Source organism: Pteronotus mesoamericanus, unplaced genomic scaffold (genome assembly GCF_021234165.1).
Source record: "Pteronotus mesoamericanus isolate MK-2021 breed Mesoamerican mustached bat unplaced genomic scaffold, CSHL_Meso_final scaffold_54, whole genome shotgun sequence".
Lineage (NCBI taxonomy): Eukaryota > Metazoa > Chordata > Mammalia > Chiroptera > Mormoopidae > Pteronotus > Pteronotus mesoamericanus.
In genome coordinates, this window is record NW_026555321.1 from 66669604 (window position 1) to 66741692 (window position 72089).

Here is a 72089-nt window from a genome sequence, read left to right on the forward strand (position 1 = left end):
TTGAGGATAAAGTGGATCCTTACTTAGCTTTATATTTATATCTAAAAACATGCCTAGATTTCAGCCAGAAGAAACAACTCCCAGTTGGTCTGGACACATTCTTCAATTCACCAAATTTACCTGATCAAATAGGTAAAATTCATATGAAGTTTGGTAGTTTATTCTTAAACCTTTCTAAGTCACATCTATGAATCATGAAAACTTTTGCTTGAGGAATCAATCCTCTTGTCAATCGATTGGGCCTTATGAGACTTACAGAAAGTCCCTTCTCTGATGTCCATGAATGAGACAGCCATGTGAATGAGTTATAACTTTACTTTTTGGAAGCCTTGGAAGTCTTTCAAGTCTTAAACCAAAATACTGAAGGCCTTAAACATATACCATATTCTAATATTAATCCCACAATGAAATACTTTAAACAAATTTACATAGTAAATTTGATTACATAGTACATTAATCCTTAGTTTCAACTGCTTAAGATTTCTAATGGCATGATTAAGTTTGCTTTCTGTGTGTACATGTGGCTACAAAAATAAAACTGAAGTCTCTTAGGATAAGCAAAATGCTATATTTTGCCTTTGCAGTTGCCTCATTAATCATCTCCAAAAACGAGTTATTTTGATAAAAGCAGGAATATAAGAAAAAATGTTGTTAAAACGTAGGACATTAATGATGGTATGATCTATTGGAAAAATTCTCAAATCTGATTTTTCAAGTCGCTTCCTGTATATATGCAAAAAATGGACTTTTACAGTGGCAAACCAGCTAATGCAGTTATTCACTATTTGCTTGCAAAAAATATGTCTGCATCATTTATACTTAGTTTCCCAAAAATGGACATTCTGAGGTCTGGATCAGAGTCACAATCATAATATAAAGAAAACTGCTTACATTAAATGTAAAAGTTATAACTAATTGGTGTATGTGAGTGATAAGTGCTTAAAGAGTAAAATCATCCCTTCTTTTTCTTTTATGTCCATAAATGGCTGAAAATGGCAGTGAAATGCATCACCTACACAGGTGGAATATGCTAGGATTCTCAGGTCTTGTATTCTTGGATTTTTTTGCTGAGACAGAGATGAAGAATGTCATAGTAACTTTCAAACAGCATGCAATCAACTTCATGAAAGGCATTTTGGTAATTACTTTTATGGAATCCCCTTACTCTAAAGTTCAAACATTGAGAAAAAAAATACTATGCTAATAAGCATTTAATAATTTTTAGGAGGTCCACTGGCTACTTAATGAGGACACTGTTCCCATTCTCCCATCTTAGTGATATAAATGTACTAGGACTATACTCATAATCTTTTTTCAAAACATATGTATAAGAAATAACAAAGCAGCTGTAATTATGAATCTGTCTTGCTATGTAAAGGAGAGGAATGGGTTGGGCCTGAGGGCTGAAGTTTTATAAGAATTTAATATAAATGAAATATTTCTCACATCTTTCAGATCTAAATGCAATTACAAGAAAAAATAACTCTCATCTTCCTTGCAATACATTTTCTAAAGGGAGTTGTATCATTAAACTTATATATGGTAAAATTATACTGCATTAAGTCAATTAATTATAAAATTCTTGAAAGCCTAGGATTAAGCAACATTAACATTTTAATATCAAGCTGCAAACTTACTCTTATCTTGAAAAAGTATAATCTTATGTTAAGTGTATTGCCTGCAAATTAACATTCTACTTTTAAGAAATATTTCTGAATTTTTATTTAAATCTCTCTTTGGGCATTAGTTTTCCATGTTAAATATTTGATTCTTAGCCTTAAGATCAAAAGTGGAACATTAAACCAGTAAATGATAGACAGTATGGGATTTTGATATTATTCTTACATAAATGAAAACACAGAATACTGTTTCTTAGGAATGAAAAAAACTTAAGGCCCTAAGGTCTCCTCAAATACAGTGTACCTTCTTTCCAATTTCCACTGTTACACAGACCATTATGTGGAACGATATAAATTTCTGTGGCATCGAGAGATGGAATAAGCAGATTTCAACTCTACTCAGCTTAGAGAACAAATAGAAGAGTCTCAAGCTCAGATGACCTGCTTTATGAACATTCATGGAGTGTGTTGGGAGGCTGGCTAAACATGAATACAGTCCTTGTTTTTAAGGTTCCTTCAGCTCAAACATTCGATTAGTCAGTTTAAATAACAGAGATATATACGTGCTGATATGACCTGACAAAGTCAGTCAGACACCACCTCATCAAATAGTGTGAACATGGCAAGAATGCATTAAATATCTTCAGAAAAATCAGTTATAAGGGTGACTTTGCTAGGCATATCAGCTCATGGCGAGAGTTCATACAGTTAATGTCTACAGAGCTTTCTGATCAGCCAAAAGGAATGAAAGAACCAAGACCCTAATTAGGACTGACTAAAAATCCTTTGTGCTTCAAACAATGCATGTATTATTTAAACAAATATTTGTTAACTTTGAAGAGAGGTCAGTGATGAAAGTCACCAAGATTTAAGTCACTGTGATCATTTAGGACTGAATAACACCAAGGGAAAGAACATTGGGAGAGTGCCCCCTCAAATAATTAAGGGAATATCATGCTTATGGGGTCAAAAGGGGAGAGTTGAATGAAGGAAATCAGTTATTAACAGTGCCAAATGATGTAGAGGCGAGGATTTGACTAGTAGTCATTAGTGGCCTTTACGAGGGTAGTTTCATTCAAATACTGAAGCTCCTCTAGATTGCAGTAGGTGCAGGAGTGAACAGGAGGCTCAGATGGAAACCCTATTGTAGCCACAGCACCCACAGTTCTTCTGAGTGCCATCAGATGTCCTTTCAGAATAGATCTAATATCCCCAATGGGAGAGAGTCCCTTAGAATCAGACCATCTGTTCTGATTAATCTGAATCTTAATAAGGAAAAAACTCTCGAAACTATTTTAGGTCAATGTTGAATTGTTTTAAATAGAAAAAATTTTTGAGAATTTTTAAAAAGTTTATTTCTGTCAAACTGATGACATAGGCTGTGGAGCAATATCTAAAATGCTCTTTAAATGGAAATTTTGACTAGAATTGTGCTATTTCAATACCTGGTTTGACACACGAGAGACTGAGCAACACACAGGCCACCAGGTTGTCCTTAGTAGGGCTCACAATGGGGAATCAATGTGTCTGAAACAATGACAGACTTCCAGTTCCGTTTGACAGTCTTTGATCTTGGGAATTTATTTCACGAGGCTTGATGGAACGTGTTCAGGTCAGATACATTGGTTCAATTACTCACTAGGTCAGCATTTTCAAGCTATATCCAAGTGACTGACAAGTCTAATTTACTGACACCTTTTAAGAATGTAGATATTAATGAAAGACCCCCAAATAGCTTATATTCTAAAGTCTGAATTAGATTAATCTCTGAATGGACTTCTGAACTGGATGTATTCTTTACTTCTCTTGTTCAGGAACCAGGGAGTGTGTAGGGGCACCTTGTGCACTGGGATGCGGTATTTAACTTAATTCTTATGAATGGCTTATTATTTAACCAGAGCCAAGATGGTTAAGGTTTTTACCCTTCTCAGCTAAAATGATGTTACCAGAGCATTGAATCTTGTTGCTACTGCAGATTTGTAATTCTGGAAAGGACAGAATTCATTGATGTCAAGAAGGCACATCATTCTTCAGTGTGTGTACTGACAGGACAGAAAGGTCGGGGGAGAGATGGATGCAGTGGGAACTTACAGAGCGGGGGTCAGCAAACAGCAGCCCTTAATGTCCTCAGTGAAGTTTTATCAGAATACAGTCATGCTATTCATTTACCTGGTTTATGGCTGCTTTTGTGGTACAAAAACAGCAAAGCTGACTAGTTGTGATGGAGACCTTATGGCCCTCAAAGCCAAAAAAATGTACTGTCTGGTCGTATCAGAAAAAGTCTGCTGACTCCTATCACAAACTATTAGAATCTTAACTGAGAGCAAACTATAAAACACACACACAAACCCACATGTGTGCCTGTAAGCAACAGATGATTGGGGATTTTGAACACTGATTAGGTATTTGCTATTGAGAGATTTTGGTGACGTGTAAATATGCTATGCTAAAAAAGCACAAGAGAATTGAGTGGAGGTAGTTAAGCTATCACTTTCCTCAAGAATAACCTGGGGGGGGGGGGGCGGGACTCAGAAGCTTCTTGATTTCATCCTTTGAGAGAAGGTGATGTGGAATGAACATTAACTTCAACTGACTGCAATCTTTACTGAACTGCTTTATTGGATAGGAAATCTCCACTAGATCAATGTCCCTTCATCTAGGCCTGCACATCTTAAATTAAGGTGTCAGTTTCCCTGAGTACATAAATGGTTCTAGGGGGAAAAAAAAAAGAACTTTTCTAATCCTAGAGAGTGGTCCAACAGAGCTGACAGAACCAGGGAGGCACTAAAAAAGTAACCTATGTGTATTTCTATCCCAGAAAAAGGTACATATGGCTCTCATAAACATTTTTGTTTGCCAATTAAGACAAAAGTATTAAGGTCCCTGCAAAAAATTATGTAGGTAACACACTTTTCCCAAATATTTATTTTCAAGGTGGGTAGTATTCTATCAGGTTGAAGGGGAACAATGCAAAGTGCTGTGTATGCATTAGTTTACCTTAGTCTGTACTATTTCATTTTTAGTCATCCTACCTGTCCTCTCCTCCCAATTATTCCCACTTTTCAAAACTGCTGAAATGAAGGGTCTTTTTGATATAGCTCCCTGCTTGTTTAATCTTGTAGCTTTTCCCATTCCCAAATGGTTTGTAGAAATAGCTGAGAACATAATGTTTAGTGTGTTCTCATTGGCCATCACAGGTAACCATTTTCTCACAAATGGTTATTTATGTGCATCCGTGGAATCCATGTGTGGCCAAAGGAGGGGTCCATAGATCGAAATGGGGCTTGAAATGAGAGCTCCCTTCTGAGTTTGGTGAGTCACCCACAGTAACAAAGAAAAGCTGACAGACTACAGCAGTCGTCTACCTTCAGAAGGCGAACCTGAAGTCTAGGGCAGGATTCTAATCATCTCTAAGCCTGCATAATAAAATCTTAAAAAGAGGCAAACTGAGGAACACCAATGAAAGATAAACCATACCTACATATACAAAACTACTTGTTTACACAGCCTGTAAGTAATAGCTTAAATTTCTTTTGTCATAATGGGGATAAGGCTCTCAGAGGTTATCCAATTCTATAATTGACATTCTTTGGAATGAGCTAATTGTTTTACCTAATGATTTAGATAACAATTACCCATATTTTGCTGTGTATAATGAACAGTTTTTTTGCTGTGTATAATGAACACATTTTTGAGGGGAAAATAAGGGTGCGCATTATACATGTGTAGAACTAATTCTGTGTCTATATAAATGTTAATTCTTTTATTTATGCTTATGCATTAAAAGTGTAACTCTAGAAAGCAATTATCAATATCCATATGCAAAATAATTCCCGGGAATACAACAATCATTTTGTTTCTAAACATAAATAATTGAATTAAATTGAAAAGACCTTTTTCCTGAAAGTTTGGGCCAAAAACATGGGCATGCACTATACACTAGAAGTGCATTACACATGGCAAAATATGGTACTTGACAAATTAGAGCAGTAAAACCTATGTCTCTATGTAAATATCATCATTCCAATTTAGGAATCCAGGAGGATGAGTCAACAATAGGGATGAGGCGACAGAAGTATTCAGCTCCATGAATCTTTCACAGGAACACGTATTTGTTTCATATGGTAAAACATAAATGCCATCACCTAACATGCCTCTTCACAGATACACAAATCCTACTGGCAACTTAAACATCAGCTCCAAGTACTTTTACTGATGGATTGTGCATGCTATATCAAGGAACAAACTACAATAGGGCTTTCTTCCTAGTTTTGCATATCTTCCTCATATACACTGAATATTAGATATTTACATGTTAGCAGTGGCTACACCAATCATCCTAAAACAGATATTTTGCTGCAAACAGGTAATACTCAACCTTGTCACTAAGTATTCTGAGTTATGGAGATGTTGTATATTAAAAAATCACCAGACTCTGAGATTTCTAAATATTTTGCTATAGTTTGGGTTTGGTCATTGTCTTTGGGTATGGTCACCTATGGGTGTACTGGGGGAAAGGGTCTCAAAGGCCCAGGATGCATGATATCATGTGCTTGGCCACACAAACTACTTCTAGACGAAGTTAGTTTGACAGCTACAAACCATTAGACACTAGCAGGCAAAGTCCTTAAGTTACTGATGACTAACTATCATTCACTTAAATATTGAGCTCAGACTATGTACCAGGTATTGTATTTGAATATACTTTGTAGTTACAGTCTAATTTTAGTTCCCCAAATCTAAAACATTTATTGAATAAGCTTGATGTAGGAAGAAATATTAAAATGGAAGTTCAGGGGCCCTGGGTCCTAAAATTCATGGCAAAGTCACTGTAACAGCCTCTCTGGAAATCAATTCTTTATTACTCTCGTTTCTTCAAACTTAAAAAAATTATGTATTCTTCTCTCACCAGCTGTTGGGACATGTGCCAAGTAAGATCGTCTTTTGTGTATCTTTTACTAAGATTCAAATATGTACTTAATTGTGCTTGGAAGGTAAGATAAATGTTTTCATATTGCCAGACTTTGGTGATGTTGGAAAAATGAAAAAAATATCTGGCTGACGGTTAGGTGGTAGTATTCATAGCAAGTAAGGCACTGTGCAGCTATGGAGCATTATTTTTTACTCACTTTAATCAATTTAATAGATATCCTGTAGTTCACTTTTTATTTCTTCCTGTAGTACAAAAATCAAAGTTATGACAGACTAAGGCCTGAAGGACCTCTGATTTCCTATCTAACCACAGATCCAATAAACAAATTTGTGATGACTTGCAGTAAAAAAGAAAAAAAGCTCAACAGCGATTTTTTTCCCATAAAGTGAAACATGATTTCTATATTTTAATTGTGCCCTTTTTGGTGTCAAAACATCCTTCCTGGGATATTTATACATACATAATCTTATCAATGTTTTTAATAAAGCAAAACAAAAAAAATGGCACCTACAATGGTCTGAAAAATTTAAAACAAAATACAGCACCCTTCAATAGAAATTTTTGGTCAATATTGTCTTAGCCAAATGCCTGTCAGGTAGTCATTCACTCCATCAAGAACATCTCCAGTGGTAGATCTGGGTTTTTTTCTCAGGCAATCCCATTTCATCTTTGGGTAATTATTAAAAACTGCCCTATAATCTTGAGTTAAGTGGTCTCAATCACTTGGAACCATGCAGTATACACCTAATGTTTTCTGTCTCTTGACAGTTTTTTTACAAGGTTACAGAAACTGGGCATTATATGCTACATGGGCTCCCCACCCCCTCCTTTAATTTGCTCTTCTCCCAACTAAATCACAACTCTCATTCCTTTAGTAAAGCATGAACATCTGGTCATTCTGTAATCTCCTTTGTTCTACTGTTAACACCACAAAAACCTAAAAAAAACTAGTTAAGTGTGTTTATCCATATTATTAAAGTTTTAAAGACTTGAAATTTATGTATTTATAACAACCCATTAATCTGCTAATATGCAGTAAATATAGGATGAAGGGATTTACCTTTGCTTTTCAACCCATTTGTTCCCAAATTATGAACACATGTAAATTACAGGGGAAATATTTTAATGTTTTCTAAAACCTGTAAAGAATCCTTCAAGTAATCATGATAAATGACATGCTGATTACAAATCACTGCTGCTCTGAAGTAGCTCTCCAAGCAATACTAGGAGGTAGTTTGAGTCACTTATTCACGTTATAAAAGCATACAAACAGGAACCCTTAAAATACTCTGTAATTCAAACTTGTAAACCTTAAGTACAAAGATATCTGAATTATACAATAAAAGTCTAAGTTTACAAACATGTTCCCCTACCCCAATTTGTCTAATTTTATACACTTTAAATGCAAAGAAATCTGAATTAAATGCCAGAGTCAACAAAATTCACAAGCCAGAAGCAGTTTAGTGCTCACAAGTTTATATTTTTAGGTTTGATAGATTCTTGTGTATTTTCTAAATACACAGACAAACAGTTTTGGAAGTTTACATACATGTCTTAGGACACTTATACTAGGTAGGTAAATTACATTAAAAAATTGGTCTTCGTAAAAGATCTTCCCAAAGAGCTTTTACAAACAGCAGGCAGAAGAAAGTGTTCTTTTTATGTTTACAGTGTTTAAATGCTGATTCTCCCATTTCATAATGGCCTCAACCATCCCTCTCCTCAACCCAAAATTTTGTTCTCAATAGCCAGTGTACTCCAAAATATAAGTACCCAATGTCAACAAATTCAGGGCTTAATGTGTGCTTATCCCTGACACATCTTAAACTAGAACTGTTCAACTTCACTCGAAAGCAGGGATACAGCAGGAACAAAGCTTTCCGTTTTAAATCCTAAAGTGACTAAGAAAAATCACCTGTTTTAAGCATGTGTACTGTATTATGTACCATAGTTAAGTTTAAGGATCTGGGTGACTGAACGGCACAAAAACTGGGGTTCCTATTTAGTTCTTCAATTAAAAACCATCCACTTAAAAATGAAAATGCCACAGCCAATTCATAGCATGTGCCACACTGTTGGGTGTCTTATTTGTAGTTAGGTGACAAAACAATGGCTGTATCAGGAGGAAAGAGTCGTGAGGATATTTGGGGGAGAAAGGATTAGACACTCCAATTCCTAACATAGCTGTTTTAAAGGGAAAATGTGTCTCCATAGAAGACTCCTTAAAGAGCTGAAATTCTACAAAAGCTGTTTAAGGAGGCAGCAATAGAGCCCCTAAAAAGTGCCTGGGCTTCAGATGAGACCTGGCCAAAGCCAGCTCTGCCCCTTGTTGCAGTGTTACATTAGGCAAGTTACAGCAGGTGGCTGCTCTGGAGCCTTTCCTCCTCTATAAAATGGAGACAATAGCACCTACCTTAGAGGGTAACAGGTAAAATAAAGCGCAACGGCACGTGTAGGCACTAAAAAATGGTAGCTTTTGGAATCATTATTCAGAAAAATAAACTCTTCATTCTATGTTGACAAAGTCCTAAAAATATAAATAAAGCTTATCAAAGTTTAAAATTTATGATTTTTAAAACCCATATTCCTCATACTTTCCCCATGATTATACTGCTCCAGTTATTTTCAGGCCTTATACACACTGTAGTGAGAGAAGTTTCCAAGCCCTGATCCTTTCATTTCCTCTTTTCCCCCTTTCTCATTTCTTTTCCTCTTGGTTCACATCTATTATTAAACTGTGAGATACTGTTCTTAAGCGCTTCACATGAGATTACTCATTCATCTCACTCATTAGGATGGCTATACCCAAACCAGCTAGTGTTCTCCCCCTAAATTTCAAAGCTACTCATGAATGTTCAGTTCCCCTTCCCATGTTTCTTATTCTTTCAGTTTAGTTGCTAGGGTATTGAATTTAGCAAAACATGTAGTGAATATAAAAAACGAGGGCCAAAAACAATGACAAAGAGGGAACTATATGGAGGTAACTGTCTGTGAGAAGCCTAAGAACTAATCTATGATCTTGATTTATGAGAGGGTCTGTTGCTACAGAGCAAATAGGAAGAAATAGTCTATACTCTTCCCTTTCATTAAAATTAAAAGCTCTAAAATATTTCTCATGTAAAATATGTTACAAGAGAAAAATTCAGCAAATGTGTAACACATAATTCTGCCAGGGCTCCACAGACAAAATTATGAGTATTCTCCATTGTTACCTCAGAGACCAATCATAAGTTCTTAGTATCTATCAACTTCCTGAAATGTACTGTAAGTCAGAAAAAGAATATACTTAAAAAAATAGAAACGTCCAGTAGTATACCTTAGTACTAAAACTATTTTTTTAAAAAAGATCTAGAGGGGTAAAGGCAGTCCCTCGAGATCATGGAACAAAATAAGTTAGGCAGTCAGCAAGTAGAAAAATCTGTCAATTCTGTTTCTGGTAAAACGTTTACTTTAAAGAAGAAATTTTTATATAGGCTGAGGCTAATATATTCAAGAGTATAAACATTTTTCCTTTGGATTACCTTTCTAAAAACAAAATTGTAAAGTATCATATTTCAGTTGACTAAAAATATAGCCAAATCTGTCACAACACAACATAAAAGGTAATGGACAATTATAGAATATTTTAAATTAACAGTAACAAGCCATCTACATCAAACCTTGTTTCCAACTAAAACCAAACAAAAGCACAACAATCCCGTAGTGTACCAAGTGTGTGTTTCAATTTACTGTATGCAATCTAACAAAAATTTGGTCATAATTTACCAGATATACATAAATGATTTAAGCAGTCAAAGTAAATTCAGCTTAAAGAGAGTAAGTTCATATCTTGAGGAAAAGTAAAAGTACATAAGAATGTAAAGCCAAGTCCAGTTTCTATGCAGTAAGTGAACTGTAGTCTAATAAAGCAGATTTAGGTGGTTTTCAGATATATATTTTTTCTCTTTAATATATATTTATATATAGACAGATCTACCAATTGTAAACTATGGTTTATTTTAAAGGGGGGGGGGATAAATGGTATGAAAGAAATCTTTATACTATACTTACATATTCACAATGCAGAACATTTTACGCTTAAAATACTTTTTCATTCATAGTATCTTTGCCAAACAAACATCTACTTTGGACCCCACCAGAACTACATTTTACTCATTTATCTAGAACATTGAGAATAAGATGTACTCTGAGAATAAGATATACTCTTCAGCCCTAAACAAAAATCAAACCAAAACTATTCATGTCAGTTTTACATTTATGTATAAACTATAATAAAGTTTAGATAACGAAAGATGCATCTAACCATGTACCTGTACTTTACATCTTTGATTGATCCAAGCAGAAACATCAATGTCTTTAACATTTAATCATTATTCTATTGAAATCAGAAAAAGTGAGAAAGCTTGTCTCTTGTATGTATCAATGTTTTGACTTTGATCAGATGGAGCACCAAAAGAATTGTCTGTGAAAGTGTACTTTGCAACTTTTCTCACACGACTAGCATAATTTAGTTACCTGATATAAAATAGGAAAATATACTCAATTTCTATTTAAAAGAAAGTTGAAAATATGATATCCCTTACTCTTATATAATATACAATATGTTCCTGATAAATGTTGTGCATGTTAATATTAATTATGTGAAATGCTGCTGTGAGTTTTACAATCAGCTAATTCATCTATCATCAGGCTAAATAAATCTGACAATTTCTACTTTGTAATACATCACGGCTTATACCCTGGAAAATTTCGTTAACAATAAATTGTAAAGCCTCTCAATATTTTATTTGTAAGACTTTTGCAGATTGCTCAATCATCATGACTACTAGGAAAACTATGTATCAAGGTGAAAAACTGTCTTCATAATTTTAAAACACTCAATATCCCAGTAAGTATGAAACAAAAGAGAATGCAATTTTTGTGTTAATTTTAATAATAAAAGGGCACAAGAGTAAAAACCTGATATTTCACTTATGTTGCATAACAAGCTAACCAAACTGGACATGGAGTATAAACTTAAATCATTTTACTTATTGTTTCTATGACTCTTCTTTTGATTAGATTCTGTTTTTTTTCAAATAGGACTGAGGTATAGTACACTGGCAAAAATAAAAAGAGGCAAACAAGAATAGTGCCAAAGTAACAGATACCCAAAACCAAAACCATGTCAGAAAACATCATATAGTAACCATTTATCAGATTAGAGCAGCAGGAGAAAGTTACTTCTAAATCATAATCATTTAGTGGTATTTGTCAACTTCACCACGGTAACTTTGTAACATCATTCTTCATTTGTGAAGTAGTAAAATTCATGTCAAAAAGGAAGGGGGAATGGAGGAAGTCAGTTAGTTCATTCCAATAAATTACCTCTCCAGTTCTTATAAACATGCCCATCAGCGCAAAATTAAGAAATACCTAAGACTAGAAGAGACTTGGTTTAACTTATAAAGCAAATTAAAATGGAAAATACAGGTAAGTACAACCAATGGGGTTGAAAAGACCCCTCACTGAAAATCTGTATTAAAAAAAATAAAATTAATAAAAATAAAAATTGAAACAAAACTCTACTAGTACAAACTAGCCTGAGTGGTTTGATGGACAAAATAATTGGGCCAGCTGTCATTGTCTTCTCATAAATGGATTTTCTTCATTCATGTTACACTGGTACATGAATGTCAGCTCTTTAAGGACAGGTACTCCATTTTCATAAGACCCAAAGAATTATTGTATATCCTATAAATAAAAAATATTTTTACTTTGATAACTGACTGAAGTTGTGGAACTCCATGTAATCCAACCACAAGGTTGTTTGCTGTACAGTCCTGTGCAAATATAAAAAAAAATTTTTTTGCTATAAGGCTTTGACCCTACAGTTTTCACAGCAACAAAACTACCATCCAGCATGTACCATATTTTGCAAGCCTTCAAGTTCAACAATTCAAATTGTCGATTAATATTATGTCCAAATGCAGCATCCTTGAGGAGTATAGTAGGCCAGTTAATCATCTAGAGACATACAAACATCTCCTGACTCATCCCATCGAGACGGGTCGTTCTGATCATCTCCATCATCGGCCAGCTCTTCATCAGCTTCTCCTACTTCGTTCTCCTCATATTCTTCATCCCGAGGGAAATCTGTATCCTGTCCCTGATCTACACCTTCTTGCCCTCCTGGCTGTGATTTATCTGCACAGTCTACACAAACACCATAGCGTCGAGATCCATGTCTTATTCCAACACTGGCTGCTAACATGAAGATCTTCTTACACACCATACATTTGTACTTTTTATCCTTTTTATGCACCTAATTGAAGGGGGAAAAATCCAGTAAGGACAGTGTAGACAATATAATGCATTTGAACCACTAAAATTTAATCACTTGTTTAACCGTGAGTGAATATACCACTGTTTTGCTGTATAAACTTCAGTATCAGTTCATAAATTATATTCTTTCCACGTAAGATTCAACTTTCTTTAAAACTGCGTAACATTCAACTTTCTTTAAAATTGCAGGTCACAGTGTTAAAATACCTTCAACATTATCGACATAAACATCAATTACATTTAAAGTTACTTACCAAGGAATGTCTTTTTACATGCTCTCTGCGAGTAAACAGTTTTCCACAAATATCACAGCTAAAGGATCTGACTCCCGTATGAATGAGCAAATGCCTTTTTAGTGTTCGTCTGTACTTGGCTACATAGGTACAATGAGGGCATTTTAACTTGTTCATGTTTAGAGATGATTCACCTTTAAGAATTAAAAAAACACACACAATAAGCACTTACATATAAACAGAAAACTTGTTATCAATAGCTTACCTATTCCTGAAAACAGGGTCTGCTACAGGGCTACTGCTCTTGATTTTTTTTTAAATGTAGAATATGGAAGCTTTTTAATTGTTAAGCATTTTAAATAATTCTAGAGATGTTTAGTTGACTAATACTTGCCATTTTCCCAAGTTTCTTGTTTTGGCCAAGATTCAGGCAATAATCCATACTTGAAATCGTTTGAAGCACCTGGTATCAATCCATACTTGAAATCGTTTGAAGTACCTGGTAGCAATCCATACTTGAAATCACTTGATGGGCCAGGCATTAGGCCATACTTGAAATCATGTGAAGTACCTAATACAATTGAAAAGTTATTTTGATGTAATAATGGTTAAAGATATGTCTCTTGCTAGAATAAAAAAATACAGTAACTATACGAGCATTTTGATAGAGAAGCTTAATATAAAATAAAAAAAAAACTCTACATTTTAGTCTGAAACTGAGATGTCTTCATTCTTTATTATCCTAATTATTACATCCTAACTGGCAAGCATCTTAAACAGAAGACAATTAAGTTTAAAATAAAATTCAACCACAGGAAAAATTCAATGAAATACATCTCAATTTTATTAATGGTGTGTGGAGACCACATGAAACTACTCCTTTAAATGTTAAATTTCAAATATATTCAAAACAGAGCTCTGTCTTAACAGTTGCTATTCTTGACTATTTTATCATTTGAGAACATCACCTCCAGGCCCAGCTGTGGAACAGGATAGTCTTCTTTTGTCCCCAAAACAACCAGTCTTATTTTAAGACTAATTGGTAAAGAAAAAGGTATTAAGGATGAAAAATACAAACGCGAGTAAATTGCAAGTGTGAAGTTCTTGATTATTAGTCTATTGTTTGTGGTTGCAGACACATTGGGGCAAGGTAACTGAATGCCCATTTAAGTCTTCATCAAAACCTCTTTCTAAATCCATCCTCTTAAATGGAAATCCAGAAGGTAGAATCAAAATAGAATAGTTGAAGTCCCTTAGGGAATTTGTACCTGAGGATCTTCAGGATCTTCAGACTAGCTAAAGTAGGAATTATCTCCTGTGCACTTAATTCCACCTTGAGTATTCCTTGTATCTGGGAATTCTTTAGCAATGTGAATCCACAATCCTCCATGGTTATTGCCACCCTGCTCCAACTGACCATCAACCCTTGCCTCTGGATTATTTTTAACAGCCATCAGTTTATCTGCCTTCCTGGGGTTTTGTTCAACACAATCATCATCATATTCTTTTTTAAATTTTAAGTCGGAGGCTGGCACTATGCTCAAAAGCTTACAAGGACTGTCCATCTCACTCATAGTAAAAGCCAAAGACTTCCAATACCCTACAAAGCCTTACCTGACCTAGCTCTTGCTTCCGTCCACCTCCTGGGTGCTCTTTCCAACCACACTGCTCTCTCTGCTGTCCCTCTGTGGTAAGATGGCTCCTACTTCAAGGCCTTGCACTCACTCTCACCTCTGCCTGAATACTCCTTTCCAGGCTCAATTTTCCTTCCACAGACACCATGGTTTTGATAAAAGAATACTTGCCAAAAATGAGTTTTCTAAGAATTAATTTCCCTATTATCTACTTGCCAGATATTAGGTTGGTCAAAAAGTTCGTCGAGTTTTTTCCATACGATGGCTCTAGTACTGTTCAGTTGTCTTATTTTTTTGGAACAAAAACCCAAAATGGTCTTTTTGGCCAACTCAATATATTGTCTCTCTTAAAAATTAAAAGAACTTAAGACTTCTTTGGTGACAGTATCAATACCCAACATTGCAAAAAGGTCCCTCAGGTATTTAAAAATCGCACTTCATTAATATTAACATAAATTATTTTGTACTTGAAAAACCACTTTTTTACTGTTAGGAAAGCCGTTTCATAACCAAAAAACAAAGGGGAAAAGAAAAAAGGAAAGCTCTCTGAACCCATAATTAATATAATTTAACTATACCGTGGTTTTCAGAATCCTAAAGTGAGTCACCATATCTGTATCTGTGGGATGGTATAGATCATCTTCACATTTCTGAAGTCTGAGCTTTGTGATTCATAGTTCTTATCCAAATCAATGCAAAACCAAGTAAGCTCTAATGGAGCAAGGACTGTGCCTGTCTTACCTTTGATTTCTAATGTCAAGTATACACCCTTTAGTTATTTGTTGAGTACATGTATCTGGCAAATGCTAACAGGTACAAGGTATTTTTGACTTGCTCAAAATACTTAAAATATTACAGTAAGAAATCATGTTAGATATGCCAGTATCCTCAACTAAATATTATTCACTACATAAAAGAATAGACGTAGAATAGCCCTAAAACAATATATGAATTGATACTCTAAGAGTCGGAATTTAAAAATTTTTTAAAAGATTTTATTATTTATTTTTAGACAGAGGGGAAAGTAAAGAGAAAGGGAGAGAAACATCAATGTGTGGCTGCCTCTCATGCACCCCCTACTGGGGACCTGGCTGGCAATCCAGGCATGTGCCCTGACTGGGAATCGAACCATTGACCCTTTGGTTCACAGGCCGGCACTCAATCCACTGAGCCACACCAGCCAGGGGAAAATTAAAAATTTTTAATAGCTTGCAATTCTATGTTTCTAAATAACTTGCAGTAAAGATACAATAAAAAGCGTTCATGATAATAGGCAAGAGAACATTCTGAAATTCAAAATAATTCAAATTAAGAAAGCTTTATCCCAAGCTTCTGTCATCTCTCCAAATTTAGAACCAGTAGAGCTATCCTCCTGTAGGAAACACAAGAGCAGCTTGAAGAAAGGTATTCCTTTGTAATTCAATACACTGAAGAATCATTAAGGTCACTAAAGATCTACCTCAAAACTGTGCTTACTGTTCAATAATATCCTTCTAAGTACATTATTCCATAATGGCAAACTAAAAAGAAAGCAATATTTTTAAAGTCAAAGTTGTAATAAAGGCTGATCTCAGTTGCAAAAATTCCAGTGAATCAAAGTGTCACCTAAAGAGAAGTGACTGAATCAAGGTTTTGGTTTTTTTTTGAGAATGAGATAAATTGTATAGACCAATACCCACTAAAAATATGCATGTGCAAATTTAAAAATTTACATATCAATTCACATAGCCCAACTGAATCCATCCATTCTTGAAATAGATTTATAAACCAAAGCAAGGGCAATAAAATATTCCTGTACTTGGTAATAATTCTCTGCACAAACAAAGTTTTCAAAGTTCAACCCATCTGATTTGTAAACTGCTCATTTCAAAACCTTTTTGTAAATTCTTTTCAACAGTTAGGAAAAACCACCTTATTGCATAGAAACTGGACTTGGCTTTACATTCTTAATGTACTTTTACTTTTCCTCAAGACATGAACTTACTCTCTTTAAGCTGAATTTTCTTTTACTGCTTAAGTCATTAATGTATATCTGGTAAATTATGACCAAACTTTTGTTAGACTGCATACAGTAAATTGAAACACACACTTGGTACACTACGGGATTGTTGTGCTTTGGTTTCAGTTGGAAACAAGGTTTGATGTAGATGGCTTAATTCTGTTCAGTGTATACTGTAATCAGAAGCCCAACAGCTTTCTGTAAGAATGGCCCCTAGTTGTCCCCCCCTCTATCAAATTTTAAAAGAATTTCAAAGCTACAGGAATTTAAACAGTGAACATCCCTGTCCCTTTATATATATTCAGCAAATATAACTTTTGTCCCATGTGCTATATGTCTACATACACACCCTTTTCCCATCTATTTGTAAACAACACACACCCATCCATGAACCCTAAACCCAGCACGTATCTTTTATAACTTTCTCCTAAACAGTACCTTTATCATATTCAAGAAAATTTAAAATTATTTAATGACTATCATTTAGCCAATATAACATACTTAAATATCCAAAATGCCCCTTTAGTCATTATTTCAACCCATGATGTAATCAAGATTGACACGGTGCATTCACTTGATCTTCTTCAATCTGGTGGTTCCTCTGTTTCTTTCCTGGCACTAATATGTTAGAATCCAGACCAGCTGGATTTGTGCTGATTTGTCTGATTTTCCCGCATGATTAGATCAGGGTGAAACATTTTGGCAAGAGTGCCACATAGATGATGCTGTGTGCCAGCTCATGTATCCTGTCAGAAGGCACATTATTTCAGTTTCTTTTACTACGAGTACTAAGTTTAATCACTTGGTTATAGTCATGTTCATCAGATCTCTTTATTGTAAAGATATCTTTTCCTCTTTGTAATTGGAAGTTACTGAGGCCATGTGAATATCCCATTACAACCACCTTTCACTCAATCATCATGTAAGCCCATCAACAGTGGTTTATCATCCAGTGATGATCTTGAATTATTTCCTGTGGGTATTGCAAAATAGGTATTTTTACAATTCCATCATTATTTTGTATTTATTAGCTTTGCATTCTTCTGTAAAGAAAGCTTTTTCAATTTCTAACTTACTCATAATGTACTCATGTAATTCTTGGAATATTCATGGATTCTTTGTCCTCACTTGCAGGCTGCTTCCCCCAAAGTACAGTTGATAGAGATCCAATGGTACCTTGGTACTTGTTGTTAAGTCATTCTGGAACTTGTGATGAGTGTGGAAACCAATGAGTACGAAACTAATTCAATGAGTGATGAAGCATTTTCTCTTGTGGGACGGCATCTTGACTCATACAAGTTCTAGCAAGTGCAAGGAGTCCCTAACAAGTGCTGAGTGCTGAAACACTTTTTTTTTTAGTCAAAATGCAATGCGTACAGGGTGTGATTTGTTCTGAAGTCAACGAGTACTGAGGTATGACTACATCACTATTTAAAATTAATATTTCTGTAGCCATCAGCAATCATACTATTATTTTACATCAAAGCTAATTCAAATACATTAATCATTCTGATAATTACCATTCTCATTCCATCTATGTATTAGCAGAAAGCCACCATAATTACTTTTGCTATTTCAGAGTTTTAAAATGTCCTCCAAAACAAGAAACACATTATCTATTTGTACTTATTAGGCTTCCAAAGTCTATCATAATCATAGCCACCACAGATGAAAAGATTTACATATAATATTCTTGTTTTTTCCCTTGGTATTGAATTTATTGGGGTGACACTGGTTAACAAGACTCCCCTTTAAAAACAAACAAACAAAAAAAGACAAGACGACTCTCCTTTAAGGAAAAGTAACTGCAGCAGGTCCTTAATAAACATGTACACAAAAACTTCTTAGTCTTCAAATCCTCTTGGATGTACTTTTAAAATTCCTACGGTACCTACCAACATCACCTCCATCTTGACCCAAGCTGGTTTCAGTGAGTAAGTTTGCATTCACATTCACATTCCTATCACAGTCTGGCCCTGAGAGTAGAGCACCATCCAGATCTGAAAAGGAGATGGATGATAATCTGTTATTTACAACCACACCATAGCCATCACCCAAAACACCATCCCCTTTTGGAATTGTTTCTTAGGCAGGCATAGAGAGGCTATCTCCAAGTACTGAATACCTACTTTATGCTACAAGGCACAGAAGCATAAGACATGATTTCAACCACAAGAACAAATGCATATTCAACATTAAGTATAGTGTACCAGATAGGAATGAACTTTAGAGCCATGGTGAATTGGTACTCTAGCCAGGGAACCCTAGAAGAGAACCAGTTCTGGAGGGGATAGCAGGTTTAGGAAGTTTAGTTATGAACTTACTGAGTATCACATACTTAAGAAAAAGGTTTAATAATCTGTTTGGGGTGGAAATGGTGTGTTAAAAGATAAACTCTAGGTATTCGGTTGGCCAAAAAGTTCGTTTGGTTTTTTTCTGTAAAATGGCTCTAGTAGTGCTTAGTTGTCTTTAACTTCATTTGAAACAATTTTGTTACATTGTATCATGACACCTGTCCTATCAGCATGACCTAAAAATTTACCAAAACTGGTGAATTTTTGTGCAGCCATTTTAATATTGAGGATAGAAGAAGCTATGCAACACTTTTGGCATATTATGCATTATTATTTCAAGAAGAGTAAAAACCTAACTGAAACACATAGAAGATTTGCGCAGTGTATGGAGAAGGTGCTGTGACTGATCAAGTATGTCAAAAGTGGTTTGCCAAGTTTCTTGATACTGTCGGCATTTTGGCCAAACTCTTTGCTGTGGGGCTGTCTTTGCATTGGAAGATGTTTAGCAGCACCCCTAGCCTCTATCCACTGGAAGGCAATAGTGGGAGATACTGGATTTTGCCGTGTATAATGATTACATACCATGGGTAATCCCATATATAATGTGCACAGAAACATGGGTGTGCATTATACATGGCAAAAATACAGTGGCCGGCATACTCAAAATATAAATCAATAGTTATTGGTGAAAATAAAAAATGTGTCTCTTATTTTACAGAAAAAAACTAAACAGGCTTTTTGGCCAACCCAATACTTCTCAGGACCAGCTCTGCCACTTCAAAACTGAAGCAGGTTGTTTTGCATCTGTGACTGAGAATTACTACACTGGTCCCTGGTGTAGTCCCTAAAGCAGCAGCAATACTTTCTGGCCCCATCCCAGACCTACTCAGATATTCTGGAGGTGGGGCCCAGCAAATCTGTATTTTAATAAGCCCTCTAAGTGATTCTGATGCTTACTAAAGATTTAGGGCTGTTTTATTATAAAAGTGGGGTAAATACCAGGCCAAGAGCTAAGCACTTTTCATTTACTATTATTGAGATAAATGAGAAGTGCTTGTTAGCTCTTTGCCTGGTATATAGCAAACACTCAAGAATTTAACTAATATTTTTTTTCATTTAAGCTTCCAAGTGGAGAAATTTAGTACCAAAGGCTACAGATTTGGTGTTTGAGCTGTTGACAAAAATGTTTGATTTGTTAGACTGTACATTGTAAATAAAGCCATGGGAGTAAACAGATGAGACCTTGAGGAAAAGACAGTAACAAAAATATTGAAGAATCCTAGCATTTAATAAGCTACAGAAGGGTATAAAAAGACATAAGGAGAAGTATTTCAAGTAGTCCACTGTGACAATGCTGTCAAGAATTCAAGACGAGGCCTGAAATATGCATTACTTTCATTTCATCTAAGAAAATAGAGCACCTTGGTGGACTGGTGGGGTAAACAGCAAAGAGTAAGAGTGGCCTGTGTTGTGAATAAAAAACAATGAATTATGAGATACAACACAATCTGAGAAATTTGGCCATAAAGAAGAATGACAAATAGAGAAGAAAATTTTTTTAAAGGTGAAAGTAATAAACATATTTAGATGCTGAAAGGACAAGTCACTAACGAGGAGAAGTTAAAAGGTATTGAAAAAATACCACAAAAAGAAGTGATCTAATTTGTAAGATTCCTAGAGTTCTGTCTGCAAAGAAAATCTGTTTAGAGAAAAGTCTGAAGACAGGCACTTAGGACATCTCAGCCGAGCGGTTCTTACTTTCTGTGTCAGGTAGAATGTGAGATTACTGCTTAGAGGAAATGTACTGGAAGTCAGGAGGATGACTGGGAAGTTCACGGACAGAAATAGACACAGACTCCTTTACCTGTTCCTTCAGAGCAGAGACACTGTTTAGGTTTTATGTTCCCAGTATTTATTAAAATGCATGACAAATAAAAAGCTTTGCAACAAATGTTGAGTGCTGTCTTAAATGTTCTGCCCTCTGCAACCTGTATTACTAGTTTAGCTTTAATTAATAGTATTTGAAGAATAACTTCTCAGTTTTCTGGTACACAATAACAGTAAAACACTCATAGCTGAAAATAATCGACTGAAATTCAGTAGCTTTGTTTTCCTATAAAAAAAGTTAAATATATTTCAATAATCAAAAATAAAATTCAAATCATTATCCAAACAATTTTACTAGGTTTCTCAATGTCTTTTTAAAAAGTCATTCTAAAGTGTAGTTTTTTTAGAGGACACTTCTTAAAATTCTCCTAGGTGGGTTTATAAATATAGGGTGTTTCTATTTATGCAACATTCTATAGTGATTTGTTAAAGGCTTTCCTCTGCTGGTTCTTAAAATAGGCAGGGGTGTCCAACCCCGTGGCCCAACACAAAATCATATATTCACTTAAAACCCTTTTTTGCTCATCAGTTACACAAAAACATCAGTGTTTGTGTACATAATGTGTGGGCCGAGACAACTCTTCTTCCAGTGTGGCCCAGAGCTGCCAAAAGGTTGGACACCCCACTCACCCCTCCTACCCCATTTCTAAAGTATTAGAATTTAAGTACAGAACACCTCACCCTAAAAGCTTAATAGATGGCAAATATATTTTTTCTGTGTACAATATTTCCTCTCAAAACAAAATCATAGCCATGCTATAGATACTAAATTTCTTCTGAGAGTACCAACTACTTAGTTCTTGATATCAACAACAAACGTCAATACAAGTGAGCTCTTCCAGGCTGATAATTAGCTTTCGTATACAGCATGCTTTAACTCAGGAACCAATACATCATATCACTGCTGTACCTTATTTGAAAATAGCCACACTGCCTAGCAACTCATTCTTCAGCACTTTTGTTGATATGAGCAAGAGAGAAGCTGGGCAACCAACTACTCACTTGATAAAAGAATGCATTTGCTTCGCCGGGAAGCAAAAGCAGTAAAACTGTTGCTCGTCATCTTTTCTCTAAAATTTTAACATTAAAAAATAAACTCTAACATACTAGCTTTTTAAACATTCATATCTTTGCTATGGAAATCTTTCACTTCACCTAAACTTAGCCAAAAGAGCTAAGATCTCTCTACAAATGATACACCTTTTTGAAGAACCATTTAAACAGTTTCAAGAGATTAACAGCTCTTTCTGAATGGCAGCAGGTATTATATGTGCTATGTAACATCATTCAAATCAAAGCTAAATAATAAGCCATGTATAAATTTCTTCTATTTTTACAAATGTCTCTCTCCGATGAACAGGTAATAGCAGATCCCTGTCCAAAACTAGACACAAACAAAAAACCAGATATTATGCATCAAACAGTAAGTCTTTTTGTATATGCTTTCTCATTCAAACTTTACATGTTTATGTAACAATAGTAAGAACATACTTATTCTCAAGTGTATGAGGAAACCAAGGTAAGCTAGAGGAAGAGAGCTGCATTGCTTATTAACTGTATTACACTGCCTCCTGATAGTGTATTATGAGCATCAAATGTGTGGCTTGGGCATACAGCAAGCAATCAAAAAAAGGGGGAGGGGTTTAATTTGCAACGCTGGAAATGAAAGTGCAGAAGTATATTCATCTTAAACTTAATTTCCTAGTGATACTTGATATACTTTTCTGCTAAATGAGCAAAAATAAACCTTACCTTTATCCTGCTAAACCAGCAATCACTTTACTAACCTTTTCTTTATTTAATAAAACCATCTCAAAATCTTAAGCGGACCTCAGATTTGAGCTATCATCGTTCTTTACAGTAATACATTTTTGTCTATGATTAAAGCCACCTCCTCAGAATACATTTAAAATAAATTCCTATTAACCATATACTACATTTTTAAAACATGACCTCTTGCTCATGGGTTTTTAAAAAATCTGATTAACAAGCAATGGAAAGAGAATGTTTTTATAGACGAGCAGAGATTATTTTCTCTTCTTCACTGCAATCAATATTTTCCTCATTCAGTGGAGTATATTCAGTTGCAATATTACTATACAAAGCACCCTGAATTTCTAGAGCAGCCTAGAGACACAACAAAAAGTAGTTTCCCTTCACCCAGAAGCCTGCTGACAGTAAGTGACTACTCTCTTTTAGACTAGGCTTACTGTTTCTTTGCACTACTCAAATAAGGCTGTTAGTTCTTCCATGACGAGGCCTTAACGGGGCTCCCCAGGTCACTCCCCACTCTATGAATAACACCCTTCAAATGTTTTTCTGTTCATGGCAAATATAAACAGATCGAATCTCTAGTTAAAACCTTTCATTGTCTCAGTCTGTAAAGTAACATTCACAATTTATTACCACGTTAAACAGAAATCAGTTTGGCCCTAACCTAGTCACCCAACTTCACCTCCCCGCAATACCCCCTTCTATTCTTTTAACCACTATTCCAACTTCTTGTTACCTTGCGGTTGGTGAATGCCCTCCTCCCTGTCCTTGCAAATTCCAACACACAAAGAGCCAACCGAACTGTTACTCCTCCAGGAACCTTCCCACCTCTTCTGAGCAGCTGTGCCCCTGCCACATTTCTTACTGAACACTTATCACAATGTCCTGGGTAACAGAGCCACTCCATCGTGAAGAAGTGCTCAGTGTTACATCAACAATTATCTGGCACGTTACTTAGTTTCTTGGGATTTTAAATAAAAATTTTATTACCAAATGTCCTCTTATATTATGATGTGGAAAACTACTCTGGAGTTCCAGAAATGTAATATTTGGTTATAACACAACTTTTCTGGAGAGTACAGCTTTGAAAATTTGAAACTGTGGTCAACCCAGAATATTAAAACCATGTCAGAAATCAAATGTTCAGTATTATAAAAACTTAAGGTTTGATATTTTAGAAGTTTAGATAACTTAATACCCTTAGCAGGTAGAAATCATAAAAATGCTTTTCTATCTGATCCACACAAAACTTCTTCAGCATCCAGACTTAATGTAGACACAGTCTGTTTCCTCTGGGGTTCTAACTTACAGGTTAGTACAGCCATCTCTGGGGTCAAATACAACAGACTGAATGAAGGAAAAGAATACAAGGCAGAGTAAAAGTAATAAAAGGGAAAAAAAGATTATAAAATAGTATTACTAGTATTCTTTTAAGATTAAATATTGAAGATTCTTAGGAATTAGTGTATTTTATAGCCTAGTAACTGGTGACTATGAGCATCAGGCCTCCAAACTACCATTTAAAACCCGATTATTAACAGTTTCTAAAGAAAAATTACTTAGCATTATCACTTGTAACTCATACTTTATAATACATTCAACCAAAAAGGATGCCAGAAGGGTAGGGCAGAACATCTGGAATCCTTAGAGTAAGAAAACTCACCCAAGATCCAGGCCCACAATCTGTTACCTGAAACAGGGTAAGACACAGAATACAAAAATTTCAGATTTTAGAAAAGTAATTAACTACAACACTCCCAGTGGAGTCTACCTACGGTAGCATCCTGTAATCAAACAGTATTTCTGCAACAACACAGATATTCATATTTAAAGAAATAAGTAAAGAATATAAATAGCTGGTTTTGCTGTGGACTGAGTATCAGGTTTTGTTACCAAAATGATTAAGAAAAATCTTTGGGAAGTTTTTACAGCTTTCAAGATTTCAGAATTATGACCTTTCTTCCTTCCTTTCCGTTAGAGACATTATGTAGGATAACACTCATTGCTAGTTAGGTGGCAAAACAAAGTCCAAAGCGCAAGCCTCATGGTTTCTAAACATTTTAAATAGGAAAAGTATGTGGCATGGGCAAAATATTAGAAGTCTCTAATCAGATGGCAATTTTTCAGAATGGTAAAAATGTTTAATAATTTTAAAAATATCATTCAGAAAGCATTTTAATGATAAAATGTAAAAAGGAACTTAAATTATAGAAATATTTATGCCTAAATTTTTTCCCAAAGTGTCCTCATATACTGCTATTTTTAATCAGTACAAATCTGTATCATTTTAATGATAAAATGATTTAATGATATAAATCTGTATCATTTTAAAGATAAAACGATTTAATGATTCTGCAGCATATGAAAGCAATACCAAATACCACCCAAAACACAGCAGAGCACAAGTGCTAGTTAGCAGATAAGTAATTTAAAAGTTTATTGTAATTAGAACTATTAATGAAACATCAAGTATGTGCTGCATTAGGGTATCTTAAAGATACTGTGTCAGCATTCTTTCCTCAAAAGTGTTTACTAAATACTCAAATTATATGCTTTGGGCCAAAAGGCAATTATAAAAATTAAAAATGTAAAACCACCTTGCATCTGAGTATTTGTAAGGAATTAAGAAAAACTCAATCATTAGTATTGAATTCGATCAGCTTTTATTAAGGATAAAAATAAATTATATAATCTACTGCTGCATTTACTAGAGAACACTTTTGAGGAAATTGTCCATTATACTTGTTGGTGTCAACGCTACAAAACCACCACACTGGAGAAATTCCTTTCAGAATTCAGTGCCAGAAAAGTCTGTCATCCTGCAGAACTGCTGTTTCCCCCTTTTGGAAAAAAAAGCTACTTAGACAATATGACATTTTAGAAAAGGCAAAATATAGAGATATCAAAGGACCAGTAGTTGTCAGGAGTTTGAGGACAGGAAGGGCGGGGAGGGATAAAATAGGTGGAACATGGGAATTTTAGGGCAATGAAACTATTCTTTATGATACTGTAATAGTAGAAACATGACGTTAGGCCTTTTTCAAAACCCTCAGACCTCTACAACACAGAGAGTGACCCTTAATTTAAACTGTGGACAACATATTAATAATAATTCATCAATGTTGGGTTTATTAAATATATCAGACTGGGTGCAGGGGAAGGAAGGAAAGCACATACCTGCTCGATTTTTCTGTAAATCTAAAACTACTCCAAAAAAAAGGTCTATTAATTAAAAAACAAAAAGAAAAGCTGTTCAGTACAGGTGTAACACCTAGTTTTATTGCGCTTCACAGGTGTTGCATTTTTTTTTTACAAACTGAAGGCAGAACCTCCTCCAGCAAGATTATGACTTGCTTTTTTGAGTTGCTCTGGAACCCAACCCACAATATGTCTGAGATGTGCCTGGATCTTAGAACCAATTAAAAGCTTAATTAGGGCAACCATATTAACACACTCTTGACTAGTACACTGAAGTTAAATTTTATTTGCATTTTGCTTATTTGTTTCTTGTGAATCATTTCACAATCTTTGTTCAAAACAAAGTCTGTATGCATACATAAATAAAATGTACACATACATGCAGACTAGTTTCTTACAATGGGTGCAACCTGCTATCATGACTAGTATAAATAGAAAGTCTAGATTCAGAAAAACATGTTCCCCGAGCTGAGAGTATCAAAAGACCAAAAATGGGATGCATATTCAGATTTGTACTGATTAAAAATAGCAGTATATGAGTACACTTTGGGAAAAAATTTAGGCATAAATATTTCTATAATTTAAGTTCTTACTTTTTTATCTACTTTATTTGCCTGAAATTTGTTTTCTGGTTGTAAATCAGCAAAACAAGGACTTAAAATTTTTACATTACCAAAGCAACTGACACCTTTTTATCCTTTTATTACCCAAAATTTAGTTTTTCCTGTTGGTTTTAATTATCCTATAAATCCCAATAAAAGAGTAAAATGCAAATTAGTTTCTAACCTTCCCTGAGTTGTACTTGCAAGTATCCTCATACATCAAATGATTTAAATCTCAGTAGTAAGTCAAATTACAGATATGCTAGTTTAAGATTTTAAAAAAATACCATCTGAATAAAATCCCTGATATTTTGGGGTGTATCTTTCTATCTCAACATCTCACATTTCTTTGAGGCATCCAAACACGAGCTTCAATGCTATGTGGTAAAAAGACATTATTTAGAGCTTTGTTTTACGAACTGTAAGCTTAAGAATTTGGGGATGTCACATTTCCTACAGGGATCCAGATATCCAAATATGCCAAGCACTGCTTAGAGAATAAGTGAAGAATTCACAACTCTCCAGACATTTAGGTATAGAAACTTTAATTTGTTTAAAAGCATTTATTTCACTGAAAACTTTCACTATTTTCTCAATAAATGGAAATTAAAGTATAATCAAAATGATGTGGGGTTCATAAACATGTTTAAAATTTTAAGAGGGACTCATTTTTTGAAAGACTGAGTCCACTAGTTTATTAGTGGGCAAGATTTAAATGTGAGACAGTCCCAAACAAATCATGAAACCTGCCTCTATTATCTACTGGTCAAATGACCTTGATAAAGGCCTTAACCTTGGTAAATACAGACCCACTGTGTTCTATACTGGTCAGAAGTTGCCTGTAGAGTTTTAGTCAACTCTGTCCACCAAAATTTCCAGGTGAAACAAGCCACGTCATGTCTATGACCAAGAAATCCACAAGGTGGGAGGTAGAGCACTTAGCCTAGGAGACTTCAGGGCAATTTTTTAAATGCCTAATATCTGAAGGTAGCTTAGAGGTTAAAGGTTAGGCTCAGATTACACTACGCAAAATGGCAGAATTAGGAAGTTAAAGTGAAGCAAATTTTGGCTCAATATAAAATAGATTCCTCATAATCATAGACATCCTATATTGGAATAACTGCTTTAAAAAGAATCCTTTTTAGTTTTCAAACAGAAGGTCAAGTTGAAGCTATATGACCATTTTATCTAGAACTTGGTGTAAAGTACGCTGCACTGGAAAACTGGTTTTAAATAACTTCAACAGTCTCCAAACTTTAAGGTGGATTAAAATGATGATAGTTGTGCTTTTTACGTCTGCCATTTAACTTTCCTAATAATCTTATTATGTACCATAAAGATGAGAAAACTGAGGGCAAGAGTTAACTTAATTTGATCATGACCACAAAGTTGGTAAGTAGAAAAGTGCACTTTCAAATCCTGAATCTATTTCTGCTCTTTCCTCTCTATTAGTGGATTTCAACCTTGGCTCACAGGACAGTAACTTGTATAGCTTATAAATATCTCACCATCCAGGCCACATCCCAGACCAATTAAACTGAAAACCCAATGGAGAGACCCAAGGAAGTTCCCAAGTGATGGCAGCATACAGGCACGAATAACACCCACTGCTCTGATACCAGGGGTTAGAAATAAAGCTTTATTGGAACACACCCATTTTCATTTGTTTACACATAGATGAATGCTTTCATGCTACAATGGCAGTTAAGTAACTGACCTGATGACCAAAACCAAAACCAGAAATTTTACTGTTTGGCCCTTTACAGTAAAAATTTGCCAACTCCTGGCTCTGTATCAATTATGTCCTAACCATAATACTCTCATAAGACCCATTTTACACCACTAAATGAAGTTGGATTTAGAGGCACTAAAAAGTTGTTTAAAAAAAAAAACCAAACCAAAACACAGAACTGCTGGAATGTAGTACAAGTTGCTGATACAAATTTGTGAGTTAATCAATGTTCAGATACCAAAGTGATACCAACAACATAATATAATTAAGAGATTTAAGAGATAAATTGCAAGCATATTTGACTACCAAAAATTAATACCTTACCTAGAGATGCCAAAGATAACTGCTGCCGATGTTATTTTGTTTGAAGTATGCACTGTGGGTCAATATTAGTGCTTTCCTTTTCTTGGATCACTCCAATTTTATGTGGGATTAATTTTAAGAATGGGTCTAGCTCTGATTAGTTTTGGCAATCAGCTACCACCCAGAAAATCCTCTTATTCTTTGAATTGTGTGTGTACATTTATGTATTTAAAAAAACACTAGGGTTCCCATCATGCTATTAAACAATCCATGACACAAAAAACAACATAACTCTACATTATGGGAATTGCTTCAAGATCTTCTATATTAAAAAATAAAGCCAATATAAAGTGCTGCTACTTTAAACAAACTCCCTCTGAGGTCTTTATAGGTAAAGACTTTTCTTGATAAGTATGGTGGAAAAGAGAGCAAACAGTTTTATTATACATACATTTTGATTTTCAAATAAGTAAAATTTTTACTGATGAAAACCAAACCTAAACCTAAAAAGCCACAGGAGCCATTTCATAGGATTGCTATGACATTTTGCCCTTTTCCCAAAGGGAAAAGGAAATAAAAACAGTAATTCTTTTTAACAGAAAGTACTCCCTCCTCAGATGATGACCATTTTGGAAATCAGACACTGAACAGATAGAGCTTTAGGGCAAAGCAAGCATTAAGTCATATATGCTAGTGGTAGAAAAGTGCAGGTTCTGTATAGAAAACTTCAGCCCACCTGGCTGCTTCTTCAAATAAGTTAGACACAGGCAATTAAATTAAATTACATTAAAGAAAAGTTTCAACCCATTTATACTCTAAAACAATGCCCCTTCACTCCATTTTTAAAATACCCACACAACAAACGTAATATGCTAAAATTCCTGTACGTATTCTTTCGGGGATATATTAGTAAGCCTCAGAGACCTCTCTTAACTAATAAAAATGAGGTGAAGTGAGACAAAATATTCCAGCTTCTGTAAAATTTATTGTGAGAACAATAGTTCTAATCAAATTAAAATAATCCCATTACCATTTGCAAAATTCTATAAACTCTTGCAAATGTTTAATTTACCCCCCCCAAAATGAAGAGTAAATGATGTAAACTAGGTCTCAAAAATATTCTGAAATGACAAACTACATATTACAACTAAAGAGTTTATTTTTCCCAGCACTGAGTGCAAAAAATGTGAGCACAGACCTCTTCCCAAAAGTGGCCAGGGTGACCTCTGAAAATGGTTGGTTCTTCACTTGACCCAGAAACGCCACACAATCATGAAAATCAAGAGGTTCAAATATTGTGTTCACTTTAAGAGTATCTATGAAACTTCCCAGGGCATCTCAGGTATGAATATTCAAAAAGTCACCAAGCATCTGAAGGATACCACTTTTCAGAAGCAATGTGTGCCATTCATATTGTTGCAATGGTGGATGGAGTTGGTAGGTGTGTCCAGGCCAAACAGTGGGACTGGACAAGGGTAGGTGGCCTAAGAGTGCGGAATTTTTGCTGCACATGCTTAAAAATGGCAGAGGGTAATGGCGAAACTAAAGGCTTAGATGGTGATTCTCCAGTCATTGTGCACATCCAGGTGAACAAAATTCCCAAAATGCAGTGAACTTATAGAACTCATGGGCGGATTAACCCACACTTGAGCTCTCCCTGCCACAATGAGATGACCCTTACTGAAATGAGCAGACTGTTCCTTAACTAGAAGAGGAGGTTGTACAGAAGAAAAAGATATCCAGAAAAAAACTGAAGAAACAAAAGCTTGTGGCCCAGAAGCTGGTTAAGCATAAAAACGAATAAAAGTATTACTTTAAAAAAAAGTGAGCAGAGTCTAAAGATCAGGAAAGTCAAAGAATTATACATCAAGTGGAGTCCACATGCCATACCACAATATAGGCAAATGCCCGATTATTAATACAAGCCTTTAAGAAACCTACATATACATGCCTAGAGAAAAAAAACTAAGACACCAAAATTTGGTGTTTGAATAATTTTTCTCCTACTTCTATTTTATGTATTAAATTTAGTATTACTTAAGTATATTACTTTTATAATTAAAAAAAATTAAACGTATAATTCAGCATTATATCCAACCAGAATTAGAATGAAACTGAAATACCTTTGTATGTACAATATTTACCTGGTTCTTCCTTAATGAATGACAAATCTTCTTCTGGATAGGCAACAGATGGCTGCATCACTGAGCAATCTTCTACATTTGTTTCATTATTAGGTGGAATATTATAAATAAATCTCTTTGTAGTTTGGTTTTTCCTTCTTGTTTTGCCAGTTTCTTGAATTCCTTGGGAGCCCATATTATTCCAAATAAACACTTTTGTTTGACCTTGGGCTTCATTTTCAGCCAATTCAGGTGAACTATCCTGGACCCAACTACTGTCATTCATTTGGTAGTTTTCTATTTGGCCCTCGTCGACATTACAGCTATCATTTTCAATTTTTACATTACTTGCCAAATTGGTAAGATTCCGTGTTGCCCAAAAACTGGCAATTTTTTGATCCCGTGATGAAGACAGACCATCTCTATTAACTGGTTTTCTATTATTATAGTCCACAACTACAGACTCTGGGGCTTCTGATTTAATGCTTATATTTAAGGCATCTTTAATGAAATTTCGGCAAGTTTGAACAACTTCACTCATTTGAAGATAGCTGGCCACGGTCATTACTTCAATGGCATTTTGGCTTGTGAGCACCAGGTTACCAGAGTACAAGAAGTCCAAGATGACTGAAAAACCTTGAACTGCAGCAATATCTAAATGGGTAGTATTGTTTTGGTTAGGGCTTTCTTTGTTTGAAAAGCAATATAAAGTCTTAAAGAAACGGCTGCCTGCAACCAGGATGTTCTTATGAGCTTTAAAGATTTTTCCGCTCACCACAATGCTGACATCACAAAGAATACCTTTCTTTCTCTGTTCATTTAGTTGTCGAAGAAGTTGATAGCAATAAGAGTTCTCATTTGGCCTACTATTAAAGTCACAGTATCCCTCTTCTGAAGGTATTTCTGATTCCTGTAAGTGAATGGAAAACATTAATATTAAATTTTATTTATTTTAAAGCCTCCAAACCAAGAAAAACAAGTATTATCATCATCATCAATATAACTTTTTAAAGAGGACTAATCAAATATATTCATCCCTCAGTATCCATAGGGTTGGGTTCCAAGACCCCCACCAATACCAAAACCCACAGGTCCTCGAGTCCCTCATGTAAAACGGGTAGTAATTGCATACAACTTACACATATCCTTGCACATCCTTCTGTGTACTTTATAAGTCATCTCTAGGTCACTTATAATACCCAATACAATTTAATCGATGCTGTGTAAATAGGTGTTATGCTGTGTTGTTTAGGGAATAATGACAAGAAAAAAGTCTGTAGATCTTCAGAACAGGCACAACCATAGTAGGCCCTGATCAGTGTGTGTTGGCAACAAAGTAATGGCTGGGTGTTTTTTTTAACATTTTTGATCCACAGTTGGTTGAACTGGTGGATGCAGAACCTGCATATAACAGAAGGCCAACTGTATACTAATGTTAGTAATCATTATGAAGTGTTCACAATCCAAATGCTGAGAGAAAAGAGTGAACAGCTTGGTGTAAGTCATTGCTATTATAAGAGAGAAACATCTAAATGAGGATCAGCAAGATTTCACTTACAGAATAACATGCACCATGCTATTCTTTTTAAATATAAAATAAGGATGTGAATTAAGAATTATTTAAAATTAAAATAAACTATGGCAGCACAGGATGAAATGTCTAAATCAACGAATTAGCATTTATAAGAACTAATTCAAGTTTCACATTAAGCAGTTAGATACTTTAAGAAGGAGGTAGCTATGTCTAACTGTAGCAGTCATTTTAGGCTACAGTCACAGTGTTCTAAATTTCCTGGGCTACTCCCAAGTTCTGAAATTCTCTGCCATTATCAGACCAAATGTCCCAATTTTAAAAAATAACTCAGGAAAAAACCTATTCACCAATATATTTGCCCATTCTATTTTAACAAAAACTATACAAATCAAGCACAACAATTCAACCACTATTTTTTCTCATTACTGTTGTATGAGACTAGTAATGTTCCCTGCTTCTATAAGCAACACTAGCAATTTCTCAGGCTGCTGACTAGAGCACTGAGCTGTGTTTTGGAATACCTATTAAGGATGCCCTTTGCAATGAAGGCTTTGTAAGTCAAGAGTGTGTGTGGGTGAAACAGAGCTAAATGGCCAAAATAATCTGTCAAACCAAGTAATAAATTCTTAGTATTAAAGACAAAAAGGTTATCACTACTGGGCAATACTCTTAAAGTACTGAAGAATATGACTAGAGGGTTATGAGAGCAAATAGGAGGTATATCTAATCCAGTTTTTTCAGATGTTGGAAAGATACTCTTTGGAGGAAACATTTGAGCAGAGCCTTAAAGGATGCAAGAGTAAGATGGAAGGATACACGTTCTAAGCAAATCAGACAGTCTGAGGAAAACAAAAAACAAGATGGCCTACAGTATCCTCACAATTCCAGATTTATGAAAGAACTTCAAGGTGATACCAAAAAAACCCCTCAAGATATGCAAATATGCACTTATAAATCAAAGGAGACTGGAATCCCCAACAAGATTAAGAACACTGCTATAGGTGCCTTATGGAGTTTTAGAAGTAGAGTGATCTGATTGGATTAGCAGAAGAGATGACTGTGGCAGCAAAGTGGAGGATTAATATCGGGGAACTAAGACGAGATAATCTGACCAGGGGAAGCTACTGTTATTAGTGCAATATACTTGTGATAAGCAAGGACTTTAACTAGGGAAGATGGATAATTTAATAGAGGGAGAGGTACAGTAAGGTGGAGTTGGGGAATCGGGGAGAAAAAGAACCACAGGGTCTTCAGCATTCTAGCCTGGAGAGTTAGATAATGCCATCAGTTTGTAGAGAAATCTACACCACCATTCCGGGAAGAGTGGCAGAGATAACTTCAGTTGCAAACAGTGAGCTCATCTGTAGTCAATCTATAAATAAGAACGTGCTATTTAGCTAAAAATCAACAAGTAGTTAGTATTTACTTCCCTACCCAGAATCATTATCCTCTTTCAATAAATTACAGAATCAAACACAATGAATGTCAGAACCCATATAAATATTATTCTACAAAACGATGAGCCATATTTTGCCAAATCAAAGAAGACTGGCAGATATGTTTCACCTTTGCTTTATTTGATGACCTCAACATATTTTAATTAGTGATTTCAATCAGACCACTGATCTGAATTCAGTATTTACTTTCTGTAAAAGTTAAATAAATTTATAATAATAATACATCTGAGTACATGTGCCAGAGTTTAGTAAACTGTGAAGTTGACTGAATGTGTGAGTTAGGCTATGGAAATTTCACAAGTGGATAGAAAATGACCTGAACCAAGATACAATGGTAATCACTGTTATTAAAGCAATTTTAAAGTCCTTTAGGCCAAATGGTCAAATCCTGCATGAGCTAATTTTTGAACTTGATTCTATGAAGATACATTAGTTGTTCAAAATAAAAACTATGTGCTATCCCTTACATCTGGGGTCCACAACCTTTTTGGCACCAGGGACTAGTTTCACAGAAGACAATTTTTCCACAGATAGGGGCGTGATAGTTTCGGGATGGTATTACATTCAAGCTCACCACCTCCTCTGTGGTCGAGTTTCTAACATGGGGGCCTGGAGGTTGGGAACCCCTGCCTTACATCCTGTACTCACACATCCTTATAAAAGACATAGGGATCTCTGAAACAGAAGGCTCAGAGCAGCTTCTGAAAGCTTATTTGCAGACTCCTCCATGAGGAGTCCTTACCAACCTACATCCAATTAACAAAAGAATATCAAACTTTTTAATAGGGGGCTATTATGATTTGGTCACCACCATAGAATTAATGAGAAAGAGCTTTTCTTACTTATAGAAAAGTAACTGTTAGCCTTAGTGACATACTAAGATTTGGCCAAATTCCTCCCCCAAAACAGGCTTCCTTAAAACTGAGAGAGAGGCAGAGAGGGGGCGGGGGGGGGGGCGGGGGGAGAGTGCGCAATAAAGGGAGTGAACTACCCCAGGTTCAAACTGAATTCTTGCCTAAAGAACTCCAAAACTCTCAATATTTTTAAGACAGAAGAAAGTTAATGTAAGGTATTTTTTATAAAGCTGAGAAAAATTGCATGTAAGATAATAAAGTCTTAAAATGTTCAAATAACTGGATGATCAGTCTCTGAAGGTATGAAAAAGGGAGCTAGTTTGCTCTCTAGAATCAGAGTGATTCCACCAGATAAAGTGGCTTCCAAGCTGATCAAACTGGTAACAATGACAAGGGGGATACTAGGCCACAAAAAAAGCATCTTGTTACGCTTATCTGCAAATAAAATAAGAACGATGATTAAAAAAAAAAAAGAGCTATCATTTACTGAGTGATTATGTGATTATGCATATATACTTTGCATACTAGAAGTTTTGCCTGCCAAGAAAGAGGATGGGACTCAGGTCCTCCTAACCTTAAACCCAAAAATGCTCTTACAGACTGGGTTATACTGCCTCCTACAGATATCAGAGACTGCAGAACAATAGAAAAAAAATGAATTCCTGCCCACAGAAATATGTCAGTTCTTGAACCTGTCACTCACACTAACAAAGAGAAATGTAGATGGTACCTGCAAGGTATGCAAAACAGCAAAGTAACACCCCAAACTAATGGGAGCTAGAATTAAAACAGAGAAATGATTAGGATCAATTCAGAGTAGAAACATCCAAAATCAAATGAAGGGAACCAATATATAGCCTCAGATAAACTAAGCTGTTCCCCTCAGCCTAGTGAAAGAATGTCCCAAGAGAAAGATGGAGTTGCAAATAAGGTCTATAAAAGGGGAGCTTCAAGGAAGCAAAGGGGATAAGAGGGGAGGGATAATTCAGAGATTGAGTTTAATAATGGTTTTACCTAGAAATGAATTCCCTGATCCAGATACATGCCTGGGGGAAGGATGCATGCACCATACCAAGTCTGTCATAAGGTGATCCAACTAATTCCCCTTCCTCTAATTTCAGATTCACTAAGCAGCTAATTACAATTTGCATTCTCATTAAGCTTTGCCTACAAGGAGAGACTATGCTGATAAGAGGAATAGCTGATCCATTGTATATTATGAATCTTCATTCTAATTGTCTTTTTAAATTTTTCTAAACAACCAATCTATCTTTATTTAGAAAAGTCCACTTTTCATTTTCACAAGTCACTCAGCCCTATCATTTTACTAATTAACTTCAGAAATACATTACTTAACCCTTTAAAGACTCAGACTCCTATAAAATGAGGGCAAAATTACTATTTTGTAGAGTTAAGGTAAATGGGTGCTTGCATACGGAAGACAAGGAAATGTTAGTACCATTTCACTCCATTGCCCAAGCTCACAAAGCTGGTAATTGCAGAAAGCTGAGATCTGAACCCAGATTTACTCCAAAACCCATTCTTTTCCCATTACAACATTCCTTACAGGCTCTAGTCTCAGTTATCACCAAGGGCTCTAAGACTCAGGACAATTTACTTAACCTTTCTGGGCCTCATATCTTTAAGTAACGTTCCCTCCAGAGCTTAGGCAGCTAAAATTTGGGCAAAAAGTATTGCCACTGTCCACTGGGAAAAATAAACCTATGCTTTGAAGTTTAGCCTGAACTTCTGAGAAGCTTCTGGGCTACTGGGTTATTAGATACTGCCCAATTAATTCCAGTATAAGTGGTTTGAACAGCAAGATCACACCAATAATGAGAAGGACTAATACCTGCAAGTCGACTTTCTAAACCAAGAACTGGCTACCAGTACAAAAGAATGAATTCCAGCAACCACCAAAAGTTGTCCCAAAGTCTTAAAGAACTGATCAACCTCTGCTTGGCTTGAAAGGGGATTATCAAAACGGTAGACTACTATCTCCAGAATGGAAATACTAAAACAAAAAAGAATAACGTGCAGCTTACTTGTTTTGCAAATAAGGACTTGGTTTCAAGAAGTTTGGTTAATATATTCTCTAACAATCCAAATCAACTTTTGAAAAGGAGGGACTGTACAAAAATCTGAACACAGAAATCTGGGTAGAAGGAAACAATAATTTACCAAAAGCAAAGTTCAATAAGAAGTTCGACAGAGATGAATTTAGTAAAATTATTCACAAAATAAAGGAGTGTTAAGCAAATAGTTTCCACTACATTTACATATTACTCTCATATTTCAAATTATTCTGACCTGATAAAAAGAATATTCTCGGCTGGCTATTTCCCTAAAAGGGGTAGAGTCAAATGCTAAGAAAACTGTTTAATTCATTCTTCAAAAAGTTGCCTGATTTGACTTCCACCAGCGTCCTAGAAGATTATGAACCTAAGGAGATTTTTAAAAATCACAGGCAATAACATTTCCCGCAAAGTCAACCTTTTAGGGTTAAAACCTTCAACCTTGTTGTACTAAGTTTTGTTTTTGATTCAATCTGATAGCCAAAGAAATCTGAGTCATTAAAAAAAAAATTCAGCGCTACGATTAGTAGATTGTCATTCCCTCTCCCTCTCAACACACAACTTCTGAAAACTTGTTCCCAGGCTAACCTCCCACGCAGAAATTGCGAACCACACTTCTCCAGACGGCAACGATGCTTCAAGGAAAGCAGCTTTCTAAGCCGGCAGATCTTTCGGTAAAGGATCTGACAAAGTAGAAGCAGAATATACTGTACCTGGGCGTTGGCTTCGTGGAGTTTGTGCTCGGCAGAGACGTGGTGCCTCAGGAGGAGGGTTTTCTTGTAGTTGCGAGTCCCTCGCGACAGCTCGTCGTGCCCCACTGGTGGAAGGTCCCCGCTGCTGCCGTCCTCAGGAGTCTTCTGGCACCAGCCGCAAGACATCAGGCCGGTATCCTTGCAATACCGCAGCCAAGGGAAATCTTTGAGCCAGGCGGTCTGGAAGGAGCACTGGAGCTTCTGCATCAGAGACTTGGGCCGCGCGAGCGGGAAGTGCTGGACAGTCTCGCCATCGCCGGCCCCCACGCCGCCGCCCTCCGCTTCGTCCCCGCCATCGCCGCCCGACCGTCTGCCGCTGCAGCCGCCTTCCGCACCGCTGCCGTCCCCCAGGCTCGCCCCCTCCTCCTCGTCCTCGGTGCTGTCGCTCAGGGACGCGCCGTCCGGCATCAGGTCCTTCCCCTCCAGTGCGTCCAGCTCCAGCTCTACCGCCGCTGGCCCTCGCCCATTGAAATGCCGCGGGGGCCACGCCGGGGGGTCGGGCCGGCCGCGGCTGCTGCCATTGTTGCCAAGACCCCCGCCACCGCCGCGGAAGGCCAGAGTCCGACGGTTCCTCTCCGCTAGCAGGGGGCCCCCCGCTCCGCCGCCCAGCGAACTGGGGCCGCCCGCGTCTGGGGGCAGCGGCGGCTCCTGGGCTTCCTCGGCGGCCGCGCCGGCGGAGGCCTCCGGGTCCTGGGGCTCCGGGCCCTCCAATTCCACTTCCTCGTCCGCCCCCCGCCCGTTGAGCTGTTGCGGCGCGGGCAGCGGGAGCTGTCGCGGTGGGGGCTGTTGGGGCCAAGCTGAGGCCTCCCCGCTGGCGTTATTGTTCGCGGAGCCGCCGCCGCCGCTGCCGCCGGTGAGCAGACCGCCTCCTCGGAACGCCAGTGTCCTGCGGTTCATCTCGCTGAACGACATGGCGCGCGCCGCCGCCGCCGCCGCCCGGTGCCCGGCTAGCTCCTGCCTCGGGCCGCGTCCCGCGCGCTCCCCGCGTTCCGGTCTCGCGGAGCCCGACCTCGCCCTCCCACCCGGCCCGCGCGTCCGCCGCCGCCGGGCCGCTGCCTCCGGCCGCCTCCGCGTCCTGCGCCCCCGCCCCGCCGCGCTCCGGGCCGCGTCCCGCGCGGAGAAGGGGGCGGCGGGGAGGCGAGGAGCGGGCGGGCGCGTGCGGCCTTGGAAGTTGGGGCGGAGTACGGGCGCCCCTCGCCGTCCCTCCGGACGCCGCGCCGACCCTCCGAGCCGAGAGCCTACCCGGCGCGCCGCCTGCGGACTCCGCCGCCGCCGGTTCCGAGGCACTGAGGGCGCGAGGCTCGTTACAGCGCCGGGCTCCGCCACATAACGCCCGACAATGAAGCCGGCGGAGCGTTTCCGTCCGACCAGGCCCCGGCGGAGGTCGAATGGCAAATGAACAACGGACCGTGCGCCCACAATGCACCGGGGTAGCAGCCACCGCTGGAGGGGGAAAGGGTGGGGGCCGGGCGGGGAGGGGGCTGGGCTTGGGGCCGGGCCGCTGGGGTGGGGGCTCCGGGGACCCGGGCGGGGGGCGGGGGCGGCGGCGGCGGCGGGAAAGGCGGGTAGGCGGGGGGCCGGGGGCCGGGGGCTGGGGGCCGGGCGGGGGGGACTCGGGGCTGCGCGGCGGGCCGGGGTCTCGGGAGGGGCGGGCGTGTGCGGCCGGGGCCGGGCTCCGCGGGGACAGACAGCTGGCGAGTGTCAGGGGCTGGCCGCCTCCCCGCTGCCCGCACACACCTACCCGCGCCCGGGTCGCTCATTTTCCTTCTTTTGCCACGCGTTCACCTGGGACTTGGAAAATGACTGTGGGAGCGGTGGGAGCGGCGCTCCGGCCGTGTCATTTGCTGGGGGCGGGTGACGGCGCCCGAGGAAGTGAACTTATTTTATTTTGCTTCTTGACAAAGGCTGGCCCGGGCGGTGCCTTTCGCTCGTGGAGGCTCCAGCTACGGACACCTCCCGCTGCGACGCTTCGTGTAAGCCAGGCAGCACCTTGGGCCCCGGGCGACAATCGTTTCACTGAAAATGCACCGCCCCGAGTGTCTTACTGCTGTGATGAAATGGAAATTTAAATAAAAGGTCGAACACGTGCGTTCGCTGGGAAGTATTGACAGGGGTGTTACATCACCAGCAGCCAATCAGATAACTGCAGTGGTGTTTATACTTCTACAACCACCTTGTGAGTATTACACTGTCATAACGTTATAAATATTAGGCAGGGTTTTCCCCAGGAGCGGGGAGGAGTCTGCTCAGACGGACGTCGTGTGGGACTCTGATCACTGTTCTAACACAAGAATCCATTTCTAAGACTTTTACATTTTAACCTGACAATGCATATGAAAGTTAGAGTTATTAGAAAAATAGATTGAACTGGAAATGAAACTCATAACCTTAATCGAGTTTTTCAGAAAAAGATTTTATAATTAGAGTCCTCATACTGATATTTAAATTTTTAATATGCTAACTTCAGCAAATTCTGAAATGTTTAGACCCATTTTACTACTTTATATGTGAAAACTCAAGATACTTTTAATCAAAGCTATTTCAGGTAAAAATGTTCTCAAACTATAGAAGGGCTTTTTACTCTTTTAAGAAATATATTAAAAATTTAATTACAAGCATAAAATATGTTCAAGATAATTATTGAGTGGACAAAGGATATTTATAGAGGTTTAATCTGTATATTAATGGAAACTTGTACATGTTCTATAAAGAGCATGCGTTACAATTTTTAGGCACTCTGGTTTTATAATTCTGTTCTCTTAAGAAGTTTCTATTTTTAAAATAACAGTACTTAAAGCTTTGAATATATAATGTGGAACATGAAATATGGTATGTTTTTCAAGATTAACTTTAAAAAACAGATTTTCTTGCACATTGTATTATAAAATACCACTTATCTGCATATTTTTTAATGGACTGCACACATGCATGCAGAGTCAGACTCTACTATAGATTGTATAGATCTACTCAAAGCAGTTTGCACATAATTCACTGTAACTTTACTATCTATATAATACATGAAATGTAATTTTAATGTAAAAAATGATGCTAATAACTTGCCACAAAAAGTTTGGCTTTGGATTTTTTCCCCCAATAATGATTTTGTTGTCTCCTGACCACCAGTGATCATCAGCCTGAAATTCCAATATAGGTCTTCAGATTGGTACAGTTTATGGGTTTTGTTTGTTGTTTTTTTTTAATTCTGCTTTGTTTCAGTAGTTGGAAAGTTTAGGGTAGTAGAATCTCCGACGTGGTTGACCTAATTTGTGCCTTGGAGAGATGAGAGGATTCTGCCTGCTTGGCTGTATTTAATATGTGCTTCCTTGGAACATATTGAAGAATGTAATAATAATACTTTGTCCTTAATGCATTTTTTAAATTCCAGGCACTTTGTAAATAAGTGCATTGTTTATTATATTTTAACCACCACTGCCTCCTCCATAAACAGACAGAAGAGTTACTGAAGTTAATTGCTTATCTAGGATTAAGGTGATGGGAAGTGAAAATAGACTTGAGAATTTTCATTTCAGCTTCAAAGGTTATTTTCATTCCAGAACTGTTAAATTCATATCTTTGCTTTTCATCTTGTATGCCTACTGCATAATAGGCACTAAATAAGTTTATGCTAGTATTATTTTGTCTTCTGGTAGTGCTGAAACCACCAAAAATGTTGGAATCCACAATGGTATTGTGTCAGGACTGAATTTTTTTCACACATATGTCTTACCTTACATTGTCTTCTATCTGGAATTATGTTTAAATATGGACTAATAAGGAATGAACAGTTAGATTCCAGTGGTACAAATAAATGACATAAATTCTGGGACCACTGAGCTCCTAACAGCCAAATGGTGTGCTTGTGTGGTATATGTGTGTGTATATATGTATTTATACTTTTAGTATTCTATATTTATAAATATACTCATATATTCCATTGTTTTCCTCTAAACCCTGAAGGAAAATGGAATCAGAAACAAAGTTCAAGAGGATAGTAACCACTGATGTCTCAGAATACCCTGTATGAGGGAACTTTGAGTTAACAGAAGGGGATCTCCTGTTCTGTAAGTGGAGTTTTTAAGAATTCCCCCACCCCTTCCAGTCTTCTACTAGCAATCAGGGATCTGTTCTCCCCTCTAACCCTTATATTTACTGTTGGGGTTCCACCATTTCAGGGGGATTCCCCCTTATGCTTACCAGGGGAACCCCTCAAGAATGGGGCATCCCCAACCAATTTGTCCCCTAAGTTTACTTTAGGCTATGTAAAACTGCTACAGGCCATCTTGATACTGTCCCACTGTCACTCTGTGAAGCTGAGCTCCCGTATCTGGTTCAGCTGACCTTTGGTGGTCAAACTTGACCTCCATTTTGTGTCTCTAGGGTCTAAGGATAATGACCTATGACTGTCTGTGGATGGACGCGTGTCATCCTCCAGAACGAAGTACCTGAGAACAGAGATGTGTATTATTCACTCTTATCCTCCCCTATCCCATTTAACCCCAGCCTGGCACATAGTAGGCAGTTAGTAAATGTTTGTTGACTTTTATCTCTCACAATCTGTTTTGGTAGGTAACTTTTCTCCTGGCTTTTCTTTTTTTTCTTAGCTATTTTTAAAAATATTCAAAACCTTTAAAGTTTTGAGCTAATGCCTTCATTGCATTTACATTAAAAGCAACAATAATGTATATATAGGACCATTATTCATCCCTAAAAACGGAAGGAAATCCTGCCGTTTGTAACAGTATGAATGAACCTGGAGGACATTATGCTAAGTGAAATAAGCACTAAGCACAGAAGGAAAAATACTACATGATACCACTTATGTAAAGAATATAGTGAAACCCATAGAAGCAGTAAGTGGAATGGTGGTTGCCAGGGACTGGGGAGAGGGAAATTAGTCAAAGGGTGCAAAGTTTCAGTTAACAAGATAAACAGTCTGCAGCACAGCATAGTACCTAAAGTTAACAATACTCTATTGTATACTTGAATTTTGCTAATAGGGTAGATCTTAAGTGTCCGTATCACAAAAGAAAATAATAAAATCAGCTGCAGGAAACATTTGGAACTGATGGGTTATATTTATGGCATATATTGTGGTGATGGTTTCATGGATATACAAGGTCTGTCCAGAAAAAGTCCAGCCATTGTTAATATAACAAGAATGGTTTGTGCGACACTGATGCAACCTGGCAGCTAAGGAGAGTGGACTGGAATGCACATGCATGAACAATGATGACTTTACTGTACTGGTCAATGGGGGTGGTAGACGCCATTGAGTGAACGTGTGTGCTGTGTGGCTGTCACATTCAAAATGAATGAGTGAGTAGAGCAACGAATCTGCATCAGATTTTGTGTTAAGCTTGAACATTCCTCTGTAGACACTGTTGGGATGATTCAGAAGTCAGCAGCTATGGACAACTGGTGATTGGCAGCTTCATCACAAAAAGGCACCCTCTCATGCATCACATTTGGTAGGTTTTTGGCAAAACATCAAATCACCCAGGTGACTCATCCCTAACTATAGCTCAGATTCGGTGCCCTGCGAATTCTGCCTTTTACCAAAACTAAAATCATCTTTGAAAGGGAAGAGATTTTAGACTGTTGAGATTCAGGAAAATACAGCGGGGTAGCTAATGGTGACTGGGAGAGCTGTGTGAGGTCCCAAGGTACCTACTTTGAAGGGGACTGAGGCGTCATTGTCCTATGTACAATGTTTCTTTTATGTTGTGTCTTCTTCATTAAACACGTCCATTTTTCATAGTGCATGACTAGATACCTTCGGGACAGACCTTGTTTACTTATCTCCAAACTCATCAAGTTCTATACAATAAATATATACAGCTTTTTGTATGTCAAACCTCAATAAAGAGGATTAAGCAAAAAAAAAAAAAAAAAAAAAAAAAGCAATGATACTCATAGTTAAATGTAAATAATATATTATTAGCACCATTTTCTATGTAGTTTACAGCAGCAGTCCCCAACCTTTTTGGCACCAGGTACCAGTTTTGTGGAAGACAATTTTTCCATGGACAGGGATTGGGAAGGGTGGGCATGGGGGATTGGTTTTCTGATGATTCATGTACATTACATTCAAGCTTACCTGCTCTGTGGCCTGGTTCCTAACTGGCATGGATTGGTATTGGTCCATGGCCTAGGGGTTGGGGACCCCTGGCTTACAGTGTATTACATTTTACACAACTGCCCTGTGAGTTAAATCAAAGTAGGTTATTATTATCTTCATTTAATAGATGAGGAAAGTCAAGTACAAAAGGGTTAACTGACTTGGTTATTCAATGAGCCAAAGTTATATTTGTGAGGTTGAAGACAAGGGTAATACTCTCTAGCTACTAAAACACACACGATACACTCTTTTTTTAATTATCATAGTTACATTGGTTAATAAAATTATATTGGTTTAAGATATACAATTCTATAATGAGTTGTCTGTATATTGTGTGTTCATCATCCCATGTCAAGTCTCCTTCCATCACCATTTTTGCTCCCTTTACCCTCTCCTGCCTCCTCCCACCCCCATGTCCATCTGGTAATAACCATATTGTTCCTCATAGCATTGTTTATAAGCCTAAAAAACTTGGGCTTCCATCAATGTGGTGCTATTTATATACATTATGGCACATACCTATAATGAATTATTGACTAGCTATTAAAAAGTTTGATGCATACACCCTAACTGGTGTGGCTCAGTTGGTTGGGTGTCATACTGCAAACTGAAAGGTCGCAAGTTCAAATCCTAGTTGGGGCCCATGCCTGCACTGCGGGTCATCCCTGGTTGGGGAGCATATGATGTTTCCCTTTCTCTCCCTCCATTCCCCTCTCTCTAAAATTAAACAAATAAAACCTTTAAAAAAAGAAACGAAGGTTGATGTGGCCTTACATAAGTCCAAGACGTTGTTGAGCAAGGAAAGCAATATATTAATATATAATTGGATAATTAATTCATCCAATTAACATTTATTGAGCACATTCTTTGTTGAGCACTGGGCATATATACATTGCTGAACAAAAACAGTTGTGGTCCCTAGAGCATATATGTAAGTTTGTATGTGAATGAAAGCATGGAAGGCAGTTTACAAGGGTATTTATCAGAACGGAGACAATAATTAGTAGAATTTCAGTTCCTAAAAAACTTTATTAATACACTTTCTGTATTGCCTTATATTGAGAATGTAATTTATATTGAATGTATAATCCAAAAAACCCCAGTAAAGCTATTTTCATTTTGGGGGGGGGAAATTAACTTTGTTAATTATTGACATTTTTCCCAGGACTTCTTGGAAGGAGTACTGTTCATTCTCCTTTTTCTCCACTTAATGTGAACCCATTTTGCCCTGCCACCCTCCCCCACCCCAAATAAACACAAAAGACTTAAAAGATAAATACCAGTTGTTTCTTTTCTTAGAAAATTCCAATCCCTTTAAAACATTTGTTTTTCAAAAGCTTAAGTTTACATGCATATGTTCAAGGAAGCATCTATCTCAATAAACCCTACTTTCTGGCTCTGCCCTCTAATCCATTCCCACAGTGAAGCCAGTAATCTTTTCTAAATGCAAATCTGGTCCTATTACCCCACCTACACTTAAAACCCTACAAAGCTTTCAGTTATTTTCTGTTGGTCTACATATCAAAACACTTTTTGCCTGCAGAGCCTGGCAAGGCCTGGCTGCCTTCCATCACTCCAGCTCCATCTCATGCCTGGTTCCCTCCTTCCTCCAACACTCCTGTCCTACATGTTTGCTTTGATCCCTGCCTGGCCTTTGCACAAACTATTCCCTGTGTGTAAAGCTTTCCTCCCCCTCCTGGTTCATCCTTAGATTATGCCCTCAGGGCAGCTTTCCCTGACTACCAACCCACCCCCCAACATTCAAACATTGTGCCTCAGATTCTCTAGGATTTTAAAATTCTCCTTCACAGAACTTGTCACAGTTGCAGTTTGTACATATGTGTAATTAATTATTTGATGATTGTTTGCTCCCTCAATAAACTAACAGCTTCAGGAGGGCAGGGACCATTTCTGGTTTTGTTGAATGTTGCACTTCCAACATCTAGAAACAGTGACTGTAACAAAGCAGATAATCAGTAAGGTTTTGTTGGATGAATTAGTAAATGAATGTGCGAATTTGCAAGTACTAAGTACACACAACCTTGAACTTTCAACAAAAGATTAAAACATAAATGAGAATTATACTTAATAAACTAGTAGAACAGAAATAGAGAAGCTTTAAAGTGTTGATAAATATTTGCATGTTATTCAATGTAAGGTGTTTCCATAGAGTATACAATAGTAAGAAGGTTGTTTCGAAATTTTTTAAAATTAAAACTGGTGAATAAAAATAATTCCAATAAAATGAGTAGGCCATTAAATAAAACATTGCTTTATCTGTGAGCACACTGTATTCTCAAAGAGACAAAAAAGTAAAATGCCTCCCTTGTATATATGGGTTGTACAAAAAATAGATTCTTTTTACAGTATGAATTTTTATATAGGCTGCAAAGAATGAGAGCAATGGAGTAGGGGTTTGATACTTATTTTTTCATTGAAAACTGAATTATTAGAACCACACATGCATTACTGATTTCTGTAGAGATCCATCCTAACTACTTAGTTTGCAGATACTGTTTGGTTCAGGTATTCATTTCCCTGATAGATCGATTACCTAGGCTCTCTTCAGTTGCCACAGATTTGACAGTCATCCGCTTTCATAAATTCACAGTGCAAACCAGTTACCTTCAGCAGGACCAGGTATGAAAGGGAGAAAGGTGCCAAGGCCATAAGGTCCAGTGATATGAAGAAACACCCTAGAGCAGGGCTTCCTACTCAGCTTCACGCAATAACTTGATAGGGGGCTTCTATTCCAACTTAGGTAACCTCCTTCTGCCTAAATTTGGAGGTAATGTCGAGGTCAGAATCTAAAGCTATGGAATCAGTATAAGTCAAAAGATTGGTCTTTACAAAAAAAACCCACCATCCCAAAGTTGTGATCAGGGTGACTCTCCCATATGTTCAAGACTGAGGGTACTTCTGGGGTTAGAATGTAACTGCTTCAAAGAAAACTACTACTTTCAGGGTTAGTCCTGCGCTCTTCAAACCAGGGTGTGCTTAGCCCTGGAGGAATACAAAGAATTTCCCACCTCCCCTTTCACAATCCCCCTTCTCCCACTTAACCAAAAAAGGGCAAACCTTTCACCCACCCCTAATGTGTTACACTGCCCCAGAATGGGAAAGTTGGCCCCAGAGACAAATAGAGTAAATGTCACCAATCACTTGGAAGCAACCCTGCAACAGCTCTCGTAGTCTCCAGCTTTGCCTTCAATAAAACTGAAGAAGGACCTAGTTGACGTGTCACTTGATCATTAAAAATAATTTTCAACAATAGATCACTAAGGGTTTTTTGCACATAACTTGGAAGGAGTTCAAAGAATTTTGTTACATAGTTAAAACAAACCATTTCTATTCCTGTCATCCATAATTTCTTGTGACCAAATGTTCTCAGCACATATTCAAAAGAAGAAAAAGGGGAATAAAATGTATGACAATCCCTTTCTCATTCCCGTAAACAAATTCTTGGCATATTAATTAGTTGGAAAAAAATTAAGAAATGTATTTCCAATAAATGTTTATGTCCTGTTTATATCAATGTATTTATGTTGCTTTGACCAAGTGTGCACTAATAATTGTAATGCTATTATAGTTTCAGGGTATTTTATAACAGAGACATAAACATTTTAAGAATTAAATTGATAATAGACTTTTGAGTATAAAGATTATATTTTAAAACTGTGGGGAAGTAGGATAGAAGTAAAGGAATCATATAAATTTCTAACTCAAAGTATTTTAAATGAATGATGGTGATTGTCAAATAAATATGGTATATAGAGGACATTGAATGGATTCTCTGTGAAGATATTTTGCTGTGTCAATATTTACAACATACCAGAAATGACATTCATTACAATTTGAACATATAATGAAAATATCTCAGATGCTACATTAAGAATGTATAAAATAGTACATAGTACTTCACAGTTATTTTTGGGGGGACACTGGCCTAGTTCAATATGGCCCAAATGCCATTTTTCACCAGTTGGTGAAGAGAGACTTTTTCATAAATATAAATTTGTTCAACTTAAAAGACTGCCTATTATTCTGAAATTATATTTAGACTTAAAATATATATATTTCAAAATTATAATATTAATGCATGGTAGCTTTTTTACCCATGTTTTTTTCTTCATTGCTTCCTAAATTGCTAAAAAAAAATTTGTTTTCTAACAACATTCAAAACCTGAGAGAACTACTGGCCTAATGGAATGCAAACAAGGATATTTTATACAACAGAATATTCTGGAGTTGTTGAGGAATGGACACAGCCACTTTGCCACATACTTTAATGGGCATAGCCAACAGCCAGTTTAAAAGTATTTTTTGAGTTTCTACTGTGTGTCAAATACTAGGATTTAATAGATAAATAAGATTGTTTCAACCTCCAAGAAACTCACATTGCAGTGAGGGAAAGGGACAGGTATATTAATAGTGATAATGGTCAGCTGTTGTTAGAGATATGGAGACATGGAGGAGAGAATGACTTGCTGTTTCCAAAAACTGAATTGCTAGGGAATATAGATTTTTGAGATACAGGTATGAATTTTGTCAAAATATAAAAGAATTTATCCTAAAAGTAAGGAAATTTTCAGCAGTTCAGTGTGTTTGGACTATCAAAATGCTTGAGGTGAGATTTGAAAAGGAAGGAAAAATAGAGGTCAGTAAAGGGTTTGGATTTTATCCTGAAAGCAATGGAGGCAACTGAAAGATTATTAAGCAAGGAACAACTACATCACATATTTCTTAATAACGCCTAATTCCTAATTATATGCCCATCCAACAATCTAAAATTTAATTTGGCCTCCTATGTAGATTCACCCAACTAGGAAGAAATTCCCTTAGCAGACAAGGTAGATTATCCTGCCAGATAAATGTTCTGTTGAAAAATTAATGACTTGTCAGTCTCTTCTGAGTTAGGTTTGGGATAGTGTCTAAAATCTAATGTATTTTAAATACAGTGATCAAGCCCATTTTGGGATACCCATTCTGAGTTGCAGTTCTGAGACAATATTATTGAGATTGACAAGTTATTTCCCCCTCTTGAAATCCTGGCTGACCAGACAATAGGACTTCTTACGACTTTCTCTATAGTACCCTGAAGATGACATATCCATCAGCCTCCCACTTCTCAGGTGTGCTGAGAATTCCATAGTCATCATGGCAGTCATTTCATAAACGATGGTAATGATATTTTAAAAATCTTTAACTTCCAGATATGAAGATGAAGCCCTTCCAAGTATTCATGATCAACCAACATAAAATTTGCCTCAGATGTTTAGATATTATTCTTGCAACAAGAACCATAAAGATGCCTGTGCATTAATGCCTCTGTTCTCAAAAGGAGTGGACCGGTCAGTGGGAGTGGAGGAGGAAAAATTCGTAAGAACCTTTGGATAACATACTGCTTACACCTAATGGCTCAGCAGAGTCTTCTGAACGCACAAAGACTGTCAACAAAAGTGACGTAAGTTGTTTTCCTGTTGGTGAAAAGAGATGTCATTAATTTTCCTTTGATAAGATCCTTAACTGCCCTGAGATATATGTCCCCAGGCCAGTCACAGTCAGTGCTGTATTGTGAAGAGTTATTATGCGTCACTGATCAGTGGAACAATTAGGTTCATTGAACAAGTACAATTCAGGTACAGCCTACTTTTTCTTCTGTTTAAGCAACCTAACAACCTGGGATTCTGTTGTTGACTCTTTTTTATAAAAACTGAGTTGAGAGAGAGAGAGAGAGAGAGAAGGGGTGGGGGAGAGAGAGAGGAAAGAAGAGAGAAACAGGTATTTATTGTTCACTTATTTATATATTTATTGGTTGATTCTTGAATGTACCCTAACTGGGAATCAAACCCACAGGCTTGGCATATTGGCACAATGCTCTAACCAACTGAGTTACCTGGCCAGAGCCTGTTGTTGACTCAAATATTTCAGGATTTTCAGGTTTGCTTAAGGGGTATAAATGATCAGTTTGTAATTCTTCTCATGTGTTCAGTTACTTTAGTTGATATGTTTACATCTACAAAGACAACCACAAAGGATGGGCATCAATCATAGGTACAGTTTTACCATAGAGGACTTCGGTTTTTATATTATGAGACTTGGGAAAATCACCTAGTATCTCTAGCCTGTGTTTTTTCTCACTTGTAAAATGGAGCTGTTAATAGAATGGTAGTAATCTCATAATTCTGTCATGAAAGTTTAATGAGATGATCTTTGTAAAGCACATACAGCTACCTCAGTGTCTAGCAAGTACAAACCAACCAATTAATTTATTCAATTTAAAATTTTTTTTATTGATTGATTTTAGAGAGAGAGGAAAGGAGAGAGAAACATCAATTTGTTGTTCCACTTATTTATATATTCATTTGTTCAGTCTTGTATGTGCCCTGAAAGGGAATTGAACCCACAATGTTGGCATATCGGGACAATGCTCTAACCAACTTATCTACCCAGCCAGGACAATTTATTCAACTATTCCAACACTGACTGCATGCCAGGTGCTATACTAAATGCTAGAAATAAAATGGTGAACAAGAATATTGGCACAGCTATTGCTCTCATGAAGCTGGCAGTCTGATGGAAGAGGTTGATGATCCAATAATCACAGAAACAAATGTAAAAAAGAAGGGGAGGGAAGGAAGAGAAGAACACGGTGCTTTGGAACTTAAAATGGAAAGATCTGACTTGACCCGTAGGGTGATCAGAGAGGACTTACCCAGAAAAGTGATTGTTGCCTGGCATCTGAAGGACGCTTGAGAGTAATTTGGGTGGAGTGGAGAAGAAAGATGGCTTTGCCATTGTGCAGAGGCCTATAGGGGACTGAGTAGGTTGGGGGAGATGGAAAGCAAGAGTGAGGCTGGGCAACTGAGGGGAGCAAGATGTGAGATGACGTGGGTGTGAGATGATATGGGTGGGGTCCACGGTGCAGGGCCCTGTAGCAGTTTTAAGTTTGTCTTTTTGAAAAGAACAATGGGAAGCTACTCAAGAGCTTTTGAGTGGGCTGGAGTATGGGCGCAGCATGCAGGATCATGACAGATTTGCATTTTAAAGACGTCTGGGCTGCAGAAAATGGCTAAGAAGAGGACCAGAGGAAATGGGGACTATCACAAGAGAGGATGAAAGCCCTGGTGACACTGGCACAAGTAAACAGAACTGCACACATTTGAGAGCTATTTGGGAGGGGAAATTGGCAGAAGTTCGTTATGGATTAGATATGGGCATGAAAGAGGAAAAGTGTTCAGAATGACTCTTAGGTGTCTGACACCATTCACTTGAGACAAATAGCATCAGAAGAACAAAGTTTGGGGGTAAAATTATAAATTCATTATTGGAAATTTGATCTTAAATTTCTTCTGAGATACTTAAGAGGGCATGTTAAGTGTGCTAAAGTTCATGGAATATATATATGGTAAATGAATACATGTATGTGTATACACATGCCCATATATGTTATCTGCATGTATGTGGTGACTTTCCTGCTTCAGGAAAAAGGGTGTTGTAAGAATGTTGTAAGAATTGGGTTGCAGATGATGTACACAAAGTACCTAAGCATGTACAAAGAAGTATGCTAGGTTAGGAGAGAGCAAGGAAAAGTGTGGGTCCATAGTGAGGAGAAATGTGCAAATGTCTGAGAAAAGGCTGCAGAGAGTGTCGGATGGGCAGCATAACTCTAGTCTGGTATTTACCACTTTCAGTCACTAGATTCTGTTAGGAAGCACCTTAACGCAGATGTTTTCTAAATGATCAATTATTGAATCTGAGGGTGGGAAAGGCCATTATCAATACTAACTACAACATAAAAGTATTCAAGGGAAGCTTTCACTAAAATCCCTGAGCAGTTAGTAAGGGTGAGTAGTCACAGAAAGAAGTGCAGAGGTGTGTTCTAAGGAGGACCTTAGAGTAGAGGTTAGCCGTAAAAAGTACAGAGAGAAAAGCACGGTGGGTTGGAAAAAGTGAAATTATCTTGGAATTAATAACATTTGGGAAGTGACAGGAGATGATATTAGATAATCAGGGACCAAATAATGGAAAATAAGTAAGTGATGGGGACCCATGGAAGACTTTAAGCAAGGAAAAGACATGATTAGACTTGCTTTTAGGTAGAAAGGTTCAGACATCCCATAGACCAGAAAATGGAATTGAAAACTGGAGAGACAGGGGTATAGTCATGACGCTACTGCAGTGGAAGAGATTAAAGATAGAAGCCTGATGTCCAGGGGGAAGTAGTCTGGATTGTTGGTATTTAGTTATATTTGGGAATTATTAGTTCATTATGGGTATTTAAAATCAGAGTAAATGAAATAAACTAAGGAGAACATGTAAAGTGAAGAGGGAGATTTTAAAAAGAACCCCACAATGCAATATAGAATTGTGCACTTGAAAATTATATAATTTTATTTAACAATGTAATCCCAATTAATTCAACAATTTTTTTTTTTAAATAAAAAGCCCCTGAAACAGCATCATTTAATGAGCAGGTGCAAGAAAAAAAAAAAAAAAGCCTGGCCCTGGCCAAGTGGCTTAGTTGGTTGGAGAGTTGTCCCATAAACCAAAACGTTGTGGGTTTGATCTGTGGTCAGAGCACATGTTTAGGTTGCAGGTTCAGTCCCTGGTTGGGGCGCTTACGAAAGGTGGCCAGTGGATGTTTCTTTCTCACATAGATGTTTCTTTCCCTCCCTATCCCTCTCTCTAACATCAATATGCATATCCTCAAGTGAGGATTTTTAAAAAAAGAAGAAAAAGAGCCCGAGAAGTTTTCTCATCGTTTAATTCTCATTCTCAAAAGTCCTTTTTTATATCTAACTTAGATCTTTTATGCTGTAATCAAAGTACATTTTCTTCACTCCCCAGTTGAGACAGAAAGCAGCTGTGCATAGTCTTGAGTACTGTTATTAACAAACGTGGTAGTCTTCTCTAACTTAGGCAAAATAATTTCTAGCTCCTATTTTTCTAAGCCTTTAATCATCTCTGTGGCTCCTTGTTCAGTCCCTTCCACTTTCTCCACGTCTGTCTTTAAGTTGTGGAGTCTGTTGCTGGACATTGTACTTTTGAGATTCACTTTGAGTATTGTGGAAGGATTTTCTTAAATATCTTATGTGACACCTTTACATATCCCAGTGCTATGCTTGGATTTGCTCCATGTTAAATACAGGACTTCCAGCACACCAGCTTATCTTGTGTATTCGAACCAACTAAGTTTTTGTATTGGTTGTTAATGTTAAATCCCTGTTGACTATGACATTTCAGAGATAATTCTCAGTACCCTTATATGATTGAGTGAAATAAGTTGATCTGCCCCTGGTGTCATGGCTATCAGTTGCAACAAGAGGTAAGAGCTTTGTAAGAGCTTTGTATGTGTATAGGTTGACATAGATTAAGAGTCTCTTTTTCATCTCCCCTTTCTTGTTTTAACTGTAAAATCAGATTAAACTATAAATATGAAGGAAACTCCCTTATTTCATTTACCTCACACATCTGTCTCTCTTGCTCCACTGTGAACTTTTAATTCAAGGAAAACACATTTGATGACTGCCTTAAGTCGAGACGAAAAGGAAGGCCTTGACCAACAATGGTACTCCAAGGGGTTGGTAGTAATTTAGTTATTGCCAAGCAATGTGGTTAGAAGGATTCTGAAGCAGAGAACTGGATCGGGGAAAAAAAAATGCTATGGCAAGTTGGAATTATTGGGAACCAGGATTCTGAATTACTATAGCAAACTGTTTGCCATGGCCATGGATCATAGGAGAGGAGGCAGCGGTAGCCCATACTGGCCATTAAAAACAACAACAGGAATGCCTGCATTCCTATACAATGCCTTGGTCCCAGACTAGTAATGGACTACACCCATAAGACAGAAAACAGCATTTTGTTCAGTTTATAGATCATAGTAAAGACAACAGAAAACCTCAGAGGTCATGGCCCTACTTAAAAAAAATCTACCCACTCATTTTGCATAATTGCACATGGTCTATTTTTAGTAGCTCTTGGAAATAGTGTGAGTACTGATCTGCATGGTTGCCACACACAGTTCTGAAATGTCATTAAGACAGTTCATGGTTCTTTCTTTGAAGCTGCTCAGAAAATAGATTTGACTTAACTTAAAAATCAACAAAAATAACAGAGTATGTAAAAAATTGATCGAAGAATTCAGCTGCCACTTTAAAAGTTCCCCAAAGAAATCTATCTCATGGTGCTATTGCTAATTGTTATCTTGACAGCATATTGTCAAATGATGTCTTAATAGTCAAAGAATGAAATCACTAAAAAATTAATGACATCTTTGCTAGACAGGTAGAGTTTGGATAAGAGCTGAGCTAAGGGGTAAAACAAACTGTAGAATGAGTATGTTGGGGAATTATTGAGCCCCTGGAATTTAACAAATAGTCCTGAAGAACTGTTGATATTAGATACTTTTGTTTGCTTTTGTTGTTGTTCTGTGCTTCTTCACTTAACATGAGCCTCCATGTGTAGTCTTTGGAGAACAGCCTCAAAGATAAATAAATGGCAAATGAGTAGGTTGACACTCATGAGAGGTACTGTGTCTAAAGCTCACAGTTAATGGTAGACATAAGCACTCTACAGTATAACTTCAGTGAGTTCAGAGAGAATATTCTCATCCTACATTTTTCCTGAGTTACTGGAACATTGACATAAATTTAACTATCACTTGGTAATGACACCAAGTCTATAGCTACACCCCAGAACTTTCTCCAGACCTGCTGTTTTTCTGTTACATGTATGCTCCAGGTATCCAGGTGACCAGGTACACCTTGGACTCATCAAGTATTCCCTATTGCGCTTGGCATTGATGCTACAATACGCAACTGTCCTTAACTCTTCCATTTTCTATATTTCTCACATTTGATCCCCAAGTCTTACCAATTATATCTCCTCATGAGTTCCTGAATCCTTTTCCTACTGCCTACTTCTGCTATCAGTGCCCTACTCAGCTCTCATCCCCCTCTTTCTGAATCCTGCAACATCCCTTAACTAGTCTCCTAGTTCCTATCTGTCCATCCATACCTTACCATTTTGTCTCCCTGTTTCACTTATTTATGTATTTGTTTAATTTTCTTAGAAGGGAGGGAGAGAGAGAGAGACATCAATTTGTTATTCCACTTATTTATTCATTCAGTGGTTACTTCTTGTATGTGTACTGACCAGGGAATCACACCCGCAACCTTGGCATATTGGGACAATGCTCTAACAAATTGAGCTAGTGAGCCAAGGCTCTTGTCTCCTTATTTTAAAATCTACTGAATCCTTATTGCTTGTAAGACAAAATTCAAGCTCTCCTCAACATGGAATTCAAGAAGTCTATGATCTGATCCCCATCTAATATACTATGTTAATCTCTCATCATCTCCCCACTACCCGCCTGCTTGCCTTTCACTTTGTTTCTCCTGTCTCTTCCTGAAACACCTTCTCCCTTTCTATCTTCCCTATCATTTGGTTAATTCTTAATTATTTTTAATACTACCTCAGTTACCATCTCTTCCTAGAAAATCTTTTCTACCACACACACATACTTATGTGTCTTTATAATACCCAGGACCCATGCTTATCTTTGCTCTTATCACAGTGTATTAATAGGCCTATGCCTTGGCTTGTCTGCTCCACCATGCTATGAACTCTGAAGAGACATCATCTCATATTTACCTTTGTATCTATAACACAGTAGTGTCATGCCTTACACTGGTAATTTTCATAGATATTGACTAAAAAAATGGCAGAGTGTATCATTATTAGTATGTGTAATAGAATACAAGCATATGAAGACTACTAAAATACCAATCAACCCATCTTTAGTTGATTAGTAGGGATGCTGGATCAACACTAGTGCCCCAAGAGATTTCAGTGAGAGGAACTAAGAAGTCATAGGGAACACAGGTGCTCAGTTAGAGCTCTTTATGCTTCTATTTAATTTTTACAACAGATGAATTTAAAATGAGGGGACTTTACTTTTCATGGCTAAGGGGACAGTCTGAGTAAAAGGTGCCCCCTTTTAAAATTCACATGAAAACAAAATGATGCTATTTTCTTAAGTATTATATGCAATTATGCCTTCTGTGCTACTTTCTAAAGGATTTCAATGTTCTTGATATTCATTTTAATAAAGCCAAAAATCTTTAGAGATTCAAGAATTTCATATAGGTTTATATTTATTTTAACTAACTTATACAGTAAATATAATAGTTTCATGGATACCATACACTCTTGATAGATATGTATTTATAAATAAATAAAGCAACAAAATCAATGACATGGGAAGGATGATGTACTTTAAATTTTTCTGTATAATATTTTCAATATGTTATGGTGGACATCTATTGTTTTGTCTACCAAGCAATTCTTCCTATGTGGTGGCCCCTCCCTCAATGCCTAATAGAGATGCCAGGCTCCCACATGACACTGCCGGTTGCAGTGTTGGGCACTTGAAACAAGCTGAGCCAATGAATTCCAGACTTCTTGAATTTTTGATCTAGAAAGTAAGGTCAATTGCTTACTAATGGTTGAGATTATAAGGTGTAAAGTATGGATGGTTTTAGTGACATAGTGATCTAAACTGTAGGTCCTGAACTTGAAGAGGTTTCCCAAAGTTGGCACAATTTGAGCATCAATAAAAAAATAAATGCAATAGATGGGAACAATCAAAATATGTTATAATCTATGAGTTTATCATGATACCAAAAATATTAATTGGTTACTTTTGCTAGGGTACCAACTCAACATTTTGAACAATAGTTAATAAAAAGTCAAGGATTTACCTTGCTTTCATTGAACTTACTCTACCTTTGGGTAGCCAAATAGTTAATGAAGAAATTTTTTTCCATAGAATTCCATAGAAACAAAGAAGGAATGATAGAATAGATCATACTCATTTGCAAGCCCATGGTGGACTATGTAATATAATATCCACTAGCCACACATTATTGAGTACTTGAAATGCAACTGGTCAAAATGAGTTGTGTTATAAGCAGTGGTGTACTGGTAAATGTTTAATCACTGGCCGTCTGAGATGGCAAATAAGTTATAAACAATTAGAAATTTTCATGTTGACTGGATAGTTGATGATATTAAGAAATTATTGTTGTTAGGTTTAATAATAGTTTTGCCATTATGTTTAAAAAGTTATCTTTTTGAGATATGCACTAAAAAATTTATGACTGAAATGAAATTAAGTATGATTTGCTTCAAATCCAGTGCCAATGGGGAGTAATTATGGGAGGGGTATGCATGAAGCCAAAGTGAGCCTAAGTTGATGATTGTGGTAGCTAGGTGATTAGTCCATGCAGGACTTACTGTACTGGTCTCTTTGCTTAAGCGTATCTTTAAAATATTCCCTAATCAAAAGTCGAGTATGAGCTCTGGCAATAGACTGCTTGGATTTGAATCCTACCTCTGCCCCTTTTTAATCTTATGACCCTGAACAAGTTACTGTTCTTTAATTTCCTCATCCATAAAATGGGAATATTAGTTGTATCTATATCATAGATTATAAAAATTAAATTAATTAATATAAAGGGAAATGAAGTAGATGTGTAAAGGAACAGAGACTCAAGACTGTGGGGACTTAGGTGATTTAAGTCCCTTGGTCCAGTTCCCCAAGATCCATATCAATCACTTTAGGTCTCCCAAAACACTCCAGAATCCTCCTAATCAATTCCCCTCTTTTACTTAAGCAGATTCAAATTGTGTGTGCCGCTTGCAACTAAAACTGTTCCAGCTAATAGATAGCCTGTGCTTTCAATCTAATGTTCTGTGAGATTTGAAGTTTATTGTATGTGCAATTGGTTTTCCTGAGTTACCACTTAGTCTCTCAGTTGTGTAAGGTGTTTAGCTTAGAATTTTGAAACATTCCTTCTTTTCATTGTTAATCTTAAAAAAGATTAACAAGGTTAACCTGACTGCTCTATTCGTTTAAAGTCTAAGATTTAAGGTGGCTTTATGTATTATGTGTGCCCTTCATACTCCTTGATTATTCTCAGCTTTCTCCCTATTATTAATTTTCTCAACCAAGATATGTGGCAAGAGGGGGAGATAGCCAGATGGCCAATCAGTGAACAGGGTTGAACCCTAAACAATTAATCACAAAGGTTTAGCTTCTATTTGGCTCACCACTGAACAGGTATGTGACCATCAGTGAATAATCTTGTGCTCTGTGAAAAGCCTGTGGACTTCATAGAGTTACTGTTCATTTCCTCATTTATGAATTCTCATGGAATGAGTTTTCATTGCTTATTTACCACTCACTTACCAGGCTCTGTACTGGGTACTGGACATTCATCAGAACAAGATGAGCGTGGTCTCTGTGGTCATGGGTCTAGCAGGGAAGAGACAGAAACAACAAGTAAACTGAATATAAACAAAACAATTACAAACTGTGACAAGTGTTGTGAAGAAAATAAGAGAGCAAGAAAAAGAAACTTTACAAAAGGATGTGTATGATAATATTTTAGTTAAAAATTAAGGAGGCACTAGCTTAGGTAATGGGTAGGGGATGATGTTTTTTAAGTAGAACAGCATGTACAGAAACCGTGAGAGGGGAAAGGCTTTATAATGATGGAATTAAAAACAGCATCTTGCCAGAAGTGAAGTGAATGAGAGTGGAGAATGGCATGAGGCTATGTTGGAGGTGGGTAGGAGCCAGATCTCTAGGGCCTTGTAGGCCATAATAAAACTTAGGGATATTAATCTAAGGCTTATAGGGCAGCAGAAAGCTTTAAACCAGGAGGTGACAGTATCTGATTTGAATTGTTGTATCAGTGGTGTGGATAATGGAATAAAATAAAAACAAAGCCACATTGTTGTCTATGTCCATGAATTCTTTTTATTTTTCACTTGATCCCTCTACCCATCCCCCCCAACCCTCCCAGAGCCAGCAGATGGCTCGCTACGAATCTGTCTTTATTTTGCTTGTTTGTTCAGTTTGTTAATTAGAGTCCACATATGAGTGAAAGCATATGGTACTTTTCTCTCTCTGACTAGTTTATTTCACTTAGCATACTCTTCTCCAGGTCTATCCAATGCTGCTGCAAAGTGTAAGATTTTCATCTTTTTCATGGCCAAATAGTATTCCATTGCATAAATATACCATAGCTGTTTTATCCACTCTGTTTTATCTACTGATGGGCACTTAGGCTGCTTCCAAATCTTGACTATTGTAAATAACGCTGCAATGAGCATAGGGGTGCTTATGTTCTTTTGAATTAGTGTTTTTGGGTTTCTTTGGATAAATTCCCAGAAGTGGAATCTCTGGGAGTTACCTCAAAAAATTAAAAATGGAACTGCCTTGTGACCCAAATATGATTCTAAACAAACAGGTCTACCTGCCCACCAAAACAAAACTAAAAAAAACCCCAACAAATTGCTTCTTTTGCTCTGATTTAATCTTAGCATTCTTTGAGGAGGTTCTGAATTTCAGATAGATCCAATCACTCCCAAATAATGACAAACTCTAGCCTATCTGCCTACTTCAAGTCTTAGCCTTTGTACAGAGTAAACAGATTAACATTTTCATTGATGAGATTTTCTCTCACCTAGGTTTGATAGATTATCAACAATTTAAAAAACTCACCCCTACAGCCCTCCTTAGCTTTTTCTCCTTATCCTCCCCCGCCACTCCCTAAATGCCTTTTCTTTCCCACAAGAAGATACTATAACTCATTTTTTTTTTTTTAATGCAGGCAGTAGTCCAGTACCTTCCTTTAATAACACAGTCACAAAGTATTTTCTTGGTTGAGCAGCTTTTCATGTTTGCCTAATAGTGTTTTTTAAGTTCAGGTGTCTCTTTAAATTTATTAATGTGGAAGGAGTTAATGATTTGATTCTGCTCTTTCCCTATTGCCTCTTCAGAGCACTTCTAGTACAAGACAGACCAAAGCAAGCGTTCTGGGGATTCATGGTGCCATCACCTCCATAACCCTCTCAGTGCTTCATGCCCAAAGCTGCGGCTGGGACCTCTGAGCATCTATGTTCTCCTGTGTAATCTTTTTCACTGCTGATTAGCTGAATTTTCTTTCCTCCTACTCCTCCCCCTGCAAAAAACAAAACAAAACAGGAAAGTGACCTAAGTCTTCTAACAGCTCTAAAGTCATGTCATTCAGGAACAGGAAGAGAGTTTCCATGCCATGATCAGAGCTTACCATCAAAGCACACACTGTCTTTCAAAGACACACTCTTTTTAAAAAAATTTTATTTTGACAGGCTTCATTTTAATTCTCATTACAACTCTGAACATTATGCCTCTTGAATTATACCTCCTTTTAATTTTTTTTCCCATTTCTTGACTATTTGGTCAAGGGTCTGTTCTCAGTGTTTTCCCAAACACTGATATTTACAGGCTATATAATTTCATTATCTCATCAATAATGTAAAATTGAAAAGCAATTATGGTAGATACTGATCTATGTCCTCCGATATGCAAGATAAAGTCATTAATATATATACACACACACACACACACACACACACCCATATATACCTATAAGACATACATACATTCCTTGAATCTGGCAAGTTTTCCATTGATTCCTGACTCCCTTCCTCCATCCTTTCTGACCAGATCTCATGTTTATATCAGCTATTAGTAGAGGAACCATTTCTTACAGGAGGTGATATGTCTACATTCTGACAAAGACAGTTTCCTGGGGATGGTTTTCAGTCCTGAACTAAATTGCTGACTCTCCATGCCCTTCCCCTTAGCAGTGATGCCAGAATCTTCCCTGTCAGCATGGAGCTTTGGGAAACAGGGGAACTGGACAGGAGGCCAGTGCAGCAAAAGTGACCAGAAGCTGAGTTTCAGGCCCTGGTTTCTTCCAGGCTGAACTGGAGATCCTGAGCAAGATGCTTAGCTTCTCTGAGTCTTTGTGTCTCTTTCTGTTAAATAGGAATAGTACCTTACAGGTTCGAATCAGAGTATTTCATGAAGTCATACACTACTGTTCATCATTGCTATAATTGAAAAGTAAAGACAAATATTGTCAATAAACAAAAGTAAAAATGTAAAGAATCAAACTTTGGAGGCCCTGATCAAAAAAATACCTTGCCCTAACTTGAGTTTACCCCCTTTCTATTGTTGCATTATGTTTTTTCCTCCAAAAAACATAGATGTTTGACATGATATGTACTCTGGGTCTTTTAAAAGATGTGCACTGCAAATATTCAGAATCCATTAGCCATTGACATATGGGTGTCCAATTAGAATGTTTTAGTGGGAAGTTAAGCTAACTACACTGAGGGCATGGGAGTTTTATTAGGAAAGAAAGAAGCAATTGTTAGGAAGTACGACATTTTTAAAGGGCTGAAACAGGCTGGAAATGGACAGAAACAGTGAGAACTGGGACAGCATGGGATCCTGGAGGAGCACCCACAGAAGAGAGAAAGGGAGAAAAAGGTGGCAATAAGACAGACTGCAAAGTTTTCTAGAATTTTCCTCTTTATGTAGAAAATGTGAGAGGGGCTCTCTTAATTCCACACTCTTCAGTAGTGCTCGTAGCCCGAATTAGGCCTTTTTGTGTGTACCTGGGAGCTCAACCATCACAGTGTTTCTGGAAGAAAACTGTGTTCCAGCTTCTAAAGAGCCAACTTTCAAATGCATTTTTGAAATGCATCTTTTTGGAAGTGAAATAACCAGGCAGCCTGTATAAGTTATCTTTTCTGAAAAAGTTTGCAGTTAGAAACATACCAACTTGTATAAAAAACTGGTTTTGAATGGGGGCTGAATCTTTTGGAAGGAGATGTACATAATTGAGTTGTGTAGATAGAAAACATTTAAACAGAGTTTAAGATTTTTAAGACAGAGCTACAGAATAGTTCCACCACTTTCAGACACCCTGGAAATCTTCCTTTTCTATAACTCTGAAATCAACTACTCACTCTAGGAAATAATTGGGATTCCTGAAGTATATTCTAAGACTAACCTCATCTATAAGAAGCATGTCTATGTGAAAAATATTCTGCGAAACTTTATTGTCATATAACCACGTCCATGGCTTATTGAACCCCTATGGAATATTTAGAATCACTTATAGTCATAATTTAAAAACTAAAACAGCAGGTTGGGATGAACTAATTTTCAAAGTTCAACAAGTACTTGAGCTTTTTTTCAATAAGGATAGATATAATTTAGAATTTCTTCTGCAGTAATTTTACTCAGATAAATAAACAACAAATTATTTGTTACTAAATTATTCCATTCCTTTGACCCAAAAGTTTGTTTGGTTTTTCATAAGCTGGCTCTCATAGCATTTAACAGCCTTTAACTTCATTCAAAACAACTTTGTTATGTTGTATCATGATAGCTGTAGTATCAGAGTGCATTTTTAAAACACTTATCAAATTGGTGAATTTTTGTGTAGCCATTTTCATATTGAAGATGGAAGAAAATAAGCAACATTTTCAGCATATTATGCTTTATTATTTCAAGAAAAGTAAAAATGCAACTGAAATGAAAACAAAGATTTGTGCAGTGTAAGGAGAAGGTACTATGACTGCTCAAACATGTCAAAAGTGATTTGCAAAGTTTCATGCTGGAGATTTCTTGCTGGACGATGCTCCATGGTCAGGTAGACCAGTTGAAGTTGATAGCAATCAAATCCAGACATTAATTAAGAACAATCAATGTTGTACCACATGAGAGATAGCCAACATACTCAAAATACCCAAATGAAGCACCAAAAATCATTTGCATCATCTTGATTATGTTAATTGCTTTGGTGTTTGGGTTCCATATAAGTTAGGCAAAAACAAACAAACAAACAAAAAAAACCCTTATTCACCATATTTCCTGCTTCAACTCTCTACCTACTGTATTTTGCCATGTATAGTGAAGAATCCACATTTTTGTTTGCATTATTCATGGGATTATTACAACCATTATTATACCCATGGTATATAATCATTATACTCATAGATAATGCACATCCTTATTTTCCCCTCAAAAATCTGGGCAAAAAAGTGAGAATTATACATGGCAAAATATGGTAAACATAACAAAAACTCTCTGTTTTTAAAACAAATTGTGATAGGCGATGAAAGGTGGATATTTTACAATAATGTAGAATGTAAGAGTTCATGGGGCAAGTGAAATGAACCACCACCAACCACACCAAAGGCCAGTCTTAATCCAAAGAAGGCAATGTTGTGTATATAGTGGGATTGAAGGGAGTCCTCTATTATAGCTCCTTCCAGAAAACCAAACGATAAATTCCAACAAGTACTGCTCCCGATTAGATCAACTAAAAGCCGCACTCAGCGAAAAGCATCTAGAATTAGTCAACAGAAAACCCATAATCTTCCATTAGGATAATGTAAGACTGCATGTTTCTTTGATGAACAGGAAGAAGCAGTTATAGCTTGGCCAGGAAGTTCTGATTTATCCACTGTATTCACCAGACATTGCAACTTCAGATTTCCGTATATTTTGGTCTTTACAAAATTCTCTTAATGGAAAAATTTCAATTCCCTGAAAGACTAAAAAAGACACCTGGAACAGTTTGCTCAAAAAGATAAAAAGTTGCCCTGTCTGGTGTGGCTCAGAGGATTGAGTGCCGGCCTGTGAACCAAGAAGTTGCTGGTTTGATTCCCAGTCAGGGCACATGCCTGGGTTGTGGACTAGGTTCCCCAGTTGGGGGTGTGCGAGAGGCAATCAATCCACGTATCTCTCACACTTGGATGTTTCTCTCCTGCCCTTCCTCCCTCCCTTCCCCTTTTCCTAAAAAGTAAATAAATAAAATCTTAAAATAAAATAAAATAAAAAGTTTTGGGAAGATGGAATTATGAAGTTGCCTGAAAGATGACAGAAGGTAGTAGAACAAAATGGTGAATACATTGTCCAATAAAATTATTGGTGTAAATGAAAAAGGTCTTTTAGTTTTATTTTAAAACTGAATGAACTTTTTGTCCAAACCAAGTACACACTAGCTTATGACTACAACTCCAGTAAAGCTTGTGTTCTAGACAAGAACTAACTTATTTTTCCTTCTAAGGGCAATTGATGATAAGTACAGTGTCTATAATTTATGGTCCAGACCAGGACACTCGTCTCTGAACAAATACTAGAACAGACGAGGTATCAGGAATAAAGCATAAAACGAAACTGTCTTGGGAAATAATGACTGTGGTTCCTGATTTATAGCTGCATTTTTGGCTGCCCAAATTTCCCTCTCAACACACTCTGATCTGCAGGGTTGGAGAGAGAGCCTGGCTCAGTGCAAAAGATACTGACACAGCTGTCTTAGGTTCACTGCTAGAGAACAGACACCATCCACTAGCTCTTTAAACTAGAATACCAGGAAACATGGGACCCCCTCCAAACAATTATCAAGTCTCATTATTTTCACTTCCAAATTTCATTCATTTCTATCCATTCCACAGTCACTGTCTCAGTTCAGGTCATCATTATCTATCACTGGCATTATTGCAACAGCTCCCTATGGGGCTTCCATCGTACCTTCTGACCCCTCCAATGCATTCTTCACACTGATGCCTAATCTCTCTCAATCATTCTTCTTAAAATTGTTGTTGGGCCCTGGCTGGTGTGGCTCAGTGGATTGAGTGCCAGCCTGTGAATCAAATAGTTGCTAGTTTGATTCCCAGTCAGGGAACATACCTGGGTTGCTGTTCAGGTCCCCAGTGAGGGGTACATCAGAGGCAGCCACACATTGATGTTTCTCTCCCTCTCTTTCTCCCTCTTTTCCCCACTCTCTAAAAATTAAAAAATAAATAAATACAATTTAAAAACATACAATTATTATTGGGTCCAATAATAATAATAATATTATTATTATTGGTTCTCAGATCAATCTTTAGCTTGTCCTTTAAGGCACTGAATAGCTGGATACACATCTCTAGCCTCTTTTCTTAATCAGCCTTAGCCCAGGCCACTTCCTCACTACACTTCAGCTTGCTGGATTACCTTCAATTCCTGACTGCACCTCCCATTTCACTGTATTTTGCATAATAAACCTTTCCTCCTCCTTGCTCTGCATTCTAGCCCACTCCACCTCACTCCTGTGCCTGAAGTCCCAGTCTTCATTATTTAGATCTTGGTTAAGAAAAGGCTTCCTCCAGGAAATCTACCTCTTTCTAGGCCCCAAATTCCCCCTGTGTGCTATCACAGTAATCTCTACTTTCCTCCTCAGAGCCCTTCACAGTTCACAAACTGTGGGTCACTTCTTTGTGTGAAATCCCACTGGAGTGTGAGTTCAGCGAGGGCCAGCACTTCAAAGGGTCTTGGCCTTGACCTTCCAGAAACCTGTTTTGCATAATAATTCAAGAAAATCCTCTTGTTTTCTTGAATGTCAGCCTGACTGTGGAAATTCCTCATCCCCAAGTCTCCAGTCTCAGTTTTTATATCCTTCTGCGTATCAGGGTAAATTGCTCATCATACTACCCTGTCTCACTCATCCCCCTACTCCCACCCCCTGCTATAAGGCTTCTCCTAAAGGGGAAGTAATTCCCAGGTCTCTTACCAGTGCCCCAGGGCAAACAGCATATGGAAAGGAAAATTGGCTTATTGCCACAAAAAACACAAACTCAGCGGATTTTTCTTTCCTCCTAAATTTAACCCAATGAAGAAAAGTGCTTACATCACCAAAGCTTCAGAGACCCCAGGGAAATCACTGACAGCTGACTTCTCAATCTCTCCTCAGAGGATCACATAGGGCAAAGGCCTCCAGTTACAAGATTTGTGCTTCACCAGTGGGAGAAGGTGCTTAAAAATCATAAAACACATAGATATTCATGAAGGTATGTGTAGGATCACCACATTCTCATTTCAAATTTGAGATCGTAATTCATACACAAAAGCATATACAAATATGGCCTCCCCCTTGTTGGGGAGAACACCTCAGGGCACAAAAATTCTGCTGATGTGAGAACAAACAATGAAAATAAACTTAGAGCAAACAGTATGGTGATTTTGTTGAGGTGTGCCGACAGCAGCAACCGTCTCTGGCTTCAGTGAGCCTGGTTCCTTGAACTCTAGCTCTGGTCAGGCTCCCGTTGGAAATTTCCGGGCCAAGACAATAACCAACAGGACAAAATGTTGCCATGTGGACCCAGTGTTCCCAAAGTCAAAGGGAAAAAAAATTGACCTTTGGATCCTGATTTCAATAGCCCTCTTTTTCTCTGTAGATACCTTTTGAGGTTGATTGAGAAGGGTGACATGCAGGTCCAAGCTTCTATCAATACACAGTAAACTAGCTATATTAGAATAAACTTCTTATTTTGGGGGAATGTGCAGTATGCAGTGTCCTTTCTGTATTCTGAAAGATAGATATTATCATACATACTGCTTGAGTACCTGAGAAACACCAATGCTTGCTTGCAGGCAGCACAAGCTAGCACTATCTTAAGTAATTTAGATAGACAGTAGCCTGCCCTCTCTCTGTCCTTCCTATTGTAATTAAAAGGAAATCCCATACTTCTAATGTCCCACACTGAGTGCGATCTGGGTTTGCCTCCTTCTCTAACTTCACCTCACTTCTTGCCCAGGGTGCTGTATTCTCGCTGGCCTTAGTTCAATTCTTCAAACACTCATGCTGCTTTCTTGGCTGGGCCTTTGCATATGCTGATCCCTCTATCTGGTATGCTATTCCCTCATCTCTTGAATATGGGTTTCTTTCCCTGCTATAGTTTTCTAATGTAGTTCCCCATTTTGCCTTCCCGAGGGTTTACCCAATTTGTTATTTGTTGTGTCTTTCCTAGTAGACCGTAAACATCTTGATGGCAGGAGCCACATCTAACTTGTTCACTGTATTGCTAGTTCCTGCACAGGGCCTGGCACATAGGAGGCTCTCAACATAAAATTATTGAATAAACATATGAGTATGTGGATTGAAAAAAATATATAACGACATTGGTTCTGGGCATTATGTATTGCTTTAAAGGGATTTATATTCTATTAATCTCAAATATCAATGTACATTTAAAAATACTAATATAGTATCATTATTGAATTATACATACATAGATATTTAGGCTACAGTAGATTAAAGATCATTTTAATAGTTTTGAAGAACCCCATTTCTCTGAATATTGGTGACCCCTGGAAGAGATGAAGAAGGTGTAGAAGGTTGTGTGAAATCTTGCTTATGCTATGACATACCCTAGAAATTGCCTTTTCATTCTTTCATTCATTTTTAAGCTCTCCTTGGCAAAAACATTTTCTTCTTGAGATTTTTTTAATGGACAAACAGTGTAAATCTTTTCTCTTCAAAAATTCCAGTAAATTCAGTTAGTTAGTTCTAATTAATTGAGGTTTTCTTGCACCTAACAATCACTGAGGTCTAACCTTTGCTTCCCTGTTATTTAATTTTCTTGTCCAAATGCTCATTTACTGATTTAACTTTTATTTTACTTGTACCAGATACTATGGAGACAACGATGAGCTCCTTTAATAGTTCATGGCCCAACGGGAAATGGGTATAAACAGTTATAATCCAGTAGTCCAATGACAGAGTTATGCCCCAGAACTACTTAACTCCACTTGCAGGCATTAGAGATGGTTTTCTACAGGAAGTGGCACCTGAACTGCTGGAAAGTTATGTAGAACTCAGGTGGGAGAGTGGAAGGTTAGGGTGCAGTGGGCACAATGACATCGAAACAAGAAGTATTCCACTGTGTTCCAGTAATTATAAGCTGTTCAGTGTTTCTGGAGCTTAAACTTCGGAGACTACAGACTGTTGCAGCCCGAGAGGTCGTCAGGGCTGGAGGCAGGAAATGGAGCTTGTACCTTATTAGAGCCCTTGGACTTTATACTCCAAGCCATGGGGAGCCACCAAAGGGTTTTGTGGGAATTGTTGTTAATAGTTAATCTCCAAGAACATGTGAATTGAAGAATTTTATGGAAATTACTTTCCATTTTTATACTACTAGCAGTTGGAAGAGACATATCATAAACAAAAACTTCAAAGGGCTTACAATCTGGCACCCTTTTAATTGTGTTTATTCCAAACACTTTCCACATCAAAATGGATGTTTAAAGTGAATAAATTTGATATTGTGGAGTGGCTCATCTTTAGTCCTGATGTTTATTAAATAGAAAGATTCAAAAATCATCCAATTATTCTTGGAAAATGTGCATGAATGTGTGGTATTTGGAACTCTATTTTAGAACCCAAATGTCATAGACATCTGGACACAAAAATTATGCAAGTAAGACCTTTAGAAATGTGTTACTAATTATTGACTCTTTCCTGCAACAGCACAACTGAGCCTTTGTTACAGGCACTGTGTACAGCACTGCTGTGGACTGTGGCTTTTTTCATATGTGATGGTTTATTTTCATAAGATGTTCTTCATAACTCGCATCACAAAGCACTTCATAGAGTTAATAATAAAGTCAGTAAGCCTCAGAAATAAATGAATTATGTTAGCATTGATGAATAAACAAAACAATAGCTTAGAAAAAAATGTGCAAGGAAGGAATAGGAGATATATGAGCAAGCTAGCTGAAGAATTAGGAAAAATTGAGGGCTACTAGCTACAGTGGAGAATTGGATCTAGTTCTCAGGGATGGTGTCCAAGGACAAGGCAAGATCCCTGTTGAGCTTAAATTCTAATGTGAAGGGAAGACAAACAGAAAGACAACTATAAATAAAATAATTATAGTTCGGAGCAAGTACTATGAAAGAAACAAGATGGGATCACATTCCAGAAAGGGACTGGATAGTCTGGCGGCAATGTCACAGAGGTGAGCAGGGAGTGGCCAAGACCCAAAGAAAGAGAAGAGTCCAGATTTGTGAAACCCAGGATTCCTGATGAAAGTCACAGGACCTGGGGCCCAAAGACCTGGGTAGGGGACATGCTAGACTTCCTTGTGAAACACAGAGAAGCCTGTAGGGTTGGCATATAGAAATGAGTGGAAGGAGGACAAGAGAAGAGCTAAACTAGGTTGTGTAGGTTTCCATAAGCCGTGGAGAGAAGTTTGAATTTTATTTTCACTGCAGTGGTCAGGGCTTGGAAGAATTTAAGCTAGAAAATGACATAGTCTAATTTATTTAGAAATGTCACTTTGAACATTGTGTGGAGACTTGATTGCAGATGGCAGAGTTAAAACAAACAAACAAACAAAAACCAATTTTAGAAGCTATTGTAAAATGCCAGATAAGAGAGAATGGTAACTTGGCTTACCGTGGAGGGGGACAGGCCTAAAGTGTGACTGGTGATGTATTGGCCTAAATCCTGTATTTAAATGTCTTCAGTATAATGTGATTCTTTAAAAGCAGACTCAGATTAACTCATTAATTTGGTAACTTGATTTAAATTCAATGACAAATGAAGGAGGTGAGCTAGGATAAGGGTCATGTTGAATACATGTCATCTGCTCTGAAATTTTGTACTGAATTTTGGGCTAGGCATATTTGGGGGTTTTCGCTCAGGGTTGCAAATAAGTCAAAGAGAAATAATAGTGTATTTAGAAAACGAAGTATCTTTAAGATAGCTTGATGACTAGCAAGGATTTCCAATAGATACTGCTTTCTAGTTCTATAAAATAAAATACATGAATTTATTCAGCAGTCTATGTTGTGAAGCATTAGATTAGATATTTTCACAGGTTGGTCACCTTACTTTGAACAATTCTTCTAAAGTTTGGTGCAATTAAACAACTGGAAGTATCTTTGAGAAATACAAAACATATCAATTTCTACTACTTTTTCATTACATTTTAAGAATAATTCAGAAAAATACTTTGGCCAATAATAATAGAAAATCAAGACACATACTCTATTTGTGGAGAGTTCAGTAATAAAGGGTGTTCTGTCTGTTTCTTATTTAAAGATACTAGAATGCTGTGTTAATATGTACAATATAAGCATAGGCACAGCCCAAGTTAAAAAAAAATGTCATTTGTACGCTGCATACTTACTTATTTTTATTTTTATTCTTTTAGAAAGAGGGGAAAGGCAGGAGAAAGAGAGGGAATGAAACATTGAAGTGAGAGAGAAACATCAGTTGGCTGCCTCTCATACACGCTCCATCAGGGGACTGAAGCTACAAACCAGGCATGTGCCCTGACTGGGAATTGAACCTCTGACCTTCTACTTTGGGAAATAGCACCCAACCAGCTGAACCACACTGATCAGGACTGTAGGCTACTTACATGAAACTCTGGAATCATTTTCTTATAGAAACTATATAACCTTCTAGGCCAGCCCACAAGTATCTGTTTAACTATCGCACAGTCAAATAATAGTGAGGGATACCAGGAGTTGAGGTTACAGGAAGCATAAAGGCCCCTCATGCAAGAAGAATGTGAAGAAGAAAAATATTGGGTTGGCCAAAAAGTCCATATGATTTTACCCATAAAATAAAAGACAAATTTTTCATTTTTACCAATAAATTTACTGATTCAAGGATGTTGGCTATCTCCTGTGTGGTATAACGTTGATTGTTACCAACTGATGTCTCTAATTGCTATTAACTTCAACTGGTCTGCCTGACCATGGAGCATCATCCAGTGAGAAATCTCCAGTATGAACCTTTGCAAACCACTTTTGACACATTTGATCAGTCACAGCACCTTCTCCATATACTGCACAAATCTTTTTTTGCGTCTCAGTTGTGTTTTTACCTCTGTTGAAATAATAAAGCATATGCTGGAAATATCACATATTTTCTTCCATCTTCAATATTAAAATGGCTACACAAAAGTTCACCAATTTTGATTTTTTTAAAAAAAAATACATGCTGATATGACAGTTGTCACAATACAATCTAACAAAATTTTTTCAAATGAAGCTCAAGACAACTAAGTGCTACTAGGGCTATCTTATAGAAAAAAACAAAGAACTTTTCAGCCAACCAAACATTTTGGTACTCTGGAGATAAGCACAGCTCTGAGAAATTATTTTGCCATACAGCAATTCTGGGACTGTACCACAGCCCTCGGCCCTGAAGTCCTCTGCTTTCAGGTCACTTGGCCCCACACTAGTTGATTGGACCCAGTGCTGCATCTCCCCCAAATTACTCTTTACCCTCAAATAACCTGCCTCCTCTCCTGGCCAACACCCTTCTGTTTTCTTCAGTGTCATTTCAAAGTTTGGTAAACAATCTGATTAAATGATATATTTATCTCTAAATGGCTGGCAAGTAAGTAAAGTTCAGAACTTTGTGTGCCTTAAACATGGTTGCCTAGAACCCAAGTGAAACCCTAATTAATGTAAATGCAGGCAGTCTAACAAAGTAGAAGTATTTTATGCACTTTAGGGTAGGAGACATTGAAGAGAGAAAAAAAATAGACGTGCATTTTTTTTTTTTTTACTTATTTTCTTTACTTATAGAACCTCAGGTTCTGTAAGAGCTCCATGTACCAATCCCTTTATGCATTTTATCCAAGATAATATTTTTAAAAATATATAGTTGGCATACAATATTATATTAGTTTCAGGTGTACAATATAGTGATTCAACATTTTTATACATTTTTCTGTGATCACCGCACTAAATCTAGTAATCGTTTGTCACCATGTAAACGTGTCACAATATTATTGACTATATTCCCCTTCACCTTTTTGACCCATCCCCGACACCAAGTTAATCTTTATTGTAGTTATGAAGGAGGACCCCCCAAAATGAAATTTATTTCTAAAAAGTTGTTTATTTATTCTTACATGTCTAAACTTTAGTTACCTTTGAAGTACTCTCCATGTGATACAATACACCTATTGAGACATTTTCCCACTGCTCAAAACAGTTTTTGAATTTGTCAATTTTGATGCCTTTTAGTGTTTCTGCCTTTTTTGGTTTTACCTCTTGCACATCGGCAAAATGTTTCTCTTTGAGGACTTTTTTCATCCCTGGAAACAAAAATGTCACTTGGGGCACAATCGGGGGATAGGGAGGGTGGGGCACACGGTCATATTTTTGGTCAAAAACTGTTGAACACTCAATGTGGTGTGGGTAGGTGCGCCCCTAAATCATCCATCATGAAATGGACAAACATGTTGAAAGAGTTAAAAAAAAATTCACCAAATCCAAATGCAGCCTCTCACAGCAACACTACCTGGTACACTGATACAGACCAGTTCCTAGAACAGTCACTTAGTGAGGGAAGCCTCTACTACAATGGGACCACTCTCCAGAAGATAATTCTTTTTTGGGGGGGTTCGCCCTTGTATATGAGAGAACAATAGCCCCAATTTACAGAAGAAATTGATAAATCTCTACTTTTCTCAAGCACATTTGATTAAAATTCCTTGAGTTTAGGACCTATGCCCTTAGAATATACCTCTGATGAATTTTTTCCGCAAGCAGAACTAAGTACTAATTCCTCATCTCATCTAAAACTCGCCTCCCTGCACCATTCAGTCTTTGGAATCTTCTATGTTTTCTGTAAAGCTTCCCTTGGTTGTCAGAGACCAGTGATTGCTTACATGATGTCACTCTGTCTGGACCTGTGGCTGTACCTTCTATTTAGTGAGGTAAAGCAAAAAGAGCTCTAGACTAGTGTTTGTACTTGTGCTGGCTTACCCTGAGCAGGTCATTTCTCTTTTCTGTGCCCCTCTTTCCTCATCTAACTGATAGCTGGATGTGTGTGCTTGGGGCAAGGGGAAGGTGAGGGATGTATATACCTATCTCATCTTCTCTACCAAATAGGGGTCCAGATCAAGTGAGATGAATGTATCTGAAAACTCTTTGAA

General features: G+C 37.4%; 1 protein-coding gene across 1 annotated transcript; it reads right to left on the reverse strand.

The window, feature by feature from the left end:
* Positions 1–8003: 8003 nt before the first annotated feature.
* ZBTB10 (zinc finger and BTB domain containing 10) lies at positions 8004–38275 on the reverse strand. The gene is made up of 6 exons (XM_054595744.1): positions 37288–38275; positions 30676–31564; positions 18638–18742; positions 13504–13680; positions 13131–13303; positions 8004–12856 (listed from the first exon to the last, which is right to left on the reverse strand). Exons 1-6 carry the CDS (start codon positions 38236–38238, stop codon positions 12551–12553), a joined length of 2601 nt encoding a protein of 866 aa, XP_054451719.1. The 5' UTR covers positions 38239–38275; the 3' UTR covers positions 8004–12550.
* Positions 38276–72089: the final 33814 nt, after the last annotated feature.

Coding starts and splice junctions, on each gene's coding strand:
- ZBTB10 (XM_054595744.1), bottom strand. CDS start 38,238: ATGTCGTTCAGCGAGATGAACCGCAGGACACTGGCGTTCCGAGGAGGC. Junction 31,565..37,287: donor TCCACGAAGCCAACGCCCAG/GTACAGTATATT, acceptor ATTCACTTACAG/GAATCAGAAATACCTTCAGA. Junction 12,857..13,130: donor ATGTAAAAAGACATTCCTTG/GTAAGTAACTTT, acceptor CCCTTCAATTAG/GTGCATAAAAAGGATAAAAA.